This window comes from Pelmatolapia mariae, linkage group LG9 (assembly GCF_036321145.2).
Source record: "Pelmatolapia mariae isolate MD_Pm_ZW linkage group LG9, Pm_UMD_F_2, whole genome shotgun sequence".
NCBI lineage: Eukaryota > Metazoa > Chordata > Actinopteri > Cichliformes > Cichlidae > Pelmatolapia > Pelmatolapia mariae.
The window spans coordinates 25274235-25346323 of NC_086235.1; the positions used below are offsets into that span (position 1 = coordinate 25274235).

The following is a 72089-nucleotide window of genomic DNA, read 5'->3' on the forward strand; positions in this document are numbered from 1 at the left end:
ATATCAAAGAGAAATTAAAAATGCATGCCGTGGAAGAGTTCAGGTCTTAGGAGGTGAAATGGTTAAAAGTTAAAATGTAAATAGTTGTTTTTTGTATTATATGATTTATTTATTACATTTTATGTGGAGTGAATAAATAAAAGTATATTTACGGTGCCCCCTAGAGACAAAGCACATACAAACTCCAAAACACATATAAACTCCGAAGCACGTACAAACCCCAAAACACGTAAAAACTCCATAGCACGTACAAACTCCGAAGCACGTACAAACCCCGAAGCATGTACAAACTCCAAAACACGTACAAAACACAACAGAAGTGCTCCAGGATGCTAGGGGCAGTGTTGAGCTTTTGTTACCTAGTGGCTACATAAGCCAGGCAGTACCAACAACCGGATTTGGTGCGTGGTAGTAACAGGTAAATGAACTTTTTTTTTTAAAATTATTTGAATATATATGAGTGCTTGTGTATAAATACACAAACAATACACATATGTTTTCAATTGTGTAATTTAATTGATCTAGGTAGCTCTGTTTTGGAAGTTCAGTTAACGCTAGAAATGTGTTTTGGAGTTTGTACGTGCTTTGTCTCTAGGGGCCACCGTATATATTTATATATAAACATACATAAATAAAACCACGGGTTTTTTTACATTAGTAATTCCTTTTGTGCATAATTTTATATTGTTGTTAATAATAAATTAATTAAAGCAACAAAACAACCTGAAGAGCCGGTTGGGAGACGAAAGAGTCGGCTCTTTTTAGTGAGACGAGCCGAAAGAGCCGGCTCTCTAAAAGGAGACGGAAATCCCATGACTTCTGCTGAGCCCCTCCCACCTGGTTCACTTCAGGTGAAACCCTGCTTCCTTCGAAGAAGCAGCTGAATTGTTTGTTCGTGTTTAGTGGCGAGTGGGACTTTTACTGTTTTGGCTCTGCTTCAAGAAACTGTAAGTTTGCTTTGTTTCCCCATTTAACCTCCTGAAACCCAGCCTGTTCTTTATGTTCTCTTTAATGGACAAAAATAGTTAAACTGAGAGATTCCCCCCCCCCCCCCCCCCCCCCCCCCCCCCTCTGTTCTCAGGAGGTCTGTCTTTAGGACCTTTACTTTTTTTATTTCTGTTCTGTTATGCGTTCTTTGTTTGAAGACAATATAGCATGAGTGGGATATAGATTAGTATGAGCTGTGTGCAGCTAAGTTCCAGCAAAAACTCTAAGTCATGTTAAGAAGTCACAGCCTATGAAAGACGAACGATGTTCGCTATCTTCTGGATAAAATAGATGTAGAGTAGAACAGAGCAACCAAGCTAGTTGATGTTCGGTGTCTCGGATTAATTGGTGTTGAGCAAACAGATGTGTCGTAGACTTCCTCTTCAGGAGACGCAACCCACAAACCAGGAAATGAACGCGGTCAGTGCGCTATTTAACCTGCAGCCTCTAAACATATTCAACATGTAATCTCTGTTTTTAAAAAACAAACAAACAAACAAACAAAAACTAGGTAACCTACGGTTGGCCCTTCTCCAACCGAAAGTAATATTGACTGTTTACACACAGACAGAGGCGCAACTTAGACACAAGATTAAATTACACCGACCAAAAGTTATAGTAATCGTGCATCTTCCTTATAATTACCCAAACCATTTGAAGAGGAATACCTATCAGTCACAGTTTTTATCTCATCACAACAGGAGTTTCTCTTTCACTCCATCTCTCCTGCTGAGCTTGAAGCAGCTGTCCCCCACTTCCTCATTCATAAAGTTGATGATAAATATCGTATCTCAGTGTATTAATCTATTTAAGTTTTTGTGAAATCCCAGTTAATTCACTCCTCAAAGACCGTTTTTAGGATGAGCTCCATTCTGTTAAGAAAAAAAAAATCTGTATCAGTGCAACTACCAAACGTGAGAGAACTACTTACTGCTTAAGAGACACTGTGAAAGTGGACAGTGTTTGTTTTCTTTTCTTTTTGTTTTTTTTCTAACATAAAACCCATTGTTGCAGCCAGGGGCAACATAAAAGTGACCCCTTAGACTGCTGTTTAGTTTTGGCGTTCTTGTTTTCCACTGAGTTATCGGTTCTGTCTCTAGGTAGCAAACATAAACTAATGTAAGTCTGTTAGCAGCAACTAACCAACACAGTGATGACATTCTAGCACAAGGGCCCTTTAAATTAAACTTTAAATTTAACTGGTATTACTTAAATCCAGCTACACAGACAATGCTAAATTAGACTGTTTTTAGAGCAGGGCTCTGTGATGTTAATTATTCTTTATACATATAAGGTCTGTCCCAAAACCTAGGCCACACCCTTCGGAGGACCTGGCCTTCGTGGTTGTCATCTGCTCCTCGCTTGCTAATATATAACAGGACATCGGAGTAAATTCTCGACCATCTCACACTTCTGTTTAATCAGTTTTCTATTTGACGCTTATTTTGCTGTGTGAAAACTATAACTTTAATCTCAGCCAAACCAATTTACCCAGGAACAAGTAAAACACTGAAAAAAGAGAAATAACATTTTTACGTTATCTAAGTGACTTGTATATCATTTTTAGCCAGAGTAGTGAAAGACCACGGGGATCTGAAAACAATGTGCTCGGAGTCCGGTGTTCTCGCCAGCTCTAGTGGTCCTCAACCTTCTGGTCACCCTCGAGCTGGTGGGTAACAGACGTCTCCGAAAACGTCGGAGCACTTTTGCAAATATGTGATGTCCTGATAAATCGAGCAGATATTTGAAGTTGACACAGATTAGATTCTCACCTAAAAATATGTTAAAAGTTTATTTTGTGACCCAGAAAGAGTGATAAGAGTAACATTAAAACTAAGTAGCTGCCTCCATTGTTGGAAACTGGAATTGGCTGGGCCGTGCTATGAATTTTGGGATAGGTTGGGCCATGAAGGATACACCCGAAACATTCCTTCAAATTCGGAGAAATGAAGGACGCATTTGTTGGCCGGATTTGGAGCAGCCTTCGAATTGGGACAGCCTTCGTCGCCTGGCTGTGACGTAATCGGCCTTCAAATGTGGCTTCTGAAGGATGTGGCCTAGGTTTTGGGACAGACTTATAGTGTTGTATGTCCTCTTTAAAGCATGACCCTACATTGAAAACTGCAAAACACATAGAAATGTGGTGAGGGTACCGTTTGCTGAGGCCAGTACTACAAGCCAGGTTTTATGTCATTTGGGAAATTTTGTTGTTAACCCTGTGATTTCTGTACTACAAAAGCAAATTACCTCTCACCAGGCTATGTTGCCATGGTAACTTATGCTGCAAATCTAATCTTCTCTGCTGTTGTTCCAGAATAGAGATCAAGAGCTATCAAATCTATATTTTTGAATAATTTTGAAAACTTTACTGAGATCAACAACTGCTAGTTGCTATTTTTACAGTACACTTCCTCCCTGAGGTCAAAGGTTAACTCAACCTTTAGGTTTTTTGTTTTTTGTTTTTAGCTCTCTTAGAGGTTTCTCAGGATGCGTGTGAATAATGGCACAGTTCAGAAAAAAACTCTTCATTTGATTTATCTTCATTAACAGGAGGTTTTTCTTTTTCTTGTGAATATTTAACTTTTTTTAAATCATGAGGGTGAGTGAATAAACATGTAGATTAACTGTTTCTAGTTTTTCTGTTTGTGTTTGAGCAGCAAAAGAAACTCTGAATTGTCTGAAAGTCAGACTAGTGCAAATGTCCTGATAATGTGTATTCAGAAAACCTGAGTGCTGTAGGATTCATGTACATTCAGCAGAATGTCAGAAACCATCACTCTGATTCACGTTTAATCTAGACACTGAATCTGTGTTTTTTGTTTTTTTTGTTTCCCGGAAGAAAACTATAGTCTCACCATTAAAGTCGAACACAACAGCGTGCTGCTGACTCTGTCATAAAATAAAATGGTTTGTTATAATTTGAGTTTATTCATCAAAGATTTAATCCATGTCCATTATTCTTAAACTATACATGAAGTTATTGCTATTGTGCAGTGTTTAGTTAACATGATCAACGGTGTCAGTGTTTATGCGATGTCTGTGTGTTATCCATGCTGATATACATTGGAGGTAAATATGTATGAATGATACTAGAACACTTATCAGATAATTAATCAATAGTAAATTCTAACATTTTGAATAACTGATGATTTGTTTTTAAGCAAATATCTGCTCTAAGGTTTCATATTTCTTTAAGAAACTATTAATGTAATATCATGAACAGTCTGAAACTATTTGGCTCCTAACTTCTGATATTTCATGAGAAGAGCTGAGTGAATTAAAAACACATTTAGAATTTTAATTGAAAATGTAAAAATGCTTAGTAACACCCATGTTTGGCTGTCTACTTTAATCTTAGAAATTAGAAACAGAACACTACTAGATAGAAGCAACAGCAAATCAATCAGTACAAATTAATACAGTTCTCTACACAGTAAGTAGTAAAAGGTATTGTGAAGCTTTTAACTCTGCTGATCCTCTTTGAATCATGGATCAGCTGAAATGTTTAAACATTGTTTCAGACATGTTAAATTGACTGAATATTAATGGACTGATGCTTCCAGTCACAGTGAATCAGTGTGTGTCAGTGAATGCATCGTGTGTGCTTCATGGCTCCATCTAGTGGACCGATAGTAGAAGTGGAGCAGCTGATGGCAGCTTCACACTTCTGTCTGTCTGCATTCAGCTGACACTGAGATGAAGCAGGAAAGATGCAGCTGATATTTGGACAGCACACATGATGGAAAGGAGGATTTCAGTTGATGTGCACATGAAGATTTGTGTTTCCTCTGCAGGTGAAGGTAGAAAGTGTGTGTGGGCTGATGTGGATGTGAGTTCATCAGCATGGATCAGTGTGAGGACAAAGAGGAGGGAGTCCCTCCCTCTAAAACCACTCTGTATGGGGAACATGAGAGCCAGACCAAAGCTCAGAGGTGAGATGACCATCTCTAACTGTCCATGACTCTTCTCCATGTGACAGCTCAGCACTCGGTATTATATTTCCCAGTTTAGGTTAAATGCAAGCAGCCACATTTGGTACCATCTGTGAACCTCTTGTAAAGCTTTTCTTTGTTAACCCAGAAAAGAGATTATTTCAATACTCAATGCATGAAGTCACAAATTTATGGACAAGAACCCAATTTCAAGTGACAAAACTGATTTTAGCTATGTTCCTTAGGTGATAAAAGGTAGTCTTTGTTCTCTCTGTTACATGAGACTTGGAGAACACTCTGTCAAACCACACGCCCAAGTTCTTGACCTTCTCTCTACAACTTGTGACATAGTCATCAATTTTCAAGGTGAAGTTTTGGGACAAGTAATGAAATTTGAGGTCCAGTGACCATCAAATCTGTCTCATCAGCAATAGGAAGCAGAAAATTATCAGGGAACCAGCCCCTAATTACAAATAGACAAGCTTTTCACACTAATGCATTAAGATTAATAACTAATGATTATATGCAGAGTGATTTACAACCAGATACAGGGGGGAAAGAGCTCAGTAAAAAAGAAACACTTGAGCATCATGGGTAGCAACCAGCAGCCTAGGTCTATTTCTACATATATAAGGAAGGATTCTAGTTCACCTGATCCAGACCCAACTCTAAGCTTTATCAAAAAGGAAAGTTTTAAGCCTAATCATAAAGCAAAAAGGATGTCTGTCTCCTTTATCTAAACTGAGAACTGGTTTCACAGAAGTGGGGTCTAAAAGCTGAAGGCTCTGCCTCCCATTCCACTTTTAAATCCTCTAGGAACCACAAGTAATCCCTCAGTCTGAGAAGAAGTAATTACTGAAGTTGACTGAGAATGAAGAATCGGAAAAAATAATAAATGTCAATATTTATTATTTATATCAATATTTAAAACATAGCTGTACATAATGATACTATTCGATGGTTTCAAATAATTTTCTTCTCTAATGGTTACAATTTTCTTTGAAGAAATTCATGAAGTCATTACTAGTTAGTAGATTAAAGGAATACTTCGCTCAACAGACCTCTTTTTTTTGTCATCCTTGCTACAGTACTGAAGAGAAACCTAGGGTTTTCTCATTTTCTTCAGTCACTGACTGAATAGTGAGATGTTCAAGGATTTTTGGAGGGCTTTTTACCCCCCTACCAGGGGGGCAAAAAGCCCCTAGACAACATAGCCCCTGGGATCCCTGGGACACACAAACCCCTCCACCACAATAAGGTAGCGATTCATAGAGGGGGTTGATTAACCTCTATGCATTAAATCATTACTGATTTAATTTAATTTAAATTTGCTATACAATAATATTGCCTGATTTGAGTTGTTTAGTTCATCATTTGTGCAATTTCTAAATTTTCATCTTTGCTTTATGAAAGTGTTGCATTTAGAAAATCAACATTTGTTTTCTTTTAGGATCCAGCAGAGACCTGAATCTTCTGGATTACCAACTAGCTGTGTGTCCTTAAAGAGTGACCATTCAATGCAGATTATTACCGAGTTTAAAGAAGGATGGCCTTCTGCAGCAAATAGGTAATCTGTATCTAATCTACATAGATCATTCCTTTTTTCTGGATAAATTGTTCAACAATGCTTAATGTCAGCTCGGCTCTTTTCACGCACAAGATGTGTGTGTGTGTGTGTGTGTGTGTGTGTGTGTGTGTGTGTGTGTGTGTTGGAGTTTATTTAAAAACACAAAGTGTAAAGAATGGATGTTGTTTAAGGTGTTTCTGTAGTGAAAAGACTGTCTGTCTGTGGGACTCCAGTTGTTTCAGCAGGTGTCTTCTTTGTACTTTTGTTCAAGCACAATGTATGTAGGGACTTCAATTTAAGATGCTACATAAGTAGCCCCTATCAAAGACATCATAGAGAAATGTTGTGGAGTGGTGGAGGCATTGCATATCGAATGAAAGGAAGTAGCAGAAGTATTAGAGTTTATTTACTAGCAACTGTTTCACTGTTTTGAATCTGAGTAGATTGACTGACTTTGACTTTAGAATTCCTTCATGCTGTGGTGAGGTGTGAGTTTGAGACTGAGGGGGAGTAAAGGAAATGGACCTGCTAAAATGCTGTACATGCAAGAAGCAAGCACAGCAAGAAAGGGTGGGGAAAGAGCATTTCACAGTAGTGTGAGAAAATGTTTGCCCGCTTTGTAATTTTTTGTGTGTGTGTTTTGTCAGAAGAGTGTGAGAATCTCCGGCATGGTCGTCACAAATGGAAATAAGGGAAGTTGTTAAAGCGTAGGATCAAATAAAAAGAGTTATGTATGCATTGCATTGCTAAAAGATTAATAATAAATCATAATGGGTGTGCATGAATTAAACGGTCCTTAAGACATTAGAAAAAGGAGAAGTAATTTCTGTTTGTATGAAACTTAAGAGTTTTTAGGGAAGTTGAGCTGCAGCATTGTTGGGTGGAGTGGAAGAAAAGAAATGCACTAAAACTGCAAGTCATGCCAGTGCGTCAAAGAGCAAAGGGTGGACCTAAGGAGGAACATGACATGTCCATAGATGGTGTTTCCGACCGGACGATGTCCAGGCATGTCTAGATAGGTCCGTAGAGGTGTATAAAAATGAGAGGCAGAAGCAGAAAGGGGCTTTTTCCTCTAGTCCCGAGCCGGTGAGTAGGATGCCAGAAGACTGAAGATCTGCGGCGAAAAGACTTAGAGCGAGGGACGACAGAGGAGAAGTCATAGCCCTTCACTGTGGATCAACTGATTGGGTTATGAATTTTGAACTGCCTACTCATCGTATGCTGAGTTAGGATCGGAGTCAAGAAGGTGAAGTCGGGGAGCCTTGTACTGGGCTACACTTTATCTTTCCTTTGGACTTCTGCCAACACAGCGGGGAACTGGATTCTATCAGTGCGCACGATGATCCTCCTTCCCTCCTAAAGAAGACCCACCTCAACAACGGTTGTAGTCACTTAGCAACAGAATAGTTAGTTTATAGTGTGATAAATTGGTTATTTTGATTCGATTGATTGAATTGCACTTAAGCTGTTTGCTAAACCCTGCTGAAACCTTGCTTTAATAAAAATTATCTATCTGCATTCAAAGTCAGAATTGTGGACATTCATTCTATTACTTCCTCTAAACAGTAAATGGTAAGACTTTATGTGTGTTAACTCATAACATCAGATTTAGGGTTCTTATGGGTTATTCTAGTAAATCATTATAACACATCCTTGGGACCTACTGTCCAGGTCACTAAATTTTACTCAGCACAATAACAAGTGCCATAGATCATTAGAGGAGAGCTGCCGTTAATAAGTGTGGCTGACAAATGTGTTTCATTAAGGTTGCCAATGAGAGCATAGAGTCAGAGGTAGTGCAGGGCGGGCGCTCAGACGAAGGCAGTGAGAGGCTGAGCGAATCTCCTCGCCACCGGCTTAAACTAGTCTCAACTTCACCTATCAGGGTAATACCCGTAGGGATTAAGGGACTCTGACCTGAAGGATGGGGAGCCGGTCCAGACCACCTGTACAGGGGTAACTGGGATCTAACAGTTTGTCATGTTTTTAAAAAAATCCAATACCCACATGGCCCTGTGTGGAAAAAGTGATTGCCCCATAAACCTAACAACTGGTTAGGCCACCTTGTCTTTTACTGAGGCTATGGAGGAATTTTGGCCCACTCATCTTTGCAGAATTGTTGTAATTCAGCCGCATTGGGCCAGCTTTTCAAGGTCATGCCACAGCATCTCAGTCAAAATCAGGTCAGAACTTTGACTAGGCCACTCCAAAGTCTTAATTTGTTTTTCTTAAGCCATTCAGTGGTGGACTTGCTGGTTTGTTTTGGATCATTGTCCTACTGCAGAAGAAGTGCACTTCAGCCTGAGGTCATGAACAGATGGCCTGACATTCTCTTTGAGGATGTTTTAGTAGGCAGAATTCATGCTTCTATTTACCACAGTAAGTCTTCCAGGTCCTGAGGCAGCAAAACGACTCCAGACCACCACACTACAACCCCCATATTTTATCGTTGGTATGATGTTCCTTTTCTGACATGCTGTATTACTTTCACACCAGTTGTAATGGGAGCAGTCATACACTGTGCTGCTTCACACAGGGCCATGTAGGTTTGGCTTTTTTTGCCTTCAATAATAAACACCTTCATTTAGAAACTGAATTTGGTGTTTACTCGTGTTATCTTTGTCTAATATTTAAATTTGTTTGATGATTTGAAACATTTATGTGGGCAACCATTTTTTTCACACCACTGTATATGCAGTGCAGGCAGCTGGAAAGGGCAATGTCCATAGGGCAGAAGCAGGTGGAAGGGCAAATATGTAAATGTAATGCAAGGGGTTGAAAAGGAATTATTGAAGGAAAAAAGTAGTAGTAGAAACCCACAAATTTAACACCCGACCCTCATCTCTTGTGGCCCGGTACCAAACGACTCATGAACCGGTACCGGTCCGTGGCCTGGGGGTTGGGGACCGCTGCTCTAGTCGAGTTTTATTGTGTTTTAAACCACTGCATCTTACACCTCTGTGCAAATTCTGTGCTCTATGCACCTTAGCATCTGCAGATCTAGCTCTGTGATTTGCTGAGTTGCTGTGATTCCCAATTGATTCCACTTTTTTATAATACCACTAAGAGCTGACTGAGGAATAGTAGTGAGGAAATTTCACAACTGCACTTGGCATCCTATCCCTGTGCCATGCTGGAATTCACTGAGCTACCCAGCAAACACAATCTTGTATGCTCTCTCTCTCACTCCCTCTTGCTTTTTAATCAATAATATCAATTGCATTCAGCTTTTGATCGGCAGTGAACTGCAATCCACAGGCAGGTGTGGGGGGGGGGTTAACACATTTATTTCAGCTTGTGATATAAATTCACATAAACTTTTTCAAGCAGACTACCACAAACCCAAAACAGATTTATACTCGCTAAATCCCCAAAAGTTTATTCTGTTCATTTGGACGTAGCATTTTCAGTGGGAGAAACATTTCGGCACTAATCCAAGTGACTTTTCGATGAGTGACAAAACATTTCTCCCACTAAAAACGCTACGTCCAAATGAACAGAATCCAACTTTTTGGGATTTCCTTACCTGGATGTTTGAGCATGCATCGAGATATACTCTTGTCAAAAGTAACATAAAGACAAGCATAATGTCTACGGGTATGTAACAAAAGAGAGAGGCCCGTTAACCAAGTCCTCAGAAATGACTGGATGAGGTTGTATAACAAGCACACTTACAGAATTTTAGAATAGACCAGTATGATACAAAGCACCCAGCACACACAGCCTTGCAATGTACCTGAGTTTATTTACAAGTGCTTTTAACTTTTAGATCATGCATTTTTCACCCCTGCCTCCTCCAGCTTTGTAAACCACAGCATCCTACTCAAATAGGGGAACTATGATTAGATGATGGAGATCAGCCGTTTTGGTCACCCTCCCTTGACACCGCAGTCTGAACCCACTGCTCCACTCCTACCCTGCAGCTGAACCACAAGCCACACCTTCCACAAAGTGTCAAGATATTCATTTTACTCAAATTTGTATTTGGTATACTTTTACAGTGTCCTTCGATGTTTTGCCCCAAATCCCAATCTCACAATGAAATTTTTCCTAGGTGATAGTCAGGGAAGTCGCGTATGGGGTGCAACAAATGAACATTTCCTCATTTTCTGGATTAGCTTCTCCTTTTGGAATGCAAATCTAATATGTAAAAGGGATCCTGTGTTTAGAAAGGCACATTTTTCTGTGCTTTTAAGAGCCTTTTAAGAAGCACTTGTGATTGGATAAGGAAAATTTGCCTTGGTAGTCACACACTTAAAGTGTCCTCCATAGGTATAGAAAGAATGTGAAGGGATAGAGCAAAATAGACTAGAGATGATGTTATTGATAAATATGTACGTAAATGTGTACGTGTAAGTGTACACATTCATTTGGGACTGAATATAGATGATCATCAGGGACCATCTGTGTATTTTTGTTTTTCTTTCATGATGCATACTTTATTACATAGTATGCAAGTTTTAGGTTAATATACAGCTGTTGTAAATTGTAAGAATCTAAGGTCTCCATTGCAGTGGAAGGTTATGGATCCAAATCCAGGGAAATCTTTGTATCTAAAGCTGAGGGTTAATCAATACAATTGAGTCAGTGACCTGAGATAGGACTGGGCGATATATCGAGTTTTTAAAAAATATCAATATATTTTTATACGAGATATAAGATGTGACAATATCGTTTATATCGATATACTATATGTTACGTTATAATTATACTTGTGGAGCCGCAAGTTTGCCTCTCTTTCGTCCACTTTTGTCTCTATGCAACGTTACTCGGCTGGACGGTGTCAACGTGTTAGCGAGCTAACCGCGCTAACGGGGCTGCATGGCCTAAAATCCTTTCATTTTCTCAAAAATCGACAGTGCGCCTTATGTATGAATTCTAGTTGTGCTTACTGACCGCGAACCGATTTTATGTGGTACACGGCACTCAGCAATCTGTCAAAAAATGTTTTAGTACGACTTTGGTAAGCTATGGAGCCGCACCGCTTGATGGATTGTCGGAGCATTACGGCTACCGTAGTCAGGAGCCTCGCGGAGTAATACGTACTGTGCTTCAACGTAATATTACCGTATTGTGTGTGTATAAGGACCATAAATGGCATCTGTTAAGAGACATGGTTACGAAGCGGATTTCAAACTCAAGGCTGTCAGTCACACAGTAGAACTTGGGAATAGAGCAGCTGTGAAATCTGTCTTTGTTATTATGCTCAGCGTCTTTTAGTTTACATTTTGACTGCACAATTGTGAGTTTTTAGTTATGCACAAAAACAACGGTTTTCTTTTATTTATGGAGCATTATTATTTAATAAATGCTGATAATTTATTTTTGAGTAATTTCTTCATGTACATCTACGCTGTATGTTAATAAAAGTGCCTGTGTGACATCTGGGACACAGCTTTGACTAAGAACTCTCTTTTTGTTCTTACCTTATGGCTTAAAAAAAAAAAATCGAGATATATATTGTATATCGCCATCCAGCTAAAAAATATCGAGTTATGAATTTTGGGTCATATCGCCCAGTCCTAACCTGAGAAATGCAATTTGAGGATTTTGTTTAGGTGGGTGAGTCTATGAATGCCTCCTCTGATCTTGGTCAATTTGAAGAAGGTTTTAAGTTTATTGTCTTATCGCTATTTGTTGACAGTTAAAGAGTCACCATGGACCAGTTCACCGCCAGGTGGGCTTTATTTTTCCCCTGGCAGTTTATTGTCCCAATATAGCACTGCAGTTTGCACATGTAAGACTGAAGGCAGAGCCTCAGCTATCAGGTTCCGCTCCTGTGGAACCAACTTGGAGATTGGATTCAGGAGCCAGAGATCCTCTCTACCTTTAAGAATTTCAAACTTTCTATTTCAAAAAGCTTGTAGTTAAGGCTGGAACAACTGGCCAATGTTCAACCTTTAGATACTCTGTTTTAGGCTCAGGCTGCTGGGGGAGTTCCCATGATGATCACATCTGAGATCCGAACAACAGAACAACTATTCCAACCATTATAGATGAATACAAAGGACACACGGGGTCAGAAGTTATCAAAGAAAAAAACTGGAAGCACAATATAAGTAGATATAAATGACAGCAACAGTTATTATAAAATATCAGTCTTGATAAAGGTTACTCGGTGCTCAGTGTTGATGTCTTGGTAAGTATTGGTTAAATTTTGGTTCTTGTTTTTATTGAATAGATCTTCATTCTTGTGTTTGCATCCTGTGTTTCCCTTGATTTTTTTTTAAAATCTTTTTTCTCCTTTTTTTAAAACAACTGACAAGTGTCATCTATTTGATTCGAATTCCTTATGATTCCAACTCAGATTGGACCAGGAGAGCTCAGAGGTTTCCAGTGGTCAGTCTACCCAGCAGAATCAGACACACCTGGACTCCATATTTATGGTCTGTTTAGGGTGGAGGACTGCACTGACTTTTAAATGTATTTCCAAATATTTACTGCAGATAAAGATTTGCATATCAGTTATAAGCTGTGATCATATGGTGATTTTTGGTTCCAAAATTGTGTGACTCATATAGTATTTTTTTTCCAGGTACTGGAGGACAACATCATCACTTTTGTGAAGAATGAGCTGAAGATGATGAAGGTTACTCTGAACCGTGATTACCCAGAATGCTTGGTGAAACGGAGAGAGGATGAGGGAGTGTTGGAACGTGGGGATGAAGAGCAAGAGAGCTGCAGCAGGGAGGCAATTGTGAAGATCTCAGTCCACTTCTTGAGAAGAATGAAGCAGGAGGGACTGGCTGATTATCTGCAGAGCAGTAAGAAGTTTTCTCTAAAGATTTAAACTGCTGGACAAACAGGACATTTATATTTAATTTATAAGATTAACTTGATAACCTGGATTCAGTTACCTTTTCAATAGAAGGAAAAGGTTACATTTATAATGAAGAATTTATGCATTGATCTTATTTAGAGTGTTGTTTCAGGAACAACTGCTGGAGCTTGTTGTGAATTTAAATCTAAGCTGAAGAAGAAGTTCCAGTGTGTGTTTGAGGGGATCGCTAAAGCAGGAAACCCAACTCCTCTGAATCAGATCTACACAGAGCTCTACATCACAGAGGGAGAGTCTGCAGAGGTCAATGATGAACATGAGGTCAGACAGATTGAAACAGCATCCAGGAAACCACACAGACCAGAAACAACAATCAGACAAGAAGACATCTTTAAAGGCTTGCCTGGAAGAGATGAACCAATCCGAACAGTGCTAACAAAAGGAGTGGCTGGCATTGGGAAGACAGTGTTGACACAGAAGTTCACTCTGGACTGGGCAGAAGGAAAAGCCAATCAGGTCATCCAGTTCATTTTTCCATTCACTTTCAGAGAGCTGAATGTGCTGAAAGAGGAAAAGTTCAGTTTGGTGGAACTTGTTCATCACTTCTTTACTGAAACCAAAGAAGCAAGAATCTGCACGTTTGAAGACTTCCAGGTTGTGTTCATCTTTGATGGTCTGGATGAGTGTCGACTTCCTCTAAACTTCCGCAAAACTCCAATCCTAACTGACCCTAGAAAGTCCACTTCAGTGGATGTGCTGCTGACAAACCTCATCAGAGGGAACCTGCTTCCCTCTGCTCTACTCTGGATAACCACACGACCTGCAGCAGCCAATCAGATCCCTCCTCAGTGTGTAGACATGGTGACAGAGGTCAGAGGGTTCACTGATCCACAGAAGGAGGAGTACTTCAGGAAGAGATCAAAAGATGAGAAAAAGGCCAATCGGATCATCTCCCACATCAAGACGTCACGGAGCCTCCACATCATGTGCCACATCCCAGTCTTCTGCTGGATCACTGCTACAGTTCTGGAGGATGTGCTGAAAGCCAGCATGAGGGAAGGGCTGCCAAAGACCCTGACTGAGTTGTACATCCACTTCCTGGTTGTTCAGGTCAAAGTGAAGAAGGTCAAGTATGATGAAGGAGCTGAGACAGATTCACCCTGGAGTCCAGAGAGCAGGAACATAATTGACTCTCTGGGAAAACTGGCTTTTGAGCAGCTGCAGAAAGGAAACCTGATCTTCTATGAATCTGACCTCAAAGAGTGTGGTATTGATATCAGAGCAGCCTCAGTGTACTCAGGAGTGTTCACACAGGTCTTTAAAGAAGAGAGGGGACTGTACCAGGACAAGGTGTTCTGTTTTGTCCATCTGAGTGTTCAAGAGTTTCTGGCTGCTCTTCATGTCCATCTGACATTTATCAACTCTGGAAACAATCTGCTAGAAGAACAACAAAAAACATCCAAGAAATTTGATACAAAAGAATCTGCAGAGAAACACTTCCACCAGAGTGCAGTGGAAAAGGCCTTAGAGAGTCTGAATGGACATCTGGACTTGTTCCTTCGCTTCCTTCTGGGTCTTTCACTGCAAACTAATCAGAATCTCCTACAAGGTCTGCTGACACAAACAGAAAGTAGTTCACAGACCAATCTTGAAACCGTTAAGTACATCAAGTGGAAGCTCAGTCAGAATCTGGCTGCAGAGAAAACCATAAACCTGTTCCACTGTCTGAATGAACTGAATGATTGTTCTCTAGTGGAGGAGATCCAACACTCCCTTAGTTCAGGAAGTCTCTCTGCAGATAAACTGTCTCCTGCTCAGTGGTCAGCTCTGGTCTTCATCTTACTGTCATCAGAAAAAGATGTGGATGTGTTTGACCTGAAGAAATACTCTGCTTCAGAGGAGGCTCTTCTGAGGCTCCTGCCAGTGGTAAAAATCTCCAACAAAGCTCTGTAAGTATATAAAGATGTGTTTACTTTCATCATGTAAATAAATTGCTAACTTCTTAAGAGTAAATAAATGAATTGCCCTCATAATATTTGCTCTGTAGACTGAGTTCCTGTAACCTAACAGAAAGAAGCTGTGAAGCTCTGTCCTCCATTCTAAACTCCCATTCAAGTCTGAGAGAGCTGGACCTGAGTAATAATGACCTGATGGACGCTGGAGTGAATGCACTGTCTGCTGGGTTGGAAAGTCCACACTGTAAACTTGAAACACTCAGGTCAGGATTCTTAAAATGTTCTCAGGTTAGGATAAATTAAACTCTTGATCTAAAATGTGGTTTATATAAGTGACAAACAGTATCCCTCATTTTGGAAGTTGACCTGGAAAATGTTTGTGATATTGGTAGTATCAAAAAGGGTAGAGGACAGTGTTGTAAACATTTGGATGTGACTTTTCTATAGGCTAGGGTTGTCACATCCAGTTTTGTGTAGCTGTGTTTTGTCCACCCACAGCCTTCATCCTTAGCTCAGTCAGTGCAGCTGGCTTTGCAGGTGGTAGGGCACCATCCAATTTTGTAATGTTGCTTTCTGACATTAGTCAGGGCAACAAACAAAACCATTCAATTACTTACTGATATGTGCTATCGTAAAACTTGAGCCATATCTTACCCCCACCCACCCCCACCCCACCCTATTTTGTAATGTCACACTCCCTCACAAACAGAAAGCTGAAGGTTGCATCTGTACAAGAGTATACACACACCCACCCCCACACACACAGAAAGAGGGCGTGTCTGAGATGAAGTTTTAAGTATTAGAATTATTTCATCGCAATAATTGCATTCTTCAACTTTATTGAGCCTTGATTAGACGTTCTGATTACAGCAGGAATAACAATCAGCAAAAGCACATAAATAAAAATCTGTCACTCTGTGTAACATTATACGAGAGCCGCCGCTCTCGAATATTTTAGTAATTGAGTAATCTATTGATTAATCATCCGATAAGAAATACTTGCTCATCGTAATTATATGAAATAATAAATATTCAAAAGAGAAAAAACATCTTTCAGAATTAACTGTTCATTGATTTGCATGTTAGCAATTGGAATTTTATAAAGTTTAGTTGCATACAACATCTGTCAAAAACATGTCTTTGTGTCTGCACGTTTAACAAAGCAAATACATCAGCATTCTCAAGTTTATCCTGTGCTTTGATGCAAAGTTTTGTGCTGTTGAAAACAAAATGTTATGATGATGATGTAGGAGTTAATTAATATTAATAATTATTCATTGTCCAACCTAACAGCCCTCAGGTCAGTGACTCAGAGTTTTACTGTGAAAAAGCTTTAATTTTTATATTGCCACATCTTGTCATATGCTGGGTAGTATGTTCCTTCACATACTCTCATAACCATCAGCTGACACTGGCATTCTGCTGAAATAGATCTCCACACTGGTTTGACTGTGGATTTCAGCTCCATGCACAGAGAAGGGTTACTGCCAGAAAAGCTGGGTATTCCTTATGGCATTCCTTATGCGTCATGTTAATGGAGAAATGAACTTCATTCCTTTAATTTTGCAAACAGCATAAGCGAACAATCCATCTAGACCACTTAGTCTAGAGAGGTGGTTTGAGTATGCTTCTGAGCATGTCTCTGGGAAATTGCTGCCAACCATGAAGAGGTAACATCTAGGTGGGGAGGTGTGCCCTTTTTTGGGAATGGCTGTGCCACATGCCATCAACCATCCAACCAGGAGAGTTTGGCTTATCTCACCGAACAAGAGCAATACTGGAAACGTGGCCCAAGCCAACCCCCAGAGTTATGGCTCCATTTCTGCGCTGCTAACTTCCTCTTTCTTCCAATACCAAGGTGAGGGTTAGCAGCCTGGAAAAGAAGACTATGATCATCAGAATTTCATAGATAATGTTGACCATTCTCACTGGATCATCGAACAAGGAAGCCAAATTGAGGATCATCCACACTACCATTATTTCCTCCTGGAAGAGGCCTTGACATCTGATGTCAAGACTACAATGTCACACCATGTAATTTACAAATAGGGAGAGAGCTAGATCATGCTTCTTCGAGAATATGTTAGGTAGAATGATCCTAGTGATTTCTTACAGTAGAGTTAAAAGCCTCAAATGTTAGGTTGCTTGTAGGTCCAGTTGCCAGTGCAGCAATAATAAAGCCATATTGCTAGCAACAACCAGAATTCTACACTCACTCGAAATTTGGTGGTTGGCTACATATCCATGGTGGTATTAAACATACTTATGAAGTCATTCCTCCTTGTAGTTAACTTGATCATGGAAAGGTGGAACTAAAAGTATCCTGAGTGTTTACTTGATGCCTTGTATGCTTGATTGTTCCTCCTACTTTTGTAGGAGGGGTTTCCAATTCTCCCCTTGCTGAGAGATCCTTCCTTATACGGGTATCAATTACCGCTTTGGTTCCTCCTTTGATTACTGCCTAAGCAATAACAGCCCAAATAAAAAAGCAATCGATCATCAGCATATGAAGCCTAAGGTGAGATAGGAAATTTCCTAACCAAGATTCCACCACTTAAAATGTCTTCTCTAGTTTTTTCCACCACCTCTTCAGTGACAGTTGTGAAAGTTCAGAAGAGCTGTAGCTTGCCTCCACCAGTGTGTGAATGTGAGAGTGAATGAATAGTGGAATTATAAAGCGCTTTGAGGGTCTCGAAAAGCGCTATATAAATGCAATCCATTATTATTATTATTACTATTATTAAGAACTTCTGGTGAATTAGAAGGTCCATTATTGTGGATGTGACTGGATCTTAACCATGCATATCCTCTGACTTCTTTATCCTCACACAAACTCTTTTTGAAAACATGTCCTTCTGCTATTGATATGGTAGGGACACATATGGAACAATCTGTCTGTTAACATCCTATCTCTTCATCATTCCATGACCTAAGATCAACTTGGTGCATCAAATCCACGGTGTAGATCCTAGCCAGGTTCCTTCAAACTTCATCCACACTGCTTCTTGACCGTGTGAGTGTGTGAGTGAGTGAGAGAAAATACATAGTTAAGTATAGACTCACTGACCCATGCTAGCACCAAATAATGTTGTGACTTGCATTCTTTCTGAATATTCCAAAAGCAGGGAGCCAGGGCCATGAATTATTGATGAAAATGGTCTCCTGCTACTTACCTGCTCCGGTTCCACAAGTTGAAATGGGTCTCTCCTCAGAGCAGGGGTCATTGCACCAAAGGGAGGAACAGTAGTAAACATAAATTCCTTTGTTAAATTCACCCAATTTGCTAATGCATTATAATGCTACCCTGGGCTTCAAGACTGCTGATTACCTACAAGTTAAGTTGTAGTGTCTCCAAAATGATCCCCATTTTCTGAAAATACAGAGAGAGACTAATTACGGTATAGGCTCTGAAGATAACTTCTACCCAATAACCTCAATCCTCCATTCCCCATACTGGTTGGAATCCCCATGTACTCTAAGGAGCTTGGGAAAAAGTAGTTCATGAAAAGACTACACAAGTACTGAGTAGCTGGTTGTAATGTCTGATTTATTTTTTACTTAAAAAAAAAAATGCTATCAGACAAAAATAAATAAATATGCAAATTTTAGTATTTTCAAATAGAATATATGTAAAAACATTAACAAAATAAGGCACAACAATTCTAATTTCACGATTTCAGTTTTTCACAACAAAAAGCTTTTCTAATCAATACCTACAGTAAATAATATAAATATAGGAACAGTGCAAACCATTTCCAGTGACAAGATATCCTGTATACATTATATTCACTGTTACTCCAAATGGCACAGCAGCGTCAGAGAAAACATTAGAACAAGGCAACTTCAACATATCTACATACAAGGTGGCCCACTTTACCATAAATTGTATGGGTGTGCATCTATTTCTACATATTTAGCAAAAATGTGCCATTTCTTCACTCAGTGAAGTGATGGTTAAGCTTCAGCAGCAGTTTGCTCTCGAGGTTCTTTTTGTGAAGTTGTAACTGTTTAGCAGTTGACAGGCAAAAAAAACAACAACAAACAAACCAATTCAACTGTTATGCAGACGATTCCCAGATAGCTGATTTTAAAGCTGGTATGGTATTCGCTTCATCTGTACATTGTACACTGCTTGTGCTGCTGGACTGCCTCTTTGAGTCCCACGCTGTCTCACTTGGCCTTCCTGGGCTTCCTGAAGCCCCACCTGCTCCTTCATTCTGGATTGAGGGTCTCAATATTTCTAGGTAAGCATCCATTACCTTGACTGGCCTGTAACATATTATCTTGAATTCCTTCATTGTTCCTTTGGGCTTAACCAGCTTCCCCGTCCTGGTTAGTACATTCCAACACGCTGGGTGGAATGTACACTGCTGTCATGGTAATAGTAGTGAAATCCCAAGAATGAGGCCCAGAATGAGGTGAGCCTGTGTAGCTGAATGGCGGCGTCTGGAACGCTGTTACTGAGCCATGTTTCTATAAAAACAAGGAAGCAGCAGTCCCTAAAGTCATGATATGCAGTACGCTGGAGTCGGATGTAGTGCAGTTTATTGTCCAGGAAGCAAAACTTTTGGGATAGGATTGATGGGAGGGCCAGCCAGCTTGGATTTACTCTTAGCCTAACACGGACCCCAGCACGTTTACCTCGCTTCCCCTGCCTCGCTCACTGCTTTCTCCCACCCCTCCTTCGGCCTCCAGGATCAGGCAATGCCAAGGACTGGAGGCCTGGTCTTGGTCACAACCCAAGGGCTTGCAGCACCTCCTGCAATTTATGATGAAGGTTGGTTTTATACAATGCTTGTAATTTAGGAGTGTTAGGCATTGGTAGACATGAACACTGCTTGTTCTGGTGTCCCTGTGGCTCAGAAGTCACAATGAAATTGCCCGCTGTCGCTTTCCCAAAACACTGCAAACTTGCTCTACCATTTTAACCATACTGTAAGCGTTCTCTACCAACATCTTCTTACCGGCTTGGTAACCACATAGCCTGACATGGAGTCCACCAGCGCTAGTGCTTTTTATTGTGAGGCCATCAATTCACTGCCCTCTTCTTCCAGCATTGTATTAACCCCATACCTTGCATTCTTTAAAGACCTGTGAAATCTGACACTCAGGAATCCAGAGTTGTTACTTTTCCAATTCCTTCTGTGTGGCTAGGGTGCCTACATGGCCTACCCCATCGTGTCCTGTATTTTCAAATGCCAACACTGATTCTTGTGGTGCTACCCGTCCTTTGGGTGTCTCTCCCCGTTTCTCAATCACAACAAACACAATTTTTTTTCTCTGCAGTACAAAGCTGTAGGATCTCTGGTGTACAACTGTTAAATAGTTCACTCTTAACTTGGCAATCTTTTTACACATATCTTTAATTCTCACAGTCTTGCCTTTAGCACTCTCAAACCTATTTTCATCCCTGATGTTGAGATCCTCTTTCAGAGCCTGGGCACAGTAGTGACTGTCTATCATTTGTAGCTCTCCTTAACTTCCATTTTACAAGTTCCAGCATCCCTCTAATGGCTGTCACTTCCCCTTCTTGAGTGCTGTCTGGCACTCTTCCCTTCTGCCTGAAACACTCTTCTTCTCCTTGCTTGAGAATAAAAATCCAGTAGGACATTTCATCTTTCCCTTTCTTTGAAACCTCTGTAAACAAAGTCCATTCATACGGTTGCTGTCTCTGCTGTCTCATTCTGCTTTTGAAGCTTCTTCATGATTGGTTGAGCCAGGCATAATTCAAGCTCAAGTACGACCAAGATATCTTCCCATTTTCCCCATTCACATTTGTTACTTGTGTGCCTTCCATCATAGCTGTCCGTGGGTTATGTCACTGCACAACAATTTTGATGCATTTTCTTTGTGCCAGTTCTTTTAAAGCACCCCAGTACTTGGCTAGTACTGCAAGCTCTTTATCTTGAGGTGGATGTTAATTTTCTACAGAGGATGTTGAGATTTTTCAAAATAAACTGAATAACGTGAAAGAGTACGCAGAGTGTTTACGGATGAGAAGCAAAAAAGAGCCGTCAGGTGCTAAAAAATAAACCTTAGACTCAAACGTTAGAACAGGCTTTTCCCCGCAGCACGCCGTGTAATAAATACTCAAAGAAAACGGCGGCCATTACAACTTATGTCTCAAAATGTATAGTTTCATGCATCGGTTAAAACACTCAACTCCAGGTACATGACACCCAGCTGGAAATGCTTCACGCAAGTCGAGCTGCCTGAGATTCACAGAATTTACAGCATATGTTAAATTTTTGTGATTTATATCGTTGTCGGAACGATAAATGTTTTTTATCGGGATATGAGATTTTGGTCATATCGCACAGCCCTAGTTTTATTAATCTTCCACCGTCATTAATCACTTTCACCACGGCAATCTAGATTTCTGCCATTAGCCAGCTTGTGAGGTTCCTGGGCTCCAGTCTCACCACTGCTTGTACCTCTTTCCTGAGTTTGAGGTTGAGCTTCAACCCTGCTGCAGTAATCCATTCTACCACACTTTGCAATTTTTCTATGTGCTCTTCTTTTGTGTCATCTGCAATGTACACATTGTCTATGTAGACAGTTGTATTCAGGTCTGCCAGAACTTCCATCATTGCTGAGTAAAATGCATCTGGGGGAGTTCTTGTATCCTTGGGAAAGGTGCTCTAATTCACTCTAATTCCTCAAAAGGTATTTGATTGAGTTAAGCTCAAGACTCAACTGCTTCCATGTCTTTGTGGACCTGGCTCTGTTAACTGGTGTGCAGTCATGTTAGGACTGATCCCAGACTGATCCCACAAAGTTGGGAGCATGAAACGGTCCAAAATATTATGGTATGCTGTAGCATTAGGAACTAAACTTTACACTGGAACTAAAGGGCAAAGCTCAACTCCTGAAAAACAACCCCACACCATAATTCTCCCTCCACCAAATTTTATCAGAATCAAAATACTTTTATTAAACTCTGAAAATTGGCACAATGCAGTCAAACAAGTACTGCAACCGCCAAACCCAGGACAACAATACTTTTATTAAACATGATTCTCATGACGCATGATTCATCACTCAAGAGAACAGCTGTTCACCGCTCTAGAGTCCAGGGTCAGCCTGTTTTACATCATTGCATCCGACACTTGGCGATGTAAGGCTTGGATCCAGCTGCTCGGCCATCTAAACCCATACCATGATGCTCTCTACTTTTTCTTAAGCTAATCTGAAGTCCACATGAAGTGTGAAAGTCTGTAGCAATTGATTTTGCAGAAAGTTGGCAACCTCTGCACTCTATGCGCCTTAGCATTCACTAACCCCACTCTTCTGATTTTATGTGGCTTACTACTTTCTGTCAGAGTTGTTGTTTACAGGTTCTTATAATGCCACTAACAGTTGCCTGTGGAATATTTAGTAGTGAGGAAATTTTTACAATGGAATTGGTATATGATGTCACGCTGCAATTGATTTTATACACCTTTGGCCATTTAAAGGGATCAGAACACCTGAATTCAAGGATTTGGATGAGTGAGTAAATACCTTTGGTAATATATTGTATATAGTTAACCTATAATTAAGACAATATTTGATTATTAACTATAGTGTTTATCTTGTTGGATATCAGCTTTTGTCTTTCTTAAACCATTAACTTTAAGCACCCCACCTGCTATACTGAGTCTAAACCCACTTACCTCAGTTTCGGCCCCATGGATGGGGATGTTAGGTTCATTATACCACAAATGGTTTTGGTATGGGCAGGAATCAGGGAAACTAACAGTAAACCCCTTTGTCTGCAGGTTAGACTTAAGCAGTAATAAAGGAAGTGACCCCAGACAACTCTTTAGTGCTAGAACGGAATATTTACTGAACATGAGGGGAGAATAAATAATGTACAAATCACACCCTAACTCAGATGATAACACAGTTTCTTAAGCAAATGCAGTATACTTTTTAAATGAAGTAATTCTCTTTTAAATTATAATAAGCAACGCAAAATCAAGTTATCACATCTTGGTGGTTAACTCACCGTATCTTTCACACTATGAGGCGGGGTGGCTGTAGCTCAGGTGGTAAAGCAGGTCAGCTACTAACCGGAAGGTTGGCGGTTCGATCCCAGGCTCTATATCCTTGGGCAAGATACTAACTCCATGTTGCGCTGCTTGATGGATTGTCAGAGCATTTCGGCTCGTAGTCAGGAGTAATCTGGGTCCAAAACTGTCTGCTTCAGGTCCCAAAGTCAAACAAACACTGCAGCATCACTGAGAGTTAGAAACTGTCTAAATTCTTTCATCTTTAATAAAATGATCAGTGTTGCTGCTTTACCAGGTGTAACAATGAAGTCTAACATCCAGGCATCCATGAAAACAGAATTTATTACATTTAACGGAGTTAGAAGTTAGCAGGAAGTTATTCGCTAGTTTCCACCTAAACATGATATAGCATGTTCTGACTGAGAGGTTTCTGAAAAAAGTAATAAGTACAGCTCTGCTATCACTTCCAGCGTGAATGAAGATAGAAAACTAAACAGCAGTGACTTTTGTAGGGTTACTGAAGTTGGACTAGCTGGTATATAATGATGTGCTATGTGATCGCTAGCGACACAGCTATGTTACCATAACATAAACACAGTTAAGCTGGAGGATGAACACTAGCTTTTTTCCACTCGATAAAAGTTAACGTGAGGGTTCCCGATGGTTAGGGACAAATGCAGTCACATGGCAGGATGCTGTAAACGGACCAAACTTCAGGCAGGAGAACAACTGAGAGAATCCATCCACAATACGAGGTTAGTCATTAATATACTGCAACAACATGGGAATAGAGCAGCTGTGAGAGAATTCAATATTAATGATTCAATGGTACGGAAGTGGAGGAAGCAAGAAAAATGAGTTGAGTAAATGTTGACTTATCTGGCTGTTTTGTTTTGCTTAACAGACCCGTTCATTGACAGTGCGCCTCATGGTCCGAAAAATACAGCATACCTCATCCAAAATATGCTATGTGAATACACTAAATACACAATAATCACACTTGGGCCCCAGATACACTCACATTCACACTTCAGCAATCACAGCAGGAAACACAGTCTCCCACAGTGGTGCTACAGTCAGAAAAGTCACTTCACCCACACTCTGTTGTTCATTATGTGAATCATACTTTATGATTCACATAATAGTTTTGTTGCTCTATTAACTACATTTACCTAGTGACCTATTACAGTGCACATTACATTCAGGTTACATTTACATCACATGGGATTAACTGTAAACCTCGTATATTGCTGTAGCATTTAAGTCCATAGGAATTATGAGTACCTACTCCTGAATTCCCATCTGGGCTACAAGTATAATTGACAATGTCATTTTAACAGTCAGTGTCTTAGGGTATCAGACATATGTGTTGTTTTGTATCTGCAGGCTGTCAGGCTGTCAAATCACAGAACAAGGCTGTAAGGCTCTGGTGTCTGCTCTGAACTTAAAACCCTCTCATCTGAGAGAGCTGGACCTGAGCTACAATCATCCAGGGGATGCAGTTGTGAAGCTGCTTGCTGTGGGACAGGACCACCTAAACTGGAGGCTGGACATGCTCAGGTATGGAGACAGCTGCTGCAGCCTCAGACAATCTGGGATAGTGGCGAACGAGCAAGAAAAACATTTTCTTTTTCCTCCACTAAGCCTCTGGATGAGTATTTTCTGGTAGATATGAGTGTTATGTAAACAGTTACAAATCTAGGAACCTTTTTATTTTGCTAATTTAATACTGGTTCAACAGGATCAGGAGATATTTGTGTTCAGGGTCTAGCAAGTGGCAACTTAGTCTCCCCCAGTCATGTTGCAAGAAAAAAATACATCATTTAGCTTATTTATTTCAATTCAGTTTTATTAATACAGTGCGAAATCACAACAACAGTCACCTCAAGGCACTTGATATTTTAGGGTAAAGACTATATTACCCTAAAATATAGATAATATTAGACGGAAAACCCCAACAATCAGAAAGCACTTGGTGACAGTGGGAAGGAAAAAGCCCCTTTTAACAGGAAGAAACCTCTGGCAGAACCCGGCTCGGGGAGGGGAGGCTAACTGCTGCAACCGGTTCAAGGTGAGGAGAGGGAGATGGAAGAAAGACACGCTGCGGAAGAGAATGCAGGGCGGTGTACAAAATACATAGTGAGTGAAAAGAGGTGAGTGAAGAAGAACTGCTGCATCATTGGAGGCCCCCAGCAGTTTAAACCTATTGTAGCATAACTAAGGGAGGATTGAGGGTCACCTAAACCAGCCCTAGTAGAGAAGGTGTCTGTCTCCCAAATCCACACTGGGAGCTGGTTCCACAAAAGAGGGGCTTGCCTCCCATTCTACTTTTAAGTACTCTAGGAACCACAAGTAAGCCCACAGTCTGAGAATGAAGAACCCCTTTGGGAAATAATGGTAATATGAGGTCTTAATGATATGACATGACCTAATTATTCAAGACCTTGTATACTAACAGTGTTGGGAAGGTTACTTTTAAAATGTATTCCACTACAGAATACTGAATACATGCCCCAAAATGTATTCTGTAACGTATTCCGTTACGTTACTCAATGAGAGTAACGTATTCTGAATACTTTGGATTACTTAATATATTATCATGCTGTTTACAACTACGTGAATGTACTATTGCTGTGATTTATTACTGTTACTGAAGGTCCGAAACGTAGTAAAGGGACCTCTGGCTAATACGTTGGGTTCGTGTCGGGCTGGTAGCTGAAAACTAGCTTTACTTTGTTGTCTGGGTCAACTTTGCTTGCGGGAGACAGAGAGAGGCGTTGAAAGGCTGCTCCAACGGAACTTATTGTTTCCGGAGGAAAACACGAACACAGTGTACAGTTGAGTCTTAATAGCTTACTTACAACTGGGCTCTTCAGGCACTCTTCTTGGCTGCAGTGGTTATTATTATATTTACATGCTTCCAGCTCCCGTTTTTGCTCCGTGACAGCTCGGACTTTTCCTTTCTCTCCCTCCCTCGCTCACAGACACATAACGTGTATGACAGTCCATTCTCCCTGCAGCACGGACTACACTGCCCATCAGGCTACATTCTTTAGAGCTATGCCTATAGCATTCTGCCTTTTAGCTTAGCACAACAACAACAACAAAAAAGCGCTCTCTCACCCAGGAAACACGCAGAGAGAGAGCGTCACCCTGTAACCATGGCAACCGTAACACTGCCGCCTGGAACAACAAAACGTAGCTGTCAAACAAACCCAAACAATCCTGACCCGCGACAATATGAAACAAGGAAGTACCGCCGTGTATTCCATTTATTTCACCAAAGTAACTGTATTCTGAATACCACCTTTTTAAACAGTAACTGTAACGGAATACAGTTACTCATATTTTGTATTCTAAATACGTAACGGCGGTACATGTATTCCGTTACTCCCCAACACTGTATACTAATGATATAATGTATCATTAGTAAAGTTCAATAGTTAATACAAATGCATCTGCTGGAATGTGTCAGTCAAATGACATAACTGGAGAGACATTCAAGTGTGTGAAAATGTTAGACTGGTCCTTTCTCAGTGTCTAAAACTGTGTGTAAAAGTTTGCATGCTGAGACTGTGATGGTCTAACACCCCCCCCCCCTCCTTTCAGGGTGGAGCCTGCTGGAGTCCAGTGGTTGAGACCAGGTCTGAAGAAGTGTAAGTGTGTTTTTAATGTGATTTATAGAAACAAATCAGCACGCATTAAATCATCTTCGAACTGTCACATCACTCATTCACATCTGTGATGTTAGGAGTCATCATCAAAGTGTCAATCCAATGAAAACATGATGGATCAATAACTGCAGCTGGGTTGTTTGTTCTCTCCATCAGATTCGTGTCAACTCACAATCGACACAAACACAGTAAACGGAAAACTCAGACTGTCTGACAACAATAGGAAGGTGACACATGTGGAGGAGGATCAGTCATATCCTGATCACCCAGACAGATTTGATGACCTCTGTCCTCAGCTACTGTGCAGAAATGGTCTGACTGGTCGCTGTTACTGGGAGGTCGAGTTTAGTGGCCAGGCACTTCTGTCATTGAATTACCAAAGAATTACAAGGAAAGGAAACACTAGTGACTCTTTGTTTGGATGGAGTGATCACTCCTGGAGTGTGAGGTGCACTGAAAATGGTGTTGATTATATCCTTCACAATAAAACTGAAACATCCATCCCCTCCTCTTTTTCCTATTCCTCCTCCATTTCCACCGGAGTCTGTAACAGAATAGCAGTCTATTTGGACTGGCCTGGTGGCACTCTGTCCTTCTACAGAGTGTCCCCTGACACTCTGATCCACCTCCACACCTTCAGCACCACATTCACGGAACCTCTTTATCCTGGATTTGGGTTTGGGTTATCATCCTGGAACAGTCCTGGTTCCTGGTTATCTCTCTGTTAAGTTTAGTACCGGAGGCCTGCCCATGTTAAAGAAACTGTTTCGATCATACTTGAGTGTCTCTGTCATTCAGATTTCAATTACATGTTGATTTTCATTTGTAGACTTATCTAAGCTAAACGTTTGTTTTACTCTTTTGAAGTTGTGCTTAAACTGATTTCTTATGTCGTTTACTATGGCGTTATTTTTGTGCCACTATTCTGAGCGCACGTTAAAAAAAAGATTGAGCGCATGTAAAAAGAATTTGCAGGTGTAAGTGTTGCATTTTGAGGAGAAATTTATTTTGAGCGAAGAAAAGCTAAATTTGAGTGAACAAAATTCATTGCTGCGTGCAAAAAATGTATTTCAGTGTTTGCTATTATCCATACACACACACACAATAGCAGCCCCTCTCGCTCAGTTTTTGCATTTGCGCTTGCTCGCAATGTGTTGCTTGCGCTCTCAACATTTCTGCCTGTCCGCGCTCAACTCTTTCTGTACACCGTTATATTTGTGCCACAAAACCAGCCAATCACAGACTTGGATGCAAAAAAACTCTGGCTGTTTTGGTCTCCAATCAGCTCGAAATGACGAAATGCAATATCCCAGAATCCATTTCGTCCAAAACTCAAACGAGGCAGTGGCGGAGGAACACAGAGTGGCGGAGTTTGAAATATTACTCTTTCTGGGTCACAAAATAAACTTTTAAGATATTTTCATGCGAGAATGGTGCTGTGTAAACTTCAAATATCTGCTCGATTTATCAAGACATCACATGTTTGCATAAGTGCTCTAACGTTTTCAGAGATGCCTGTTACCCACCAGCTGACCGGGTGGTCACTCGGGTTAAACATAATATATAAGGCTGAACTGACAAAAAATCAGCCGACTACACCACCAGGTATTACAGGAAAAGCCATAAAGCCTTTGAACTAAAACAAACGCTGTTGTGACAGTGATGTACACTGTCTTGTTGGTATATATGTATGATTTGTATCACCTTCATGTTTCCAAACCGATACCATGAGCAGCAGCTTTTACAGCTGTGGCTCCAGCAAACATCAGCTGATACTAGAAAGTAATATTAAATACATTCTAACAACAGCTGATCAAGCTTGAACGTGCTGCTGTTGTTTAGCGCAACATCCGCTGGTTTCCTCTGTCTGGCACAAAGTGGGTGATAAACAAACAAGAGAGACGATCATTGATCAGTTTCATGATTGAAGTAGCAACAGGAGAGGGAGGGAGAGAGAATGAGAGAAGAAGAGGCAGCTGTGCAGCGTAAAGACAGAATGACTCCAGCTTTGTGTCTTTTTCATTGTAGCTGAAGTACGGGACTAATCGCATTCCTTTTCCTCTCAATACGGATGTATTGTAATTGGTCCAGCCCAGAGTTGATCATGACCAATTGGCTAATCCACCACCTTTCATTGTTTATACCGTTACAAAAACAAACAAACACAAAAATGAAAAATCATCATCGGCCCACCGGGCAAATGCCCGGTATGCCCAATGGCCAGTCCAGCTATGCGGTCAGCTGGTGGGTAACAGGCATCTCTGAAAACGTTAGAGCACTTATGGAAATATGTGATGTCTTGATAAATCGAGCAGATATTTGAAGTTTACACAGCACCATTCTCGCATGAAAATATCTTAAAAGTTTATTTTGTGACCCAGAAAGAGTAATATTTCAAACTCCGCCACTCTGTGTTCCTCCGCCACTGCCTCGTTTGAGTTTTGGACGAAATGGATTCTGGGATATTGCATTTCGTCATTTCGAGCTGATTGGAGACCAAAACAGCCAGAGTTTTTTTGCATCCAAGTCTGTGATTGGCTGGTTTTGTGGCACAAATATAACGGTGTACAGAAAGAGTTGAGCGCGGACAGGCAGAAATGTTGAGAGCGCAAGCAACACATTGCGAGCAAGCGCAAATGTAAAAACTGAGCGAGAGGGGCTGCTAGTGTGTGTGTGTGTGTGTGTGTGTGTGTGGATAATAGCAAACACTGAAATACATTTTTTGCACGCAGCAATGAATTTTGTTCACTCAAATTTAGCTTTTCTTCGCTCAAAATAAATTTCTCCTCAAAATGCAACACTTACACCTGCAAATTCTTTTTACGTGCGCTCAATTCTTTTTTTTACGTGCGCTCAGAATAGTGGCACAAAAATAACGCCATAGTTTACCAAGTTATCAAAAGTTATGAAAGACGAACTGTGAGAACACCCCTCTCAGGAGGTTGACAGCTTTGTTGAAGCATGTGGATTTAATTGTTGTCGTTTTGTTTTTAACTTTTACTTTCTTTTTACAAGTGACTAAAAATGGGTCATTCTATCACAAATCAACTTCTGTATGACTGTCTTCGAGTTGCATAAAATTTTTATCATACCAAGTTTGAACATATATGATTGTTTGGAAACTGTCAAAATACTTCTCAAGGATATATCTATCTATCGATCGATAGATATTTTTTGATACCAATTTTTTTTTTAAAAAGAAAAAAATATGTCATTACTCTTTTGCAATATACTGTCTGAATGGTATAAACTGAAAATAACTCTGTTTTGCAGTAGGACATTGACTCTATTTACAGCATGATTTGATTGCATTATGGACTCACTGCTTTTTATATGTGCAAGTTGTTAAGCCATAGTAAAACCACTGAATGAAGTGTTGCGTCGTCACACGAATGTTTAAATATTGTACTTGATTCTACTCTGCTAATCTCTTTAACACTGATGGAACTGCAGCTACAACAACACGGAACACACTCTAAAAATACATGTTTAAAACCTCTTGAGCCCCAGTGCCTCCGGTACCAGGGGCAAAAGGGGGGAAGATCCCATTTAATCAGTTGTAACACGAGTTCAGTAATATAAATACCGGCATTTGTGGGATCCACAGAAACTTCTGAATCTCAACTAAAATCTCATATAAACCATTTCTACAACCACCAAAGGCAGTGAAAACAACAAATAGTTAACAGAGCAGTAACGTCATTTTGTGAAATGTCGGTAAACATACACAACAGAGCCTTGTTAGCACGGAGCCCCGGCTAACCAAAAAAACAATAAATGGTTTAAAAACAGATCTCACAGATTCCAAAACTGCAAGTTTCGTCACAATCTGACCAAAAGTCACTGAACCAGCCGCAAAAGAAGACCACAATATTTTTACGATCGATATACAATAATGTAAAAATCAGACATGCCGTGCTTGTTGTTTCCATCATGTAAACATGTATTGGGGACTACAGAACATTTCCTTCCTAACTCGATCTCCCCCAATGCCTCAGAGCCATTTTCTGCTAAAAATCACCTCTTTCTGCCAGTTACAAACATTTGAAAAACAGGATTAACCTAAGTGACCTGTTCCTGGACCGTTTCTTTAAGTCTCTGGCAGTATTGCTGAATCTGCTGAAGCAAGATCAGACATGGATGGGGGCGAGTGTCATAAATTTAGAGTCGCATGTATTTTTCTGATTGGTGCAATTGAGAGAATTTAAAGGCAAAAGGGACATTTCTAGAATTTAATTATGTAAGAAAAAAAAAGTATCTGAGTGTGTGAGTAATTCTTCAAAAAAAACTATTTAAAAAAATTAGGCATATAAATAAAGTTAAATCATTTCTGCTGTTCAATGCCTAAGAAATTTCAACTCAGTGGTCCAAAATGTGCCAAATTGGAAAACTCCTGGCTATCTATTCATTAAAAGTGTAAATTAGACGAGGAAAAAATATACTTCTTTTCTCTATGTTCCAGCCTCAGTAACTTTGACACAGTAACATCTGCTGTAATATTTATACCTCTGATGAAATCTCACAAGTGTTCGCTTTATTTTTATACTAAGATTGTTTATATAGTGTTTATAATTGCAGAGAAATACTCCATTCATTTTGGGTGTGTCATTTTCGAGCAGGAAGCTCAGAAAGCTCTTTGGTGCTTAACAGGTTTTAATCAAGTAGATAGGATTCACTTTGATTTAAAGTTATTGAATTTATTTTCACAGCTCCTTTATTATGCCATGGAACAGTTACCTTTAGAGTATAAATGAATCCAGTTTAATTAAATACATATTCATTTCAACCATTTTCATTGTCATTTAAAACATTTAATAAATTATTTAAAATTTTAATTAATTACCGACACATTTAATTATTTAATGATGTATTTATTTAATTCATTTTGGCATTCCCGGCCCTGTAGCTGTGTTCATGAATTAATTTTATCTGTCAGCCTCACCTGTCAAAGTCTGGGGGTGTGGTTAACATTGCCACTGCAGCTTGTCTAACATCTGATTGGTTACCGATAATCGATTGCTATGAACTGGTGGTAGTGTGGACCTGTGGCAGCCAGGTATCCCAGAATGCATTTCAAATCACAAGTTTTTTTAAATACCCCGTTTTTCTTTCACAAAGAATACTTTTAATATTGTTTTAGCTGAGAATGTAGTGACGCAATCTTCACATATCTGCTCAGGTTGCCAACATAGAAAATGCTTGCAAAAGTGCTCCAATGTTTTCGGCATGTCGCTAGCTTCGCCAACAGTCAGCTGACAGAGTGTACCAAGCTCACAGTTACAGTGTTCCAGGTTAACTGTTTGTTTTTTACATTAACTGGTTAGGTTTGTTTACATGTTCCGCTCTCCGTGTTCCAGATGTTATATCCGCAAATTTTCATTTTCAATGAATGGTCATCTCTTTCTGCCAGTGTGTCATCATGCATACAGTGTGTCATCATGCATCAAGATTAAATACCCATCCATCCATCTTCTTCCGCTTAACCGGGGTAGGGTTGTGGGCAGTGTTCCCTCTAATTTTTCATGTGTCTGAGCGAACACACAAAACACCGCCGTCACTCCTAAAACTTCCCCCTTCCTAAAGAACTAAATGCCATGTTGCCATATCATTTTTTTGATTGGTCGACATGGTACATTTTTCGACCAATAGGAAAGGGTCGGGGTTGGGGTTTTTTTGGTGTTGTTTTTGCTCACAGGCTCAGAGTGCTTTCGAGCGTTTTCCTTATAAAACACTGTTTTTACCGTTTCTTCCCGCAGTAAATGTAAACAACAATAGTATTCAGGAAGAAAACCAAACATTGCATTTTTTTTTTAATTTTTTTATCATAACTCTGGTTTTACGTGGCCTATCAACACAATTTAAAAACTGGTATAAAGTCCACATTTTTTCCGTCAATTGTTCCGTCTGTCCTGCTCACATCTCCAATGGTTGTACACGTTGTCATTAACATGGCTTCACTCCACATCAGCCACGCCGCTTTGCTAGCTAAAACACCGGTGTCGGCACATAAGGACGCTGTCATAGCCTGTCAACGACGTAGATTAGCTGTGTATATACGAATGTGAATCGCATCATTGGCTGGACTATGGGATAAGGTGGCATCATTCTAATCCCTTACGGAAGCAGCCAGTCACTTACTGACTAACACTGCAAAACAGAATTGTTAAAGTATTATTTTTATTTCAATTCAGGTTAGATTTTTTTTTTTTTTTTTTGTGCACAACGCAGATTTTCTGTGTGCAGAGACCGTGCCAGCAGTGCGCAATTGCGCACGCGTGCAGCATAGAGGGAACATTGGTTGTGGGGCAGCAGCCTCAGCAGGGAAGCCCAGACGGCTCTCTCCCCAGCCACCTCCTCCAGCTTGTCCGGGGGGAACAACACCTGTCATGATTCACTGAGGACTCACACGCAGGACTCTCCAACTTGAGAAGAACACAGTGGGATGTATAACACATTTCACCAGGTGAATGTACAGACAGTGCGGGGAATAGTGCTATATACAAAAGATACAGGGGTGTGGGCTCCAGGGGATCCAAGGTGGGGAGGACAGGGGGAAAACACTCGCTCCTCTTCGGTCACTTACTGCTCGCTGCCAGCCACTCTCCAATCACTCACGACTAGGAATCCTCTCACGGACAACAGGGACGGGTCCAGGGAATCTGTGCACAGAACGTACACGTGAGAACAGGGGTAGGCAACCTTTCTGATGATGAGTGCCATCTAAAATTTCCTGAGAAGTCAATGTGCCATATGATTGCATTAGCAATAAATTTAATAACGCTCTATATCAGCTACACCAACACAAGGGAAGAAGTGGCCTTTCTTTACTCCCCCCACCCTCTTTAACTGACCCAGTGTTTGGATACAAACAGGAAGCTCCATCACTGACAAAGGTGTTCAGGTAAGACAGGACCTGCTTCTGTCGAGCCACAGTGCTGAAATTTCTCTACATCATGTGCTGCTTTTCCTAAACTTCCTTCTTCAGTTCTGAAAACAAGTCTTCACCTGAAAAAAGACGAGAAAAAAAAAAAGAAAAAAAGGAATGATTATAACTATATGGTCCACATGGGTCAGCATATTTACTGTTATGCTTTGGCACAAGTCACTTTAGAACAGAAAATGATACCAAAAAAGTAATTAAATAATGGCTAAATTGCTCTCTTATACAGAATAGCATCATACAAACACTCTGCATTTTGGCTGCATTCCTAAAATTTGCCACCAGATTTCTCTTGAACCTAGCTCACTGGGCAACAATGCTGAGTACATACTGTAACAGTCACAATGGTGTGGTGTCTCTTTAAGTCAACCCAAGTCGAGGGTTAATGTTGTCATCGGTATGCGCCACTGTCTCTCTCTGTGATTGTGTGGACATGTGCGGCGGAGGGACGAATTTTATGTTTTACCTCTCCAGACACCTTTGTTTGCAACGTCTTGGGTTGTACGAACACTGCACGCTATGTTTGTTAAGCCGCAGCCGTTCAACCGGGCTTATATGGCTGACGAAGAGAAGGTATATTAAAGAACACGCTGTGGAATTCCCAATGGCAGTGTGAGTGTGTATTCTTTTGACTATCCTGCTAAGTGTTTTTGCCGCCTCCTCTCAACCACTAAACACAACCCGACGTTACAATGCCTGTTGAGATTCTGAGAGATTCAGATTGACAAAAGCCATCCGAGTCTTCCAGTCTGCCATTTTTGCAGCGTCACAGACTAAAAAGACAAAACTGGTTTAAGTATCTCTGCTGGAGCAGGTGGTTTGTTGCTGAGGCTTTGAAGCATCTGTTTAAACCATCCTGTTTTACAGCATCAACAACCACACTGATGTCAGCTCAGTGCGAGTTGAAGACATGATAACCAGTCATGTGTTCATAAACTGCATTAGGATGTACCTCTTCAACTTCACCCACCTGAACCCAGGAGAGTGGGCACTGGAAAATCTCTTCTCCTGACCAGAGTCTGTGGCTGTAGAGCAGCTCTTGATGTGCGTGTACGCCTTCCTTGTGAGGTGATGTGGAGAGAAAGTAAGAAATTGACAAGAAAGTAGTAGAGATGGACCGATCCGATATTAAGTATCGGTATCGGTCCGATACTGACCTAAATTACTGGATCGGATATCGGCGAGAAATTCAAAAATGTAATCCGATCCATTAAATATCAAAAAAGCACCTCACAAAACTTGCGACACGACGTAACTCGGCTTGTAACCGTAGCACGTCGAAGCAGTGTGCTCACGTGATAGAGCGGCTGTGTTTATTTGTAGCCTCGCTAGCAATCCAGCATTTCATCTCCGAGGAAGTTATCCCAGAGAGAAGTAAAGCAAGTGTGTAAGTTCATCTCTGAATGTTTGTAAAGCGTACCTACGTTACGCTTAACAACCGATATATGGAGCCTCTTCTCTCTCCCTCTCTTGCTGCTACTTCAATCGTGAAACTGCTTAATGATCAGCTGATCGGCTTTTCTGTCGCGAGTCCGTCTCTCTTCTTTGTTTTTGGCCCACTTTGCACCAGAAAGAGGAAACCAGCGGCTGAACAACAGCAGCACGTTTAACCTTGATAAGCTGTTGTTAGAATTTATTTAATATTACTTTCTAGACCAGGATCCTTTTCTACGTAGCTGACGGCTGGTAACTGTGCAGGGGCGGATCTAGCAAAGTTTAGCCAGGGGGGCCGATAGGGCATTAACAGGGAAAAGGGGGCACAAAGACATACTTATCTTTCTTATTCTCATTTAAAATGTCTAGCTTTTAATAAATAATTATCTGAATCTTACACCCAAAGTTTTAATCTGATGTAAAATGTATAGAAGTCCATTACTGTATATAGTAACTGTTAAGTCTAATATACCCTAGTAAGCTATAGTACTTTTTCCTTTGGGAAAGTACCATCTGTGCAGTCTGCAATTCTGTAGAAGAAAGATGTTGAATATATTTAATTATTCTTGAAAAATAATTTATTTCTGTGCATTTTTTTCACACTGCATCAAATTAAAGTTGATTACGTCGATTAAGCATCATGAGGTGGAGGGTGGGGGGTGGTTCCCTTTTTTTTTTTTTTTGCTGGGAGTTTGCAACCCTATTAGTTAGGTTGCTTAATATTTCTGCTAAGTACTTTTTAAAATACCAGAATAGGAAGGATGGAGTAGGTTTAAGTTTATTAGATTGATCAGTATTGCTGAACTATGAAATATTTTGGGTGCAGTGTATTTTTTACATACAGGTATAACAGAATAGCTTTAGTGTTGTTGTTTATTTAAACTTGAGTATGAACTTATACAAAATGCAGAAAGATATTTAAAAAAAACAGTTTTATTGATTAAAAAACACACTATATCGGATTAATATCGGTATCGGCAGATATCCACATTTATGATATCGGTATCGGTATCGGACATAAAAAAGTGGTATCGTGCCATCTCTAGAAAGTAGGCTTTAAGAAAACAACCCTCCCAAAAACCAATGTGAATATATACTGCTACAAAAAAATAACGGTAACACACAAAGATGAGACCCCAGATGTGAATTATATAAATATTCCTTTTAAATACTTTGTTCTTTACATAGTTAAACCAGTTTCTTCAAACTGGACTGAAGTGGACTCCCTGTTCAACTGTGGAGGGAGAAAGCAGTGTCAAGATTTTAGTACAAACACAATCATCTGTGCCCACGCACATTCAACTCTCAGCAATCAGCAGCAAAGAATCCTCCTGCAGACAAACAGCCCCAAACAGGACATGTATGCCGAATCTCATCTATTAACAACAGGGCAGCTTATTGTGCACATCCACCAGTAAATGAAGCTTCTAACTTCACTTCAGCAATCATTTAACAGTCAGGGCCTACCTCCGTGTCTGGATCCATATCTGCTGACTTTAATCCTCTGCATCCTTGATGCCATGCTCCATGTAGAGATTCTTCCATAGATGGATTTTTGTTGGCAAATTTTAGCGACTTCAGAAACAAATGAAAAGCTGCTCAGAAGGTGAGACTGGACCTGAATACTTGTGTGAAGCCTTCCCCAAAACAGCAAATCACCAAGAACTTAAATGTTTGGCAACAAAAGAAAACTAATGGAAATAAATCTCAAGCAAGGCACACAAAAGAATAAAAAAAACAAAAAACTCATCAATCCCAAAACATAAAGTCACACATCAATCCTCTCTGCTCCAACTGACACTGCATGAACAGGTGCCTAAAATAAGCAATCAATACCGCCCAAATCACGTGACCCACCATAAACTATCACAAAATACATTCAATACAAACCTCTTAAACATAACCATCAGAAATCACACAGTTAACAACAGCATGAAATCTGTATATTAAGTTCAGACAGGCCTCTTACAATCATAATCTACAATATTTGGTGGGATTGTTAAAAAGTGAGTGAATCTTTCAGAAATCTTTCTGCCATGTTCTTCTTCTTTGGATTTGGCAGGCTAGATGCATCAGTGGTGTGTTACTGCCATCTACTGTTCATTATTTCCCAAGTCAGTCTTCTTCTGATTAAACAGGCTGGACTCAAGCTAGAAGCACAAAGTCAGCCTCAGATCCCTACATTGTCTTTTATTGACTAGCACTGTGTAGATATTGTAACTGTGTCTTTGTTTTAGTGCAGCAGTCCAGGTTCAGAAGTGTGTGCATGTTGAACACAGTTTCTCCAGCTGATCCAAGCTCACTGACCAACTTTCTTCATTGATGGAAATACTTCTTGCACTCAGGATGTTCCTGACTGTATTGGTGCTGCCACAGTCACATTTGCCATCTGGGTGTTTTCCTGTGAGAGCCAGTCCACTCACAAATCCACGGCAGCCAGGTCTCAGTCTGATAAATATAAGTGAGTCTCTTCTTTTGCCAAGAAACAACATTCAAAGTGTGATCTTGAGGGAACATTTAGTGCCTTAAGATTCTTTGCAGGAGAATGACAGACTGCTTTGAATTGATAGAAGACCACAGAAACTACAATAACTACTTTTACAACCGAGGTGTGCAGGAGAGCATCTTTGAATGCACATCAACAAGATGCAGCAGAAGACCACACCAAGTACCACTCCTGTCGGCTCCATTTGTAGCACTCCTGTGATGAGTAACACTGCATGAACAGGTGCCTAAAATAAGCAATCAATACCGCCCAAATCACGTGACCCACCATAAAGTATCACAAAATACTTTCAATACAAACCTCTTAACACTAGAATTACTGAGCCTTTTTTCCCTGGCGCAAGTCCCTACTACTAGATTTACTAGCCTGCGCAAATTTGCGTAAATTCCCCCCGACCTTAACACCTCTTGGCACCCCGCTGAGATTTTCACAGGTCTTCAGCTCCATTGTTCTCCTGCTTTTGTTGTGCAAACACACCCTCCCCCAACCCCTAACCATGAGAGATTCAGGGCTTTCCTTCCCTGCAAGGCTACTTTCCTTCCTTACCTGCAGCGTACTATACACTATGGTAGTTTCTATGTGCAATATTTCTCATATGCAATAGTTCTTGTCAATCCTTGTCACTACATTGGATGCCTGGCCATAAACATATATACACAGAGTTGTACATATATTTATATATTTATATAGCCACACCTTATATAATATGCATAAAGTCTAGTTATACACACAGACACATCTATCTATCTATCTATCTATCTATCTATCTATCTATCTATCTATCTATCTATCTATCTATCGATGTGTGTGTGTATACATACACCAATATTTTTGAATACTCGTGTCCATATTTATGTTTCCAGATTGTTTGTATAGTGCACTTTCTATACCGTGCTCTGTCCACTTTTTTGCAATGACAATGCAGATTTTCCACTTGTGGGACAAATAAATGCAGATTTGCTGTGTGTGTGTGTGTGTGTGTGTGTGTATGTGTGTGTGTGTGTGTGTGTGTGTGTGTGTGTTTGTGCAACATTGGCATTTGTTTACTCAGATCCAAGGCTGGCCAAACCTCTGTGTTACAACCTACATACAAAAGACACATTCACAATATATGGGTACACAAGTCTGTTTTATTTCAAAGTGTTTCAAACTTTACAGCGTTTGCAGACCCAGTGTCCATCATCCCTGCATTTGGCACAGGTGAATTTCTGACATGTTGCACAGGTAAACCTGCTGCGATTCCTGTTGCAGCTCTCTTGCACCTGGCACTACGTTGTCTGCGTTGTAATATTTCCTTGTGCTGCATGAATCGGCAACGAAGTTGCTGAGCTAGAAGACTCAGAAGCAATCTTCTTTTGCCTGTCCACCCTGTACATGCCTTGTACAAAATGTAGGCATTCACTGCCGCCAGGTCCAGCATATTGTAGAAAACCGCTACTGGCCACCTGCGTGTTGCTGATCTTACGGAATACATCCGTGCCATTTGGTCCAACACGTCTACACCACACTGTAAAAGCAGAGAGAGAGAGTCATGAGTATATGTTTTTTTTTTCTATAGGCCTGTATAGCACACATCAGAAAACATTGTAGCACTGGTGTAAAATTGTACACACATTCACATACCTTCATGTGGTTATAGTCTGTTATCGTGTTGGGTTTCCTCTTTCTGCCGTCACCGATCGTCACGTCTTGGTGCATGGAACTTAGAACACACACAGTCTTGTTTTTTTTAGGTGCATAAATTGTCAAGGACACACTGCCACTTCTAAGCACTGAAGTGGAGAATACCTCTCGCTTTGCAGTATCTTTTGCAAGTTGAGGAAGTTCACGCCGGACTTTATTCACCGTGCCCAGTAACGTTGTTTTGCGCTGCAGCAGTCTGTGCAACAGTGACAGTGAAGTAAAGAAACTGTCCATTGTGACATTTCTCCCATCATCCAAAAACGGCTCCATCAGTTTCATGACCACGTTCTCTGCCAGCCTCTCTCCCTTCTGACGACTGGGGTCCTTTCCCAAGTAAGGAGATGCACTGCAGATATATTTGGTGTCCAAATCCGTGGCCATCCAGAACTTGATCCCAAATTTGTCTGGCTTGGTTGCAATATACTGTGTGAATGGACAACGAACCTTGGTAGGGAACAGCTGTTCCATACCAAGCATTTCTTGCAGCTGGCAACAACGGTCATGCATTCAGTATAGCTGTGACTTCCGCAAGAAATGTGGTCAAAATCTCATGAGTAAGTTGAAGCATTTCTACCAGGCATTTCTGAAAGTTGTAACACAGAGGTTTGGCCTGGCTTGGATCTGAGCAACTCTGAGTGAGCAAATGCAAATGTGCCAGGCCTCAAGGATAATGGGTGGTTTGCACAACAAAAGCCGTAGGAGAAACAAGCTGACGACCTGTGAAAATCTCAGCAGGGGTGCTTAACACCTTGGGACTTGCACCAGAAAATAAAAAAGCCAGTAATTCTAGGGGGTGTTGGGTTTAGGGAAGTTACGCAAATTTGCGCAGGATAGTAAATCTAGTGTTAAACATAACCATCAGAAATCACACAGTTAACAACAGCATGAAATCTGTATATTATGTTCAGACAGGCCTCTTACAATCATAATCTACAATATTTGGTGGGATTGTTGAAAAGTGAGTGAATCTTTCAGAAATCTTTCTGCCATGTTCTTCTTCTTTGGGTTTGGCAGGCTAGATGCATCAGTGGTGTGTTACTGCCATCTACTGTTCATTATTTCCCAAGTCAGTCTTCTTCTGATTAAACAGGTTTCACTCGAGCTAGAAGCACAAAGTCAGCCTCCCTACATTGTCTTATATAGACGAGCACTGTGTAGATATTGTAACTGTGTCTTTGTTTTAGTGCAGCAGTCCAGGTTCAGATACAGAGTACTAATATGTGTCGGGCATATCTGCTGTATTATTGTTTTATCCGATAGCTGAATGTTCACTCAGTTAACGATTTATTCATTAATCTGTATTAATTTTGTATTTGCTTGCTGAAATTCAGGAGAGTAAAAAAAACACCTTATGGCATAATGCTTTTCAGAAACTCTCAAAGGCAGCATTACATGGATTATTAGACTCAGTGCTGCTCATTTACTGACTTGATGTTTCATTCCTGCAGCTCCTCTGTTCTGACAGCTCCACTCAGGCTCTGCTGGACACCAACGTGCTCCTGCTGCAAGGCGCCTGGTTGCTGGTACGCTTCCCAGTCATGATCATCGGTGGCTTTGTGAGCAAGAACCTGGCAACCTCCAGCTACCATGCCCCATCGTAACATCCCCTGACAGATCAGCAGCATCTCAAACTTTAATTGAGCTGACTTCAGGTGTTCAGTCAGGGGAAGATTTAATAACATGGCATGTTTCATTTCAAGACTCTGTAGTCACAGAGCAGAGAGTAAAAAAGGTGACAATAAAATGTTTATTTGGGAGCTTTACTACCAAGTAATCAACATCAGACTTGTTAACAATTAAAAGCAAACCCAACATTTAGAGTCTCAGGAAGATAATCACAGAGGCAGAAACTTTCCACTGTATCATCTCAGGTTTCTTAAAAGTATTCAAAGTCTGAGGTAGGGTTGTTATTTGAGGTATTCCTGGGAAAATCTTTGAGGTCCATTTGAAAGCTCCAGATTCTTTAGATTGACTGTCTCATACTTTGATTGTGAATATAGAGGATTGTAGCTCAAGTTAACATGGAAAGATAGAGATTGATAAGAAATGTCCAAAAATCTCATCCAATTACTTCTCCTTTACAGATTGTATAACTGTCACTTTTTACAAAAATAATTCTCCAACAAACTTTTAGAAGAAAATGATTTTTCTTTCATTTGTTTTGACCCCAAACTAACCAAATGTAAGGCTTCTTTTCATCAGCACAATAGTTTTCAATTTCACGTTGGTCTATATTCCCCACATCCTGTTATGTCCTTATTCTCTTTGGGAATCACAGATATGAATATAATCAATTGATTAATTAACCATTGAATTCCAATGAGGTGTTCATCCACAGCCTCAGGTCTTTGTTACTCTTGGAGGTGCTGGATGGCCCGGTTCTTCTGGATCCATCTGTGTCTGCCTCTGGCTCCTGGGGGCCATTATTGCAGCTTCCCACCCTCATCATCAAGTACAATTGTGACAAAGAAACAAACACACACACATAAACCAGCAGAGTGAGTGAGTGTGTGTGTGTGTGTGTGTGTGTGTGTGTGTGTGTGTGTGTGTGTGTGTGTGTGTGTGTGTGTGTGTACGGGTTCGTACTATCCTGGTGGGGACCAAAATCTGACTTTTACTATCCTGGTGGGGACTTTCTGCACCGTGGGGACCAAAATCCAGGTCCCCTCGGGGTTGAAAGCAATTTTCACACTCAAAATGCGGTTTTACTGTCAGGGTTACAATTAGGTTATGGTTAGGTTTAGGGTAAGGGTTAGGGTTAGGCATTCATTTTTAATGGTTAGGGTTAGGGTAAGGGGCTAGGGAAACCATTATGTCAATGGGATGTCCCCACGAGGATAGCAAACCAGACATGTGTGTGTGTGTGTGTGTGTCTCTTACATGTGCAGCGGTTAGTTGTAAATAAAAAAAATAAATCAGCAGACGTAGTGAGACGTAGACTGTGACAACACAAGCTTGACAGGGGTCTCATACTGTGATTGTGAATATAGAGGATTGTAGCTCAAGTTAACATGGAAAGATAGAGGTCTAAGGTCTCTGAAACATTTGGATGTTCAGTCTCTGACAGAAGGTTTGGAGACATGTAGAAAGTTCAGTTTTGAATGGGTGAAACTAATATTTTATTCACAGTTTCTCAAACACAAGGCAGATAATATTCTTCATGTACATTATTTTTTACAAATATTGGAAGATGCAACAAAATTAAACAAAACACATTTTCATGAATTCTTCTCTTAATGTTATATCCAAAACTCTGATGGTGTTCTCTCTGATCTCCCAGGGTGTATTTTTGATCGACTAAAATGTATTTACAATAGCCAGAGTCTGCTGAGTTCAGATATTTCTAAAATCCAATTTTTAAAAATAAAGGGCCTAAAATTCACCCCGTTCCTTTCAGTTACTGAAAGAGATCAAATCTGACAATCTGTTAACTTGAGTTACACGAAGACAAGAACAGTAAAACTTATTATAATAATATTTGTGATTAAATGAACATTAGCTTTTGGCAAGGCTCTCCACTGTCTCCCGCAACACTTGTGTTGTGAAGCCCGGAGTTTTTTACGTCCATTGAGGTCCAGGTACCCACAGCATGAGGATAGTGGGCCTAATAATTTGAATTTTGAATAAATTGAACAATTTGAATAATTTGAACCATTTCTGATTAAGTTCATCTCCAGGTGCTGAGTGTACTGGTCCCTGAAACTGAATCACAGACAGGTGGACTGTCAGTAAAAACAGAATACTTCTAAAAGTTCTCCTTTTAAATTATTGACATTACATTTCATTAAGTACAATCAATTCTCCAGATAATGACAGAATCAGAAACAATTCTGTTTAATAATAAATTATTACACATGTTGTAAACCAGAGCTGTGTTTAACTGCAGTAACATCATTAGAGTGACTTAAGAACAATACTTCTGAGTCAGCTTGTGAAGAGTTTTGTGGAGGTGGGCAAGAATTTCGGGGTTTAAGTCATTTTTCATAACTTTTTAAAGCACATCAATTTATCAACATCAAAAAGACTTGATATTTTACATTAGTCCTTACTACCAGCTTGCTGAACATAAGGATTCCTTTCAGGTCTTGTTCTAATCAAGTTCTAAATCTTTTGGGTCAAAGATTTCTGTGTTACTTTATAAATTATGTGTAGAGTTCTGAGGTCAACCAAGTCTTTACATTTAAGACTATTTAATAAAAAGGCTAAAAATTGGATTTGGTGTTTCCTTTGAAGTGGTTTTATTTATGATCCTTATTACTCTTTTTTGCTCAAAACATGGGTGTGTGTATTATAGGTGACTGATATATTCATAATGAGGATTATCCACAATAGTTTGTGATGTATTATCACCCCAATAAGTTTTATTTCAGATACTTTATTTTAATTCTGTTATTTGTTATCAGTTTATTAATGATAGAATTTGTACGACTCCCAAACGGTTTGAGTTTTGTTTTGCTCAGATTCAGTGTTGATTGATTATAGAAAAAACAAGTCTTCAATTTTTTAGATTCTTTTTTTCAGTTCATTCAGAAGTTGTTCCAAGTTACCTCCACAATAACTTCGTGTCATCTGCAAACAATATGACTTCTCTGTCTTTGAAATTACTTCAAATTAAGACATGTCAACACAAACACCTTTATCCACATTTATCGGTCATGGCCCTGGTGCCATCTGTGTGCATTGACTTGATAATTCATCAGAGGTAGCAGGGTGTGATACAGGAACTCTAAAAGACACATTAGCGTATGTTTAGTGGTCACTGGCTGAACTGGGTGCGTCTCTAACTCTGCATGTGCATGTGTCTGTGGGGTTTATGACGGGCGTTGATGTGGATCGTTAGCCTTGCTATTGTTGACGTTGACTTATGTGGGTGTTTTAATTTCACTTTTCACACTTTTACAATGTAGAGGTGCTTTTCAAAGAAGGTGAAACTACCATTTGCTACCTTATAAACTCAGTAATGTTCTCCACATGATCACAAAGATCTAAATTAGAGGTGTAAGTCATTATTTGTATGTAATATTGGTATAATTTGGCTTATTTTAAAACATTTTATACATATCACTCATTGAAATAATTCAGATTTCATGCAAAATATATTTAAAGAGGAGCTGTATTTGCTCTGATACATTTGAAATTATAAACTATGTGCACAAATCTTCTGATAATAGAAAGTAAATTAATCATCGGTGCAAAGATCAAACTGGTTGCTTGTCTGAAAAAACCAGAGCAGGAAGTTAAATCAAAATCATCTAACACAGATCTAGTTGACGTGAAAGCAGAACAAGCTAAACTGTTCTCAACTCACCAGTGAGAAATATCCATAAAAATCATGATTTCCACCAGCTGCAGCTCACAGTCAGCAACTCAACAGGTTTGGGTTTTTTTTTTTACTAAATGAGAATTTTTCACATTATATAGTCCATCGTGTATTTCAAACACATGAATGAAGATGCAGAGTTTATTTAATTGATTGAATTTCAGTTGTCACTTTCAATCTGTTTCATTGAATAAAGTTAATAAAGACAAAACGAGTGGTCAGTGGTCATCGTGATATTCAGTGTCAGATATTTTTAATAGTTTGTCCGAGTGTGAAAACCTTGTTTTGGCCTCAACAAGCTGCTGTGGGGGTTTACACAGAGGTGCAACTGAACGCCTGCAGGTCAAATTAACGTGAGGATGCATTTGCAAAAATGCTCCATGTGAGTGGAAAGTTGTTTGGGTGATCTAATACTGCGTTAATTGATCCAAACATGCAGTGAGTTAATTTCAGTAATTAACTGCTAAGTGCTGCACAAACATGAGCAACCAGTGAGGGAGCCAGTGATGTCCTCACCAAAATAATTCTTGTGAGCAGTTTTAACATTTTCATGTGTGAAAACAGTGTGGCAGTTTAGGTCAATTAAAGGAGGCTGAAGAGGAATCAGTGTGGTTTTCTGAGGGTGGTGTGGTCGAGGACTTCATGTGTAGCTGACTGATAAAGTCCACTTCTTATATATGTTGTTATAACTCTTTCAAAGATCTTTTGGGATTTAAGACTCATCAATTTAACCTTTGTTTATTTTTTCTGTTAGAAAGTCAGTCGTGCCAAAACATATCAGCAACTGACCCAAGTGGACCATATAGACTTGTGCTTACTTGTCCTCTTGTGTTGTTACCCTCACAGACTCGTGGAGTTACAACAGCGGCCCTGAAGGGAGTCTTTCCTTGGAAGAACTCGCTACATGGGCAGAGAGTGCTCTTGAAATGGAGATGACCAACAAAACCGATGATATCTCTGAGGCTGTTTCCATCTCAGTCTAAGAGCAGAAACAAGAGTTTGCTGTCCCAAGAAGCCAGGATGGCAACATCACTGCCACTCTGCACCATCCCAGCACTGCTCCAGAGAAACCTAAAGGAAAGGCCCGGGTGGTGTTCACAGAGAGACAGTTGAATATTCTTGTCCATCAGTTTAATGTGAAACATTTCTATGACCCAAGAGAGATGAAACAGCTGGCAGAGATGACAGGACTGACCTACAAACAGGTGAGTGTTTTTCAACTTACTAGAATCTAAGAAATTGAATTTGGGGTCCATTGTACTCATGAGATGTTTTCTGTTTTCTTCCATCTTTAGGTAAAAACTTGGTTTCAAAACAGACGGAGTAAGTTTAGGAGGAGTTCACATCCTCAGCATGTGAATCAGGGCGTCCCACTTCATGTAAGTATCTCCTATTATTAAATGATGCAGAGGTTTGCCGACTCTTACCAAAACAGTCTACAATCTACAAGAAGTAAAACAGTATAAAACATGCACGTAGCTTCCAAGTTGAAAACTGCAAATGAGGTGGAAGTGTTTGAAATCTTTCTGAAAACCACCAGCATGTGGTTTGGCAAGACCAAGGTGGAAGAAATCCTCATCTGAAGCTTTGCTGAACATAAGGATTTCTCTCAGGTCATCATGATTATGTCTTTATCCTGATCAACTTCTAAATTTTTTTGCCAAAGATTTGTTTGTTGCTTTATAAATTATGTGTAGAGTTCTGAGGTCAACCAAGTCTTTAAATTTAAGAGTATTTAATAAAAAGGCTAAAAAGTGGATTTGGTGGTTCTGTTGAAGTGGTTTTATTTATGATCCTAAGTCTGTTATTTATCATCAGTTTATTAATGATAGAATTTGTACGACTCCAACATAGTATGGGTTTTGTTTTGCTCAGATTCAGTGTTAATTGATTATAGAAAAAGTCTTCAATTTCTAAAATTGATTTTCTGGTTCATTCAGAAGTTGTTCCAAGTTACCTCCACGATAACTTTGTGTCATCTGCAAACAATATGACTTCTGTGTCTTTGAAATTACTTCAAATTAAGACATGTTAACACAAACACCTTTATCCACATTTATCGGTCATGGCCCTGGTGCCATCTGTCTGCATTGACTTGATAATTCATCAGAGGTAGCAGGGTGTGATACAGGAACTCTAAAAGACACATTAGCGTATGTTTAGTGGTCACTGGCTGAACTGGGTGCGTCTCTAACTCTGCATGTGCATGTGTCTGTGGGGTTTATGACGGGCGTTGATGTGGATCGTTAGCCTTGCTATTGTTGACGTTGACTTATGTGGGTGTTTTAATTTCACTTTTCACACTTTTACAATGTAGAGGTGCTTTTCAAAGAAGGTGAAACTACCATTTGCTACCTTATAAACTCAGTAATGTTCTCCACATGATCACAAAGATCTAAATTAGAGGTGTAAGTCATTATTTGTATGTAATATTGGTATAATTTGGCTTATTTTAAAACATTTTATACATATCACTCATTGAAATAATTCAGATTTCATGCAAAATATATTTAAAGAGGAGCTGTATTTGCTCTGATACATTTGAAATTATAAACTATGTGCACAAATCTTCTGATAATAGAAAGTAAATTAATCATCGGTGCAAAGATCAAACTGGTTGCTTGTCTGAAAAAACCAGAGCAGGAAGTTAAATCAAAATCATCTAACACAGATCTAGTTGACGTGAAAGCAGAACAAGCTAAACTGTTCTCAACTCACCAGTGAGAAATATCCATAAAAATCATGATTTCCACCAGCTGCAGCTCACAGTCAGCAACTCAACAGGTTTGGGTTTTTTTTTTTACTAAATGAGAATTTTTCACATTATATAGTCCATCGTGTATTTCAAACACATGAATGAAGATGCAGAGTTTATTTAATTGATTGAATTTCAGTTGTCACTTTCAATCTGTTTCATTGAATAAAGTTAATAAAGACAAAACGAGTGGTCAGTGGTCATCGTGATATTCAGTGTCAGATATTTTTAATAGTTTGTCCGAGTGTGAAAACCTTGTTTTGGCCTCAACAAGCTGCTGTGGGGGTTTACACAGAGGTGCAACTGAACGCCTGCAGGTCAAATTAACGTGAGGATGCATTTGCAAAAATGCTCCATGTGAGTGGAAAGTTGTTTGGGTGATCTAATACTGCGTTAATTGATCCAAACATGCAGTGAGTTAATTTCAGTAATTAACTGCTAAGTGCTGCACAAACATGAGCAACCAGTGAGGGAGCCAGTGATGTCCTCACCAAAATAATTCTTGTGAGCAGTTTTAACATTTTCATGTGTGAAAACAGTGTGGCAGTTTAGGTCAATTAAAGGAGGCTGAAGAGGAATCAGTGTGGTTTTCTGAGGGTGGTGTGGTCGAGGACTTCATGTGTAGCTGACTGATAAAGTCCACTTCTTATATATGTTGTTATAACTCTTTCAAAGATCTTTTGGGATTTAAGACTCATCAATTTAACCTTTGTTTATTTTTTCTGTTAGAAAGTCAGTCGTGCCAAAACATATCAGCAACTGACCCAAGTGGACCATATAGACTTGTGCTTACTTGTCCTCTTGTGTTGTTACCCTCACAGACTCGTGGAGTTACAACAGCGGCCCTGAAGGGAGTCTTTCCTTGGAAGAACTCGCTACATGGGCAGAGAGTGCTCTTGAAATGGAGATGACCAACAAAACCGATGATATCTCTGAGGCTGTTTCCATCTCAGTCTAAGAGCAGAAACAAGAGTTTGCTGTCCCAAGAAGCCAGGATGGCAACATCACTGCCACTCTGCACCATCCCAGCACTGCTCCAGAGAAACCTAAAGGAAAGGCCCGGGTGGTCTTCACAGAGAGACAGTTAAATATTCTTGTCCATCAGTTTAATGTGAAACATTTCTATGACCCAAGAGAGATGAAACAGCTGGCAGAGATGACAGGACTGACCTACAAACAGGTGAGTGTTTTTCAACTTACTAGAATCTAAGAAATTGAATTTGGGGTCCATTGTACTCATGAGATGTTTTCTGTTTTCTTCCATCTTTAGGTAAAAACTTGGTTTCAAAACAGACGGAGTAAGTTTAGGAGGAGTTCACATCCTCAGCATGTGAATCAGGGCGTCCCACTTCATGTAAGTATCTCCTATTATTAAATGATGCAGAGGTTTGCCGACTCTTACCAAAACAGTCTACAATCTACAAGAAGTAAAACAGTATAAAACATGCACGTAGCTTCCAAGTTGAAAACTGCAAATGAGGTGGAAGTGTTTGAAATCTTTCTGAAAACCACCAGCATGTGGTTTGGCAAGACCAAGGTGGAAGAAATCCTCATCTGAAGCTTTGCTGAACATAAGGATTTCTCTCAGGTCATCATGATTATGTCTTTATCCTGATCAACTTCTAAATTTTTTTGCCAAAGATTTGTTTGTTGCTTTATAAATTATGTGTAGAGTTCTGAGGTCAACCAAGTCTTTAAATTTAAGAGTATTTAATAAAAAGGCTAAAAAGTGGATTTGGTGGTTCTGTTGAAGTGGTTTTATTTATGATCCTAAGTCTGTTATTTATCATCAGTTTATTAATGATAGAATTTGTACGACTCCAACATAGTATGGGTTTTGTTTTGCTCAGATTCAGTGTTAATTGATTATAGAAAAAGTCTTCAATTTCTAAAATTGATTTTCTGGTTCATTCAGAAGTTGTTCCAAGTTACCTCCACGATAACTTTGTGTCATCTGCAAACAATATGACTTCTGTGTCTTTGAAATTACTTCAAATTAAGACATGTTAACACAAACACCTTTATCCACATTTATCGGTCATGGCCCTGGTGCCATCTGTCTGCATTGACTTGATAATTCATCAGAGGTAGCAGGGTGTGATACAGGAACTCTAAAAGACACATTAGCGTATGTTTAGTGGTCACTGGCTGAACTGGGTGCGTCTCTAACTCTGCATGTGCATGTGTCTGTGGGGTTTATGACGGGCGTTGATGTGGATCGTTAGCCTTGCTATTGTTGACGTTGACTTATGTGGGTGTTTTAATTTCACTTTTCACACTTTTACAATGTAGAGGTGCTTTTCAAAGAAGGTGAAACTACCATTTGCTACCTTATAAACTCAGTAATGTTCTCCACATGATCACAAAGATCTAAATTAGAGGTGTAAGTCATTATTTGTATGTAATATTGGTATAATTTGGCTTATTTTAAAACATTTTATACATATCACTCATTGAAATAATTCAGATTTCATGCAAAATATATTTAAAGAGGAGCTGTATTTGCTCTGATACATTTGAAATTATAAACTATGTGCACAAATCTTCTGATAATAGAAAGTAAATTAATCATTGGTGCAAAGATCAAACTGGTTGCTTGTCTGAAACAACCAGAGCAGGAAGTTAAATCAAAATCATCTAACACAGATCTAGTTGACATGAAAGCAGAACAGGCTAAACTGTTCTCAACTCACCAGTGAGAAATATCCATAAAAATCATGATTTCCACCAGCTGCAGCTCACAGTCAGCAACTCAACAGATTTGGTTTTCTTTACTAAATGAGAATTTTTCACATTATATAGTCCATCGTGAGTTTTAAACACATGAATAAAGATGCAGAGTTTATTTACTTGATTTAATTTCAGTTGCCACTTTCAAATTGTTTCATTGAATAAAGTTAATAAAGACAAAACGAGTGGTCAGCTGTTATCGTGATATTCAGTGTCAGATTTTTTTAATAGTTTGTCTGAGTGTGAAAACCTTGTTTTGGCCTCAACAAGCTGCTGTGGGGGTTTACACAGAGGTGCAACTGAACGCCTGCAGGTCAAATTAACGTGAGGATGCATTTGCAAAAATGCTCTAAGTGATTGGAAAGTTGTTTGGGTGATCTAATGATGCGTTAATTGATCCAAACATGCAGTGAGTTAATTTCAGTAATTAGCTGCTAAGTGCTGCACAAACATGAGCAACCAATGAGGGAGCCAGTGATGTCCTCACCAAAATAATTCTTGTGAGCAGTTTTAACATTTTCATGTGTGAAAACAGTGTGGCAGTTTACGTCAATTAACACTAGAAGTCCCAGTCTTTTCTAACCCTCTGTCAGCCAAGTGGAAGCTAACTTGGCTAGTCTGTTAGCATCAATTCATATGTAAATTGGGTCGTTACCTGAGAATTGTGGAGGGGAGTGGGGGTGTGTGAATGATTGCGGATTTCTAACTGCAAACTGCCTCTTTGTTTGTGTGTGGGGAGGGGGAACTGCTAAAAGCTGTGAACTTCATTTTGTGTTCATCTTGATGCATTCTCAATCATCCAGGAAAATAAATCTCCAAAAGATTTATTGATAAAAACAGTACAAAAAAACCAAAAAATATTTCTACAAAAACAACCATTTGTACACATATTTACAGATAATAATAAAAAGTGAGTGAGTACATTTCAATCACTCACAATCCTGGCACTGCCATGGTATCTGTAGTCTGCATTTACCACATGTGTATCTGTAGCAGTGAACACATCGCACAGTGGCATGATTGTTCTTGCATTTGTGTTTGACCTGACACGTGGCTCTTTTTCCAGGGCTAGGTGTGGAGGGTTGTGTCCGAAGCAACTGTTCTTTTCTTGCCTTCTTCCCAGCCATATGAGAGTTAGCCAACTCTCTTGCAAACTCCACCAGGAAGTCCACCCGTCTTTCCTGCGTCCCGGTGCATGCTTGATACAGCACATGTGCATTCAGTGCTGCAGTATATTGCAAGTAAACCTGACAGTTTCGGGATCAAGTTTTGGGTGGCCTGCGACCTAAAATCCAAGTACATTTGCAATGTCCTCACATATCTTGGCAAGGACCCCAATCGTCCCAGTGGGGAGAGACTGTCTGAAAATGTAGTGATGAGGCTGATGGAACCATTCCTAGACAAGGGCAGAAATGTTACCACGGACAATTTCTTCACATCGCTTTCACTTGCGCAAAAACTTCTTAGACGGAAAACCACCATCCTCGGCACAGTCAACAAGATTCGCCGGGAAATTCCTCAATCCGCTAGATACACAGATCGCAATGAATTCACCACTCAGGTAGGCTGCAGGTCTTTTGTGGTTCTATGTTTATGTGTTTCATTGTGTGTAAAAGTGCTATGGAAATAACAATTTATCTTATTTCTTAGGTGTTTTCAACCTCTGCTGCCACGCTGACGGCGTATGTGGCCAAACGGAAGAAGACAGTCTATATTCTTAGCAGCATGCACAGCGTGGTTCAGACTGATAACACCACCAAAAGGAAGCCAAACACTGTCACCCTTTACAACACCACAAAGTGTGGCGTGGATGTGATGGACCAGATGGTGCGGGAGTACACGGTCCGCAGAGGAACACGGCGCTGGCCAGTTGCCGTGTTCTATAACATGATTGACATGGCAGCACTGAATGCACATGTGCTGTATCAAGCATGCACCGGGACGCAGGAAAGACGGGTGGACTTCCTGGTGGAGTTTGCAAGAGAGTTGGCTAACTCTCATATGGCTGGGAAGAAGGCAAGAAAAGAACAGTTGCTTCGGACACAACCCTCCACACCTAGCCCTGGAAAAAGAGCCACGTGTCAGGTCAAACACAAATGCAAGAACAATCATGCCACTGTGCGATGTGTTCACTGCTACAGATACACATGTGCTAAATGCAGACTACAGATACCATGGCAGTGCCAGGATTGTGAGTGATTGCTGAAAATGTTGAAATGTACTCACTCACTTTTTATTGTTATTTGTAAATATGAGTACAAATGGTTGTTTTTTTATTTTTGTTTTTTTGTACTGTTTTATCAATAAATCTCAGCAACAAAGGAAATACACCCATGTGTGTTGATTTCTCCCTAAGGCAAACTGAAACACAAGTTTCCTTGTGGCTCAGGAAACTAACCACTCCAAGTGATTCAGCATGGCCCCACCTTATTTACATAACAAAAGCAGCTGTTCACAGGTGATTAGGGATATTAGCTAAAAGCCTACCAGCCATTTGGCTCGACGGTGGGTTTTATAGGTAGAAAAGCCAAATGGCTCTTCTCTGGGACTTCTAGTGTTAAAGGAGGCTGAAGAGGAATCAGTGTGGTTTTCTGAGGGTGGTGTGGTCGAGGACTTCATGTGTAGATGAGTGATGAAGTCCACTTCTTATATATGTTGTTATAACTCTTTCAAAGTCAGCAATACATTTATCTGCAATGACTTTTCCTGCAATGAGGACCGTGGTAGAATGAAATACTGCTTCTGTTAAATACTGTTAAAAAAGACTCTCAGACGTCTTGCTGTGTCCTGTCACACCCACCAACCAAAGGAAGAGTTTGACCTGTTTTGAGCTCAAGTCTCTCATCACAGGCTGATGTGTGCTTCCTCCTGCACACTGATACAGCTGTGTGATGTAGTTCAGTAGAAAGAAAACAGTTCCTACATTAAAATATTAATAAAAGGTTTTGGATTTCATTTTGAGTCAGGCATGAATTTTAAAAACAGACTTTGCTGCTGAGGAAAACTCTGAGAAACACATCACAAGTCCATCTTGTTCCGATTTACTGTAGAGACTTATTTACAAAACCGGGAAACAATCTAGATGGATAAACAGAACTACAGTACTACTTCAGGACTCCAAAAATGTCACCAAACAAAACTGAATCCATTTCACTGACATTACAATTCCTGTTGAACTGCCAGGACGGCTAAACTTAAGCTTAAGTCAGTTATTGTTGTCTTGGGGGGGCTCTGTTACTTTTCCCTCCCCCACAGATGGAGCAGAGAAGAAGAAAAAGCAGCTCAGGACTCATCAGCCCCTCACCCCACACTTCAAGCCAGCTTGAGTAGATATTCTGTACCCAGGTTGGAGATCACACTTTGTCATTTCTTGAAGTATCAGGGATTTAAATGATGAAATAATTTTAGGCATTAAGTGTTTCATATTTTATAAAGTGTGAGTTGGAAGGATTTGGTAAAGCTCATTTGTATGGCTGCTTTCTAACTGTACTTTCTTCTTTCAGACCTGAGAAACAGCATTTTAAAGAAATGTAAATGATGCCAGTTGGTAGAAACTGTCTGACTGCTTTGTAAAGAGACTCACAAAAGAAGAAGCTCAACCCCCCACATTCCTACCCACACCCACAAACCTCCTTAAAAGCCCAGGAGAATTACTCTTAAGTCAGTCTTAGGACACACAGCACCTTCCTGCTTGGTTTGGAGCTGTTTCAGCAGAGATACTTATTCCAGCTTTTCTGTTTTAATCACTGGGATTTCAAAGATGGAAGATTATGGGATGCACTTTTCTCCAGGTATGTACTCAGCATTGTTGCCTGGTGAGCTGATATGAACAGAGTTGGCTAACCTCTAACTCTAACTTTTAACTCAACAAAAATGTTCTTTCACTCTGTGTTGTAAATCCTGATGGCAAAGGTCACCATTTCTCCCTTTAAATCCTTTTTGGTTTTAAAGAATGTACAAATATCCCACAATTTTTTTCCAAGTTTGTGGGAAACTGTTGTGTTTAAGACTCATTGTGTTGATGCATGCTCAATCATCAGGTAAGGAAATCCCAAAAGTTTGATTCCGTTCATCTGGATGTAACGTTTTCAATTGGAGAAATGTGACTTCTTCAGTCTGAGACCTTTTGGGATTTAAGACTCATCAATTTAACCTTTTTTAAAATTATTTCTGTTACAAAGTCAGTCGTGCCAACACATATCAGCGACTGACCCATGTGGACTATATAGACTTGTGCTTACTTGTCCTCTTTTGTCTTTACCCTCACAGACTCGTGGAGTTCTGGCAGCGGCCCTGAAGGGAGTGTTCCCTTGGACGAACTCTCTACATGGGCAGAGAGTGCTCTTCAAATGGAGCTGAGCAACAAAACCGATGATACCTCTGAGGCTGTTTCCATCTCAGTCTCAGAGCAGAAACAAGATTTTGCTGTCCTAAGAAGCCAGGATGGCAACATCACTGCCACTCTGCACCATCCCAGCACTGCTCCAGAGAAAACTAAAGGAAAGGCCCGGGTGGTGTTCACAGAGAGACAGTTGAATATTCTTGTCCATCAGTTTAATTTGAAACATTACTATGAGCCAAGAGAGATGAAACAGCTGGCAGAGATGACAGGACTGACCTACAAACAGGTGAGTGTTTTTCAACTTACTACAACATAAGAAATAGAAATTTGGGGTCCATTGTACTGATTAAATGTTTTCTGTTTTCTTCCATCTTTAGGTAAAAACTTGGTTTCAAAACAGACGGAGTAAGTTTAGGAGGAGTTCACATCCTCAGCATGTGAATCAGGGCGTCCCACTTCATGTAAGTATCTCCTATTATTAAAAAGCGCCGTTTCTGATTCTGTCATTATCTGGGGAATTGGTTGTATTTAATGAAATGTAATCTCAATAATTTAAAACAAGAATTTTAGAAGTATTCTCGTTTTACTGAAAGTCCACCTGTCTGTGATTCAGTTTCAGGGAGAGGGACAGCCCCCACTCAGGCAGCAGTACAACCAGCACCTGGATGTAAACTTAATCACAAATGGTGGAAATTATCAGGGCTCCTATCCTCATCCTGTGGATAATTATGTGGCTGGACCTCAATGGACCTTCCCCACCTCACCACAGACGTTTGGCTGGTCGATGCCACCAGGCAACGGCAATTATGAATTCAACCCCGGTGTATGAATGCACAACACAACAACTCCGGGCTTCACAGGAGCAAGTGGAGAGCCTTGCCAGCAGCTAATGCTCTTTTAATTGCAAATATTGTATTTTATATCAGCATTCTTTGTATTACATTTTAATCTTCTTATCTTCATGTAGCTCAACATATCAGAGTCTCAGATTCGATCTGTTTCAGTAAATTTAAGGAACGTGGTGAATTTTCAGCCCTTTATTTTTAATCATTGGATTTAAAAAAAATTTGAATTCAATCGACTCTGGCTATTGTAAATACATTTTAGTCTATCCAAAAATATTAAGAGGTCAAGTCATGAAAATGTGTTTTGTTTCATTTTGTTGTATCTTCCAGTATTTGTAAAAAATATATGAACATATAATGAACATGAAGAATATTGTCTGCCCGGTGTTTGAGAAACTGTAAATAAAATATTAGTTTCACCAATTCAAAACTTTCTACATGTCTCAAATCCTTCTGTCAGAGACTGAACATCCAAAAGTTTTAGAGACCTTAGACGTCTACACTGTAAAATGTAATATTGTGTTTAATTAAAAATATTAAATAGGCTGAACTCAATTTATATCAATTTGTTATTAGAACTCAATTTAAATAACTTACCAGTACTTTTTATGCAAAAACGCTGATAAACTCGATTAATTTGAGTTGTCCTAACTTAGAAAAACTAAGTAAGCTGGAAGTTTTGCTTCTCTGGGCGGAAGGATGAAAGATGTGGTTTGAAAATGCCACGTGACTACCGTCCTCCTCCCTCGCGGATCAGTCCGCATGTTCATGGCGCATTCTTTATGGAATATGTTGATCAAACCTGGAGAAGCGTCAGCTCAAGAGACTATTGTTGTCATTACTGTGGATCTTTACCTGATACACTGACTTGGTGAGTAAATATTTACTCTTATTCAAACTGATTTGTGGCTTCTCTTAGTTTAGCACCAGGTTTAAAATCTTGCTAGCTAGTTAGTGTTAGCCTAGCGTTGCTGCTGCCGCTGGGCTCATGTTACTTAAAAATTACCACCAAAACCTTAAAAACCTTACATAAAACTATGTCGGTGAAATTTTCTGTTGATCGTTTGAAATAAATAAGTGAGATAAGAGCCCAGACAAAATTCTTTGGGAGGTGCAGCCGTTAGGGGTGGGATAGGTGTGGGGGGTGGATAACAGAGCTCTCCGAAAACATGGAAGCACTTTTGCAAATATGTGATATTTTGATAAATTAAGTAGATATTTGAGCATTACTCAGCTACATTCTCCCCTGAAAATATCTTAAAAGGTTATTTTGTGATCCAGAAAGGGTAGTCTGGGGAAAAGGTATGGGCTCAAAATGTGGTCATAAATATTTTGTACTTGTAAATCAGTTTTGTATGTGTAAAAAGAATTTGTGTGTGCGGAAAAAAGATTTGTATGTGTAAAAAAGATTTGTGTGTGCGTAAAAAAGATTTGTATGTGTAAAAAAGATTTGTGTGTGTGTAAAAAAGATTTGTGTGTGCGTAAAAAAGATTTGTGTGTGTGTAAAAAAGATTTGTGTGTGTAAAAAAGATTTGTGTGTACCTAAAAAAGATTTGTGTGTGTGTAAAAAAGATTTGTGTGTGGACTTTGCCAAAAAACCCCTGCAAGTTACACGTACGGATTTTGACCCTATTTTTCTTCCTTTCATCTGATTGGTCAATGTCATGTCAATCACAAATGTAACAATCCAATCAGAGAACAGATGGGTTTGGCTGTCGGAGGGGCACTTTTTTGAACTGCAGGTCCTTGAAGGGTGATACAGTTTGAAGCTGGAGGATCTCTATATAAATATCCGATAGCAGCTAGGTCCCCTAACTTTCAGCAGCTGTTGAAAGGATAAAGTTGTGGTATGTCAGTGGTTAGAAATACCATCATTACTTTAGGATTAGTTTAACACAAAGTCAGGGCTGACCCGGGACCATTGCTGTGAGTCACAGTGCGCAGCATAAAGGTACTTTCACATCGGACACAGGATGTGCTGCTAATGCTAACTGCTAACTAAAAGCAAAGGATCCAGAATTTGTTGCACTGGCTGCTGAGCTCTGTGGGTTTTTGCAGCAGCTCTACCTGTACTAGATGCACCTGCTCCTTGTCGTTTCTATCTCTGACTTTATGTCCTCTACAAGAGTTTCGGGGGGGGGGGGGGGATTGCTAGTTCTTCAAATGTTCAATAAAAACATGTATGCTAATTCATAACGAAGAAAGCTTTGTAATGAAGACTGTCATTTCCAAAACACTGCCCCCCCCCCCCCCCCGCGGCCCGCGGCTCGCGGCTGTGGAAGTCCCTGTATTAAGCACATAGACCTGTGACACAAAAATCACCAAACTCAGACCACAGACTGTTTTCCTTCGTGGTGATAAAGGAAAACGCTGAGTTGCCATGTAAAAGGGCATTTATTCCCTTCAAAGACCTGCAGTTCAAAAAAAGCGCCCCTCCGACAGCCAAACCCATCTGTTCTCTGATTGGATTGTTACATTTGTGATTGACATGACATTGACCAATCAGATGAAAGGAAGAAAAATAGGGTCAAAATCCGTACTTGTAACTTGCAGGGGTTTTTTGGCAAAGTCCACACACAAATCTTTTTTACACACACACAAATCTTTTTTACGTACACACAAATCTTTTTTACACATACAAATCTTTTTTACACACACACAAATCTTTTTTACGCACACACAAATCTTTTTTACACACACACAAATCTTTTTTACACATACAAATCTTTTTTACACACACACAAATCTTTTTTACACACACACAAATCTTTTTTACGCACACACAAATCTTTTTTACACACACACAAATCTTTTTTACACATACAAATCTTTTTTACACACACACAAATCTTTTTTACACACACACAAATCTTTTTTACACATACAAATCTTTTTTACGCACACACAAATTCTTTTTACACATACAAAACTGATTTACAAGTACAAAATATCTATGACCACATTTTGAGCCCATAAAAAGGAGGATCACATTTGTCGGCCACGGTTGTCGGAGCCTGTGTGTACTTGTAAGCTCGGCAATGGCAGAGGAGCGCCGCTGAAAAATTTATTACTTTTTCTGGGTCACAAAATAAACTTTTAAGATATTTTCAGGCGAGAATGTAGCTGTGTAAAGTTCAAATATCTGCTCGATTTATCAAGACATCACATATTTGCAAAAATGCTCCGACGTTTTCGGAGACGTCCATTTTCTTTATGCTTTGTGGCAGCTTTTGAACATCTGTGGCATCTATTAATGCCAAATCTAGCCTTTATTTAACAACATAAGCAAACTCTATGTTACAATGATTGCACAGCCATTAAGGATCAAATCAGTTTCTGAAATATGTTCTGTTTTTTCTCCCTCTGCTTGCTTCTTACTGTCTTTGAGGCTCGGGACCAGCACTCCTGCTGTTGGACAGAAAGACATCACCTCAGTGGTAAGTATTTTGGTTTTCCAATATATTAGCAACTGTCAGTGACATTTATATTAATCAGGCTGAACTTTAATCATACTTTAGATCAGCCTGTTTTACTTATTGTTTTGTTTGTGCTTTGGTTTGGGGAAGTTGTTTCTTTACTGATCTTTTCCTGTCTTCTGTTATTAGACTTGAGATATGACTGCACTATGCTGTTGCTGTGACTCCAGTTAATTCTACAAGACATGCTGTGTAAGTAAACAAACAACAACAGTTTGGTCTGCATTTCTTCAAACTTAGTTTAGAGGGTCTACACTGTATATAGTGAAGTCTGCAAGTTTTCGAACAGCAAAATTTGTTTTGTGCCCAAATCATTTTGCACATCATTAGAATGAAAGTTATTGCCCATGTTTGCATAGCCCTTTTTAAAATGATGCTTTCATGACATTATTGTATGTTGGGTGGTGGTCAGGGCTATCCAGACTGACAATTGGGACATTGAATGTCACCTCTCCGGTGGGGAGGGAGCCTGAGATTGTCTAAATTGGAGTCTGTTTTATACCAAATGCAGAAAAAAATGTTTTAAGAAAGCAATTAAGTTCATGTTCCAAAAATATGATTGTTTGCTTGCAGGACACCAGGAGAGATGAGTCCTCCGTCACAGATGGTGTGGTCAGTGAAGATGGTCACCTGCAGGTTCAAGCTCATTGCATCTCCAACCCACATCCACTGCCACTGTACTTAAGGGAAGTTAAAGACTTTCTTCTGCACCTACATTTGGATCACCTCGATCCATGACAGTCATTCAGGCAGTAATGCCTGGACTGGAAACAAGCCATCCTTAAAATATTACAACATTCCAGCTCCTGTGTTGGAATGAAAAACAAATGTGTTGTTTAAATTAGAGACTGCACTTGTGACAGAACAACAAATATTTTATTTTGATTATATAAGTAATGTAAGTACAAAACAAACTTGTGGTAGGCCTAAACTTATTTTCAGAATAATTACATCTGAGACTTTGTTTCATTGTAAGATTATAACAGTGATGGCAATATAATTGTTTGTTGTTCAGCAGAACAGTGTCCAGTATGTTGGCTGTTGTACTTTGTTGTGTTTGAAAATAAAAGTTGGGCTCATTTTAACATCATTACAAAAATTGTTATTAATTATTTTTAATCATATTCATGGTACCACAAATTGTTTTTTCATTTAGTTGAACTTGAAATGTTTGTCAGTAGGTAAACAATTAGTATTGTCAGAAAGTCAGAAATATCAAGTTATTCTTAATACTGCAGACTTGCAGTGTATAAGTTGTCCTAACAGTCATCTTAAGTAAGCTTTACTTAGTTTTTTTGAGGCAACGAGTTTCCATAATTTTTTTGAGTTCTGGGAACTAACAAGGCTGTACAGTGTACTCAAAATGAGTAAGTTGCCCTAACTTGGTCATCTTACGTAAACTTGATCCAATGTTTTTGAGTTCTGGGAACAAATGAGCTTGTACAGAGTACTCAAAATAAATAAGTTGTCCTAACTTAGTCATTTTTAGCTAAGCTTTACTCAATTTTTTTGAGGCAACGAGTTTCCATAATTTTTTTTGAGTTCTGGCAACTAATTAGATTTTACAGTGTATCTTTCCATGTTAACTTGAACTACAATCCTCTATATTCACAATCACAGTATGAGACCCCGTGTCAAGCTGGTGTTGTCACAGTCTACGTCTCACTATGACTCCTGATTTATTTTTTTACAAATAACTGCTGCACATGTAAGATAAATCCACAGATACATTAACCAGCAATCGTCTTGTGGTGTGTCTTTTAGAGAGAGAGAGAGTATGAGTGTGTGTTTCTTTGTCACAATTGTACTTGATGATGAGGGTGGGAAGCTCCAATAACGGCCCGCAGGAGCCAGAGGCTGACACAGATGGATCCAGAAGAACCGGGCCATCCAGCTCCTCCAAGAGTAACAAAGACCTGAGGCCACACAGCTCAGCGACATCCACCCGTCCATCCCAGCAGGAGAAGCTCCAGATGGGGCTCCCACAGATGAAGGCTGAGAATCCTGCATGAGTTTGTCTGAAAAGTACTTTGTGCAGGGGTCTGGGTCTGTCTGAGAGGTTTCCCTCTTCCTCACTGAGTTTGTTTTGCTTCTCTTTCTGGGAAAAAATAAAAACTTTTCTTTGTCGTCTCTTTGTCTTTATAAACTGGTGGTGTTCCCACAGTAGAGTATCTCTGTCTTTGAGGGCTCATCTAAAGGTAACCACAGAGCAAACTTTAATGTGAGTTCAGTTAATCTTGAGTTTAGCTCCTGAATGAGGTCTTCTGCTGCTCTCCTCGGTGTCTGTTCACAGTTTAATGTGAACACGTTGAGAGAAGAGTGAGAGAGTGTTTGGAGAAAAACACCAACTAATCATTATCTCAACACACTGGGAGAAGTTGAGTGTTTGCTCACAGAAAGTTGAACAATAAACTTTATTGTCCAGCTGCTGTGGATGAACACATCAGTGGAATTCAATTGTTAATTAATCAATTGATTATATTCATATCTGTGATTCCCAAAGAGAATAAGGACATAACAGGATGTGGGGAATATAGACCAATGTGAAATTGAAAACTATTGTGCTGATGAAAAGAAGCCTTACATTTGGTTAGTTTGGGTCAAAACAAATGAAAGAAAAATCATTTTCTTCCAAAAGTTTGTTGGAGAATTCTTATTGTAAAAAGTGACAGTTATACAATCTGTAAAGGAGAATTAATTGGATGAGATTTTTGGAAAGTTGTTATCAAATTAATTAGTTGCCTCCACAAAGCAGGTGCAGACTTATTGTTAAAGAGTTGAATGTGGTTCAAACGCACCTGACCTACAAATATGTAAGATCTAATGTCTTCATAGAGGTAAATAACACCACATGGGTTGAACCCGGGACCTCTCACACCTGAAGCGAGAATCATTCCCCTAGACCAAAATGCAACACGGGAGAAGAATGTGTGAAAGATTGTGTTGAAAGCTGACTGAATGTCCTGCAGCTGTATGTGAGGCATTCAGGGAACACTGCTCATTTAGAAATCTGTTTCAAAAGTGTAACAAATGCACACAGTATGATCCACAAGTGCAAACTAAGATTTAAAAAAGTCTTCATCTTCAGTGAATGCTGTGTAACTTTTGAGGACTCACAAGCGTGCGCCTCAATTCACACACAAAACAAAACAATGTGACCACACGTAAAACTGTTTGACAAATTCTATAAAACATTCACGCTCCAGTGGATGCATCAGAAATAGGGTTGCCAGCTCCCTGAAAAATAAATAAGGGACACCTCGTGACCAGGGCCGGGCAACCCAGTTGTCTTCACCCTTCCCAGTGTGGAGAATTTTGTAGCTCTTTTTTTTGTGTGTGAAATTATTTTTTTAACCATTTGACTTGAATTTGATTTAAGTAGATGCATATTCTTTGTGATATGACCATATGGGAAACAAATGCTCATTTAGCCATTTATTTTTAGCTCAAAATGACAACATTAACACAATAAAACAGGTCTCTTTCTTAAACAGAAGCCTGTCATGCTTAACTTTTGAGAATATAAGTAAATCTTTCTTTAAAAGAACTCTGTCCTGCTTAACTTAAAATTATATAAATTAATAGAAAACAATAGAACGAAAAACATTCTTGTAACAGTGCACATATAGTGCATTTAGTACAATTGGCTTCAGTTGAGGTATTATTTCAGCTTTTCTAATGCTAATCAGCTGCTCCTGTTTGTAAACCCGCTTGTTCCCATGATTACGCATCATAACTCATCATCATTATTCATCTATGTATTACTTTTATGTATTAGTCATCTATTTGTTGTAATCATCTATCCTTGCAGTTGTTTATTACACAAAATAAATTATATTATCACACTTCTGGCCACATAGCGCTGATATTCACTGCACATGCCCATATTAACCTTAACCAGAGGGTTTAAAAAAAAACAAACCAGTGTTTACATACCATATCTGCTTCTGCCGTGGCCTGGTGGACAAAAAAATTGGTTAAGGGTTCCCCGAGCTTTCACGCCCCTCATGTTCTTCATGTGCCCACCATTAGAAGCATGCCTATGGAAAAAGTGCGCCGGCACACAGTGCAGTGTAGGTGTTATCGTGCACTTTTCCAGCCAGGTGTTTTCCTTTTCCCATTCCTCCCTGTACTTTTGCAGCCTTTTTTCTTTCTCTGAGGGGAACAAACATTGCTGGTCTAAAGCTGGGCTTACACTGTGCGATTTTTCAGTCGCGCGATTCAGCTCCTGCTCAAACTGTACGATTGACTCGCAGGGGTTAGAAGTTCATAGGTCACGATGCAGGGTCTCACACTATACGGCCCGATGCTCTGATGCGACCTGAGTGCTCACACTGTGCGTCCATAAAAATGAAGGTTATAACAGAAATTCTGTCGCTCGCTCACACAGACACGCACATCACCAACATCAACTTTGCTAAATTGCTAATGAAAAACATTGATCAGGCAGCTGTGATTGAGCAGCAATGTAAATCCAACTATTTTCACGGTTGTTGTGGCCGTGATAATTTTGAGGCCACATCGAAAAGGCTCGGATGAGCTTGTCAAAGTTCTACAAGTGCCTCCATCGCTTGTGTCCAGATCACACGCTGTACTGCTGTGCTACTCCGTCTTTTTCACCTACGTTTATGTGTTTGCGCGTGCGTAGTGTGAGCGGCTGCGGTGACACCCTCACGACCAAGCGATTGATGATCGGGAGCTGGTCGTGAGGTGTTAATCGCTTCTCGTTTCCCCACGTATACTACACGATGCACGATGAAGGCCAAATCCGGGCCGATCACCAAATCTGTCACACGACTCAAAAATCGGCTCAAAATGGGTCAAAAAGAGTGAAAGACAGTGTAATCACACAGTGTAAGCCCATTAAAAGTTATAGACTACTTTTGATTCTCACTATATTACTATATTTGATTCTCACTATATTACGGGACAAAGTCCGTCCCTTATTAGCTCAATACGGGACGTGTACTTTTGTTTCTAAATACGGGACGATTCCGTTTTTTAAGGGACGGTTGGAAACCCTAATCAGAAAGCAACTTTGAATTAGTATCTTGGCCAAGGATATGTGGCTTGCAAACTGGAGCAGCCAGGGATCAAACCACAAAGCTTCTGATCAGAAGGTGACTTGTGCTAAATCTTGAGCAACAACCACACTGGGATGAGCCAGTTTAGACATCCAAGATAAAATGTCACATTGGTTAATTACAGAGTTAGGGATTGTTACATGGAAGACAAAAGAAATGTTCCTGTCTCGTGTGTCTTTGTTATTCAGAGATTTCATGGCTTCATGGTGCAGATGAATGACTTTTTGCACCAACCAGGCCGAGTTTATCTGCAAAGCGACACAAGTTATTGTGAGGGTCATCAATCAACCTGTAAAAGATCTAACCTTATTCAGTGGGAACAAGTATCTATCTATACTTCTCCTATGAAAAACCTTCTAAAGCTGTCTATAATTTTACCTCTAAAGTTCATCAGCAAACAGTTTGAATGCCTGTAATTATCAGGCTGTACTCAAACCCATTAATTAAACCTGAAAACTGTGCTGTGACTCCAAACCCAAGTACCCTCCTGCGAAAATATGGCTAATGTCACACTTGGATCTGATGATAGAGAAGTGAGTCAGTGTAACCTTTATTAAATCAGGCAAAACAACACATCCTTGTATGCTGTGGTGGCCTGCAGAAAGCAAAACCTCTTAAAGAAATGGAGCTAAGGTAAGCTGAAGCCATCTGATGTTTATGTTAATGAATAAAACACACTGAAACATTTTGTCTTAGTTTTTATTGTTTATTAAAATACTTTTAAATCTCTAGTTTTAGCTCACAAAGAGTGAGACTCAATTAGTTTTTTCTTTCATGAGAAATAGTTTAAGCCATAAAAAAGGAATGATGACATTTAGGATATTAACCATCTAGTCCAGCAGGTGGCGGTAATGCACCTTAAAGCTCTAACCGCCAAAGAAAAACCCAAAAGAAGAAGAAGAAGAAGCCACACAGTTCCCGCTTGATTGCGTTTGTGTTTTAGTTTCTTGTTCTGGCTCATCTAAAGTGAAGCACTAAGGTAACTTTGATGTGAGTTCAGTCAATCTTGAGTTTAGCTCCTGAGTGAAGTTTTCTGTTGCTCTCCTCGGTCTCTGTTGTCAGTCATTTGTGAACCCTGTGACAGAAAAAGCCTCTACATCAAGTCAAGCTGCTATAAACTAATTTACAAGAAAATATCAACAAATGCTAATGAAACACAGGGAAGAAAACAGTGGTAATATTAGAAGAAAGCTTTAAAATGAGCTAAGTGTAATCAGAGTTTCTATTATTTTATTAGTCTGTTACTAAGTGCTAGTTAGCATCTCTGTGTCTATCATTTTATGAATGCAGCTTTTTAAGCTAGCTAGCGCCACCCTTTATCCATAAAAGGTCACTTCTGGCTCCCAAAATCCCAACATGTTGACGGTAAAAGTGCTATAATGAAATACATTTATGAGAAGTGTAAAAATAAATGTATTCCAGGCGCTGATAAGACAACTGCCTTTGCCTTTGTCAAAGTTGTGCCGGCCCACAGGGCATTTTTTATTTTTAAACTTTATTAGTAAAGATAACATACAAACAAAATGCACCATGCATTACACATTCAGAGAATAAGCTTTCCTTACATATTAGCTTTCATATATAGGAAAAAGAAAATATAAAAAAAAAGAAAATATAAAGATGGGGTCACATACAACAGAATATTAACTCACTAAATCAAAATCTTCTACAAAGGAAACAAAAAAAGCAGCCTTTTTCTTTTTAACTAAAGTCAAAGATTTAACCAAGAGTTTTAAGTCGTTTTTCCAATAAGCTAGTGTTGGTTTGGTCTTAAAAAAACGACATTTATGTATAAATTGCTTGCATAAGATTGATAACACATTAACACCATAATTAGCTTTCTTTTCTTTCAAAAACACTCCAAACATTATCATATTTAAGGTAAATGGGGTAATTCGAATCCCACTGGAATAAAGCCAGGTATGAAAATCCAACCAAAATATTTGTATAAAATTGCACAAAAAGAATAGATGGTCCAAATCCTCCTCTTCTGTTTCACAAAATACGCAATTACCAGTTTCTATTTTGAATCTATCACCAAGGAGTCTATGTGTCGGGTAAATTTTATTCAAAATTTTAAATTGGACTTCTTTTGCTTTAGGAGGGATAGGGAAGGTGATATAATCAATTCTTATTTTTTCAATTTCTTCCCTTTGGAAATCTTTTAATATGTAATTACGTCTAAGTAAATTTGGAGAATAAAGACTCCTTAATGAAGATCTTAGAAACTTATTATTGCATTTAACGTCACAAAATCGAATATCATCTATATATAATTGCCTTAACTTGGGGGAGATGTCAGAATATATTATATCATTTACAACTATGTTTTTAAGTGACAGTGGAATGGATTTTATAACCCGATTAAATTTACTTTTAGAACATTGGATATTAAACTTTTGGCAAAAATCTTGATGTTCTAGAACATGTCCTTCCTTATCTACAAAATGGGCAATTGCCCAAACACCTTTGGATAACCAATCTTGAATAAAAATAGATTTTCTGTTCATTAGTATATATCTATTGTTCCAAATTGGGCTATTATGTGGAGTGAAATTATGTTTAAATAACATTTTCCAATAAAGAAGGACCTGTTTATGGAATTCAGAGAGTTTAACAGGTAGCTTAGTAATTTCAAAGTCACACTTTAGGAGAAAATCGATACCCCCCAATGTGTTAAAGACCTTACTTGGTATGAAAAACCAAATGGAGTGTGGATTATTTAGGAAGGATTTTAACCATTTAAGTTTCAAGACACCATTCATTATATCAAAGTCAATTGCATTTCCACCACCTTCAATGTATGGTTTAACCAAATCATCTTTAGATATATAATGGCACTTATTCCTCCAAATAAAATTTAAATTCAAGCTATTAATTGTTTTAATAACTTTATTTGATATTGATAAAGAGTAAGCTGGATATATAAATCTAGATAAACTATCCATTTTGGTTAATAATATTCTTCCAAAAATTGTGATGTCTCTTTGTAACCACTTATTTAGGATTGTCTTACATTTGTCAACATTATCTGAAATATTTACTTTTTCTAATACTTTGTGATCTTTTGAAATTGTGATGCCCAAATATTTTACCTCCTTCTTCACCTTTATATCGTACAGTAATTGTGAATGACACTCCTTTAACGCCAATAGTTCACATTTGTTTAAATTTAATTTTAAGCCTGAAGCTTTTGAGAATGTATTAATTATTTGTTTTACCAGGGGAATCTGATGTTCATTTTTTAAGAAAAGAGTAGTGTCATCTGCAAGTTGACTAATTATTAAAAAATTATCCATAATCTCAATTCCGGCAACGCTGCTGTTTTTAATTAGAATTGCGAGCATCTCCACAACCATTATGAATAACAGCGGAGAGCTTCCACACCCTTGCCTAATTCCTCTTTTAACGCTAAATCTTTTACCAGTGCCATAGCCTAACAACACAGAGCTATTTATATCATTATACAGTATATCTATTATCTTCCTAAATTTATCCCCAAATCCAAATCGAGTTAATGTTTCTAAAATAAAAGGGTGTTCTACTGAATCGAAAGCTTTATAAAAGTCCAAGAAAAGAATAAAACTGTCATCACTAATTAGATCATTGTAGTCCAGTAAGTCTAAAACCAATCTGATATTATTATGAATGTTCCTGTCCTTCAAAAACTCTGATTGTGTCTCACTAATTATACTTGAAACCCCTTGTTTAAGCCTTGTTGCAATTGAGCTAGAGAAAATTTTATAATCTGTATTTAATAAAGTTATGGGCCTTAAGTTATCTAATTGTCGTTTATCTTTGGTTGGTTTAGGAATTAATGTAATTAATCCTTGTTTCATGCTAGACATCAATTCTCCCTTTTCAATACTGGCCAGTATAGCTTTGAATAAAATTTCCCTTAAGTCTTCCCAAAAAAATTGGAAGAAATTAACTGTAAGCCCATCTGGACCAGGGGATTTATTAAGCGCCATTTTCTTAACAGATGCATCTAACTCTTCGATTCTAAAGTCAGATTCACAAAATTCCTTAAATGATTCATCAATTTTAGGGATCAGATTATCTATTTGATCAAAAAAGGCATCACAATCTGCTTGGGAGAACTGTGAGGAGTATAAATTGGAATAGAATGTATAAGTTTCATTCTCCAAAATTTTAGGGTCGTCACATTCAATGCCATCAATTAACAAGGAAGATATAAAATTTCTTTTCTGTCTGCTCTTTTCTAAATTAAAAAAATATGAGGAATTTCTTTCCCCCTCCTCAATCCACTTGGCGCGTGAACGCACAAAAGCTCCTTCTGCTTTATTTAGGTAGAGCTGATCTAATTTAGTTTGCAACTCCATAAGTTTACTCCTTTCTTGGCTATTTAGATCATCTTTACTACAGTAATAAGTAATTTCTTGGAATAATTTACATTCATATTCTCTTTGCTTTCGACTTATGTTTTTACTGAATTGAATACTAAATTCTCTAATTTTGAATTTAATGAATTCCCATTTACTGATATATCCTACAATTAAACGGTCAGCCATAATATCTTTTATAATTTTTTTGACTATGTTGCAGTAATCTTCATTTTGTAAAAGTTTCCCACAGGGCATTTGATTGTAAAAAGGCACGTTTTTAGAATCATTTCAAAGCAAGGGCGCAGATTTGGTTCTGGCATTGGTGGGGACGGATGATTCAACCACGGAACCCTGCCCTGTTTCTTTTGTTTTTCCTTTTTGTTTTTGCTTCTTAATAAAAAAGAGGAGAAATATACTTGCCTACATATGCAATTCTACATGCTTTTAAACCATTTAAAAATCACAATTCATAGTTTTATATGTTAATTATATAATGTTAAATTACTATTAAACAAATGACTAAGTATTTTAGGCTTTAGTTTACTTCAGCTATATTCCATATAAATCAGGTATCATACAAACATAAAAATAGCTTCAAATACAGTCATGACAATAAAAGAATATGACTTTAAGGACTTAACAACATTACTTCAGTTATAGTACACCAACATCTCTTATACATTAGCACTAAGGGAACACTGAATGACCTCGTGGTTTTTGTCCATAAAACTACTCATCTAAGATTACCACAAAGTAAAAGATCTCTCAGCAAAATCATGCAACAGTTTAGGCACACTGTTGCCCCAATCAAATCAGTGAGCTGGGATTTTTTATTCTAAACATGAACTACTGTTACAGCAACAGACATGGACTACTGGTGCCCCACACAACAACTCAATGTCCAGTATGTGAAGGAGCCAAACGCATGCCTTCTCCTCTTGTTAACTGAGATAAACTGCTGGCATATTTGTTTTACATCTATACTGTCCAGTCTCTCCTGGTGAACATGGCATACAGCAGCATTGTTTAATCTCATTTGAGTCATTGTTAACCTTAGCCATGTTTTTAGTCTTCTGAGAGCACTGAAGCTTCTTTCAGCCTCAGTACATGCGTTTTATCCTCAGATTAAAATGATTATTCTGTGCTTGATGTGCCTCACCTTTGGCCCTGGCTCTTCCCCTCTGACTGCACTAGAACATATTGCCACCTGATAAAATAACACATTGATTCGTGCCATATAAAAAGTGAGACATGTCAATTCACATTCTTTGTCAAATATACACTAATGAATCAATTTACATCAGCAGCCTAACAACTGTCATGATAATAAATACTAGTTAATCTATAGCACCAAAACATCAGTCAGTCACCTGTGACCTCGCCTCTTCACCTCTGTCTGAGCTACAACATGGCAGAGCTGCCTCTGTCACCTGATAAATAACAGTGAGACACTCCACATACATGCAGTCAAATACAGTCATGAACCACCAAGTCATCATCCAATTTCACCTGTGATCTTGTATCACCATCACTCTCTGAGCTTTGTGTTGGTTCTTCTGTCATCTGACAAATAGGACATACATGACAATAAGAATAAAATGTGTAGCTGCTTCAGTGTTTCTGTCAGTTTGTGCAGATCTTGACTCATCAGTAATGTCTGTAGGGTGAGTGCATTTTTAAAACAATTTGTGCAAACTGCACTACAAGTTGAAATATTTGCAAAATCACGACTACCTCATGATATTTTGTCTCAAAAATGAACCCTATGAATATGTCAACACTATTAGGATGAAATTATTGTGTCACCAACATTTTAACGTTAAACATATAATTTTAACGGCCTCTGTAAACTAATATCCTGGCTTGCTCGAGGCTGCCGTTTTCTCTGACAGTTTCAATCAAAATTAGAAATGCTACTCTGGGAGACTGAGATAACTAATAGTGCTGCCTGTTGTGCAGTTAGTTTCCAAAACACGTTATTTATGGTTACATACAATTTTAGACTGATGTGGGCCAAAGCCTAGCATAGCCTGTAACGTTATTATGACGGACACATTTTATGAGTGAACTTGACTTTAAGTGACTTACAGGTTTCTTTGAAAAATACTTTCGTATATCGAGGTTCTTCCTTTTTGCTGCCATCCTCCTCTCCTCCTTGCAGGTCCTCGCAGCGCAGGCTTGCCGCTGCTAAAACTAAACAGAGCTCCCTGAAAGGCACAGCCAATCACATTGGCCATATTTGTCACATGAGGTAGAGAACGTAATTTAACTCTTTCTGCACCGCTGGGTGAATGAGACGTTGACAGATCGGGGTTTTTTTTTTTTCTTCTTTCTATCGGGTTTGTTTTTCTTTACTCAAAGAGATCAAATTATTGGTGGGGACAATTCAGTAATCGCTGGATATTGGTGGGGACATGTCCCTTCCGTCCATGCCAAATCGACGCCCTTGTTTCAAAGATTATTTGATATATTCTGATCAGCATTCAGAAAGTGAGTCTGATTAACTGTGAGCAAAATAATAATGAGAGGCCAGAGATACCAGAGATGCATTTTTTAAAATAAATACAGCCTCGGCCCCTAAGAGGGAATCTGTGCTCTAATTTTAATCACATTTAGAAATACTGCTGATTTTTTAAAGCTCCTTCATTTTTTGGAGGGTGAGATCATTTTCATGTTTGCAAACAAAACTGAAATGGAGGAACAGAGAAAATTAAATAGAACAGAATAGTCTTTTATTGTCATTGTACATATTCAGCTAAGTTGTGGCTGCTCCACACCAACTGTGCATGGAAAACAATATAAATAGTAAGACAGGTAAAAGAAATAACAGAAAACAGGAGTAAATACAAAGAGGAGCAAATAACATATTAGAAGACATGTTTCAGAATGCTTGAAAGTAGTGCAATGGACTTGATCCATGTATAGAATCCAAGTGTGAGTGGACTGAGTGATGAGGGTTACTCAGATCACGGCTCAGATTTCTACACCCACACAGTACACATATGTGCCGCGGCACAGTGGTTGGGAAACACTGTACTAGTTTTTGCAGCTCCATTGATTGTTTTGTTTTTGTTCTTGGCCAGGGCCTTTTTTAAAGAGGAATTGCTCTCCTGGTGCTGGTGTGACGTACTGATAAATTTGGTATCGGTGCTCAAACCTTTTGTGTTTGTTTCAAACAAGTTGCCCACCCAGGGAAGCTAAAATTTGTTCTTTGTGTTGATGAACGTATGAGACACTTTGACTCTTCAGTGCAGTGTGGAGCCTAACAAAGATCTGTTTTGTGTCCCAGCTGATCAGCAGGAGGAGAAGAGTCTGACGGAGCAGCAGAGGAACATTTTCAGCTACTTGGACTCAGCTCAGCCACTGCAGAGAAAACAATGAGCTCAACACAGGAGGTGACAGATACTAGTGTTAAGAAATACGCCATTAAAAGCTGAAGTACTGATATATATTTTATGCAAAACTAACTGAACCTTGTGCTATATTAATGTAATGTAATAATAATCTAATAATACAATGCCTACATGACTTTGCCTCTGAACATTAAAATGAGCAGGGAAGAGGTTAAAGTGGGATTCAGCAGGATTCAACCCTAAAATCAGCTGTAGTGGCTCAGTGTGGGGAAAAGAATCACAGCTCACAATCATTTCTATTGAGAGCTCCAGTAGATTTTCTTAATGTACAGGCTGTGATCAGCTGACCTGCTGCTCTCTTTGAATTTAACCAGATGTCAGCAGATGT

At 39.3% G+C, this 72089-nt stretch overlaps 1 protein-coding gene across 2 annotated transcripts; it reads left to right on the forward strand.

Annotated features, from left to right (window-relative positions):
- The first annotated feature begins 860 nt into the window (after nt 1-860).
- Nucleotides 861-27785, forward strand: LOC134634270 (NLR family CARD domain-containing protein 3-like). Of its 2 annotated transcripts, XM_063483387.1 has the most exons (10): nt 861-947; nt 4782-4919; nt 6370-6486; nt 12794-12872; nt 13022-13250; nt 13419-15213; nt 15312-15482; nt 24600-24773; nt 26823-26869; nt 27044-27785. In XM_063483387.1, exons 2-10 carry the CDS (start codon nt 4831-4833, stop codon nt 27613-27615), a joined length of 3273 nt encoding a protein of 1090 aa, XP_063339457.1. In that variant the 5' UTR covers nt 861-947; nt 4782-4830; the 3' UTR covers nt 27616-27785. The 2 variants fall into 2 exon arrangements, with proteins under 2 accessions (XP_063339457.1, XP_065327746.1); XM_065471674.1 differs by lacking the exons at nt 861-947; nt 4782-4919; nt 6370-6486 and having other exon boundaries at nt 12837-12909.
- The last annotated feature ends 44304 nt before the right edge of the window (nt 27786-72089 follow it).

Bases quoted from the DNA above. Each gene is read 5' to 3' on its own strand.
- LOC134634270 (XM_063483387.1), top strand. From the start codon at position 4,831: ATGGATCAGTGTGAGGACAAAGAGGAGGGAGTCCCTCCCTCTAAAACC. The intron at 4,920-6,369 runs GTGAGATGACCA...GTTTTCTTTTAG, and splicing joins AGCCAGACCAAAGCTCAGAG to GATCCAGCAGAGACCTGAAT. The intron at 12,873-13,021 runs GTCTGTTTAGGG...TTTTTTTTCCAG, and splicing joins ACCTGGACTCCATATTTATG to GTACTGGAGGACAACATCAT.